This window comes from Uloborus diversus, chromosome 5 (assembly GCF_026930045.1).
Source record: "Uloborus diversus isolate 005 chromosome 5, Udiv.v.3.1, whole genome shotgun sequence".
NCBI lineage: Eukaryota > Metazoa > Arthropoda > Arachnida > Araneae > Uloboridae > Uloborus > Uloborus diversus.
In genome coordinates, this window is record NC_072735.1 from 127836642 (window position 1) to 127908730 (window position 72089).

The following is a 72089-nucleotide window of genomic DNA, read 5'->3' on the forward strand; positions in this document are numbered from 1 at the left end:
TTACCTAAATACAATGTTTCATAGTGAATGAGAAATTGTTTTTTTAAAGAAATCTGAAAAAGTTGCATCTGAATCAAATACATAGTGGCGCAAAACTTTCAATGGCAATTTCGCATTTTGAACTCAGATGCAGATACAGAGTTGCCAACTGCTACGAAAAAATCGTAGTTTCTACGAACTACAGCTTCAAACTACGACACTACGAAAGCGGGGGGGTCCCAAAATTACGGTTTTCAGCAACAACGCGAGGGGAAAAAACCCACACTAGTGCAAAAGCATTTTTTCATTTCATCTTTAAAGACGGGCTATGCAAGACTTACTATATTTGCAATAGCGATTTTTCAATTGAACACGTGGTCGTAATGATTGCCGCAAGCATTTTACTTCAATAAGACACGACGACCGGGTGAAAGGTACAATAAATAATCAACAATTGAGTTTTAAAATCAATATTTTATAGTCTTAAATTATTCTGTATAAATGGTTTTATTCCGTATTAATATTTTCTCTAGCACATTTGAAATTTGTTAGGTATCATTGTTTTTGTTTCTTATAATGTTGACAAATCATCACTGTTTAAATCTGCCGCAGCGGACCCCCCCCCCCCCATAAGTTTTAAAGTAAGGATTTTCATAAGTTGGCAGCTCTGCAGATACGACTTTTGTACTTAGCACTGCAGTATAGCAAGATGCAAATACTAAATCTAGAAGAAAAAAATATCTCTTTAAAAATTTAATCCCTTCCGCAAATCCGGGGATATTTCGATAATTGGGAATCTGGCGATTTTTCTTCCTTGGCGTCAATTTTTGACTCCAGCGCCTGCGTGAGAGGTATTTTTCGTTGCAAATCTGAACAAAGAGAACCAAAACATCTATTTTCATAGGGTTACTATATAAATCAGCAGGGTTACCAAAATAAAATTATTTACGCCAAAAATAAGACGACTGCGCCAGATTCCCAATTATCGAAATATCCCTGCAAATCCTAAAAACACTCCAAGTTTAGTCAAAATTTTCACAGTTAAAAGTTTATCAGAGTTAATTTTGGCATTTACGGCTTACTGCAACGGCAAAATTTTTGCCACATCTTGTATAAAATGTCTAGTTTTCGTATGCTAATACTTCTATTTCTATTAATGTATAAGGTACCACCAAATTTGGCATGGCACTGTAAATACGCGTAAATATCAAAATTTTGATCACTTCAATACCTTAAGAGGATGAGGCGGGGGTAAAAAATAAATTTCGTGCTCATTGCTGTCTTCAAAAAACAGTTGGGAGTCGGGACCTGTTCCTGTTCGTCAACATCAGTTTCTGACAGCAACTGTGCAACCGTATATCTTTCGATTGTCCTAGGCTCCAAATTAAAAGTAATATATATTTTCTTTACGAATAATAAAGCTGAAAGTCTCTCTGTCCAGATCTCTCTCTGTGTGTCAGGATCTCTCTCTATCAGGATCTCTGTGACGCGCATTGCGCCTAGACCGTTCAACCGATGTTCATGAAATTTGGTACAAAGTTAGTTTGTAGCATGGGGGTGTGCACCTCGAAGCGATGTTTCGAAAATTCGATGCGGTTTTTTTTCTATTCCAATTTTGAGAACAAAATTATCATAAGATGGATGAGTAAATTACGAAATTATCATCACGTGGAACCGTAACATGGGTACAAGCCAATTGGCGAGAAAATTCACCATACATTATTTGTAAATATACAGATGAACTAAAAGACCTTTTAATTTTTCTATTACGGGCAAAGCCGTGCGGGTACCACTAGTTAATAGATAAAACAGTTTTCAAAAATGTATGGTTGAAATGAAAAGAAAATATTAAATACCAATATAAAAACGATACCAAATTAATTCTCTTAAACCAGAGGTTCCCAAACTTCAGACCCCCGCGGATCCCCTTCGGAAAAATTACGAACTTCGCTGCACCTCCCCCCCCCCCCAACCCCCACCTCCGGCGCACGCAAAAAGAAAGAAAAAGTGATTTGACACAGTGAAATCTTTTTCTAATATATTTTTGAGCTTTTTTTTCCCTTTAAATTGATTTATTCATTGTTTTGTATATTTTTCAGAGTTGTTGTCCGGTTTTCATTTCTTACATTATTATTTTGCGTTATGGAAGTAAAACTCTATTTGAAATTCAATTAGGAAAAAAATGTTATTACCAAATTTCTACAACAAGATTAATAATTGAAATGAACGTTTGAAGTTAGTGAACAAAACACTGTTAGCCTAGTTTAAGTGTTATTTTTTCATATGAGTTCTATTTTTATGGCGTATTAGGATTTAATTATCAACTATGGTTCGGGCAAACCTACCCTGGCAGCGTCGTAATGCTGCGATTAGGATCTGCGTAAACTTCACAATGCTGCCTGCTTAAAGTTTGCCTCAATTATAGGCAGGGTTGTATGCAAGTGAGAGGTTTATAGGGTTCAAACCTCCTCCGAAATTTTTCATCCAAAGAAATGCTTTCCATTATATATATATATTTATTTATTTATATTTACGTGACAAAAAAATAATATTGTTGTTATTTTTATTATTTCAATTTTATTTGTGAAATGAAATTAGTATGACTGAAAAATTGTTCAAACATATTGTGTGTTTATGGTAGTTATGGAGAAATTCATTTATTATGTAACAATATGGCGTACTGTAAGAACATTCCCTCCCTCCATTTAGATTATCTATTGTAACAAAAACCAATAGAATACACATTGAAACAAAATTTGATAGTCCGTATAAATGTTTCAAAAAATGTGTTTGGTAAAACCCCCTCCGAAACAAAAGTCTGGTTACGGCCCTGATTATAGGGAGCAACCGCCTTGCATGTACCTGCAAGAACTTTTTTATTCCTCATAAATATGCATTCTTTTTAAAGAAAAATATCGTTACTCGTCCTTTAATCACAATTATATTTAACGTTTTAGCTGGATAGTAGCGCTGAACCCCTGGCATGGACTCGCGGAGCGGACCCCCGGGGGTCCGCGGACCACAGTTTGGGAAACTGTCTTAAACTATGAATTATCAAGCTTTAGTTATTTCCAACCTTTTAAAACGAGTTATACGAATAAGGAATACATTTTAATAGTCACATTTTAAGCTAGTTTCTTTGATTTAAAAATTAAAAAAATAATAAAACTATTAGATTTTTTTTAATTTAAAGTTTATAGCGTTAAAACACACAAAATTTATGCATTGCAGAATGCAGACAAAAACCTCAGATCTAAAAACTAAACCCAATTCGTTTTTGTTTAGATTTTAAACTTTTCTTTTTCCTCCCTTGAACATTTTTACATACCTACATACTTTTTAGGGAAGAATCACGAATGGCACTATAACGCATAGTAATGGCGGTAGATGGCGCAGCGCTGTCATGTGCCAACTTCGGAGAGAAGATTTCGGTTTTCTGATTTTGCGCTTCGCTGACGGATAATCGGGTATATTTACATCGCTGTGTGAACATGGAAAAACGATTTTAATTTTGAAATGTAAGTAATGTTTTTTTTTTTAAATGAATTTTGCGTTTACTAAAACGGGGGACCCATTTTGCTCTGAGACACAAATCTTATAAGATTTCGGATAAGATACATTTCGAACAAATTTTAGTTTCAAAATAAGATGCTTAGAGAATTAAACCAAATGTTTTACATAAACATTTCACAAATTACAACAAGGGCTTTATTTGCATAATAGGTCACGGGAGCTGAATTCCTGCACTTCTTTTCAATCTTAGGTACATTTTAACATTTTAGGTAAACGACAGGCTGTTTACTCGTAAAAATAAGTAGCAGGGACTATGGTGCTCCCGCACTTCCTTTGTTAGAAATTAAGCCTTGGCTACAACATGTTCTAGACATAATTTTTCCTCTGTTTTGCTCACAGCTGTTTTAAAAATTAGTAAAGTTTCTTTTTAAATCTGAAATACAAAGAAAATACAAACTGAAGTGAAGAAAAAATTCATTTATTGGAAATAAAAAATTGTTCTGCTGGATTAATTCAATTTTATGCTTTAATTTGCAAGTTTTGAATAGTTGTCGAAATATATGCAAAGGATTTTTTTTAATGTAAAAATAGAAATCTTCAAAAAAAAAAAAAAAAAAAAAAATAGCAAATGAATTTTTTCATTTAATTTTCTTTCTTGCCAAAATTTATTTTTACGATCATACTATCCATTCCACAGCCCGCTACGTTATGGAATTTTCGATGATCAACCACCTCACACCGCATCCCTGGAGTGGCGCTGAGTAGACTCGACCGAAATCCACAGCCAATAGGAGCCAAGCTTTTAGCACGTGACATCGGAGGAGAGCGTCACGAACGCAGACGACGTGAAGACGCCAAAGAGGAAAGATTGTTTCGTTTGATTTCAAGAGCAGAGCTGCGTTTCGACCCCGATATCTCGGCGCTGACTAATCGTCTGATTTTTGTAAACACTTTTATTTTCATGGATTATTAGTGCTCTCGTTCGGTCAAAAATCATCTTGCAATTATTGACGATCATAGAATGCGAGTCTTCTGTTTGGATTATAATTTTTAAAAGATGTTTGTGGTATTCGTTATTTCTCAAGTATGTAATGACTTCATTCAGTGACATCACATTCTAAGTCTACTTGTAAACAAAACAAACAAGCGAATGATGCCCGTACATCAATTTCCAGAGGTAAGTTAAATTTCTTTATTATTTTATGTGTTTAAACTTTTAAGATGCTAATTTAAAACCCTCCGTTGCGAACCTGACTGTTTTGAATATCTTAAACTATTTTTATGCTTTTAAAATTTAAACACTCTATAATAGTTTGAAGCCTAAAATTTAATAATATTACCACCTTAATCATTAGGTACATACTGCGAAATTTTTGCGTTATCTTTCCGTCTGATAAGCAATACGATTGTTCTAAATAACAAATAAAATTAAAACGCGTGAAATAGCATTTATTTATTGCATTGAATGATAATTAGTTTTATTGAATACTTGTTAGGTTTCTTCTTTCTATATGTCGCACTAAACCATAAAATTATATTCGAGTAGAGAGAGAGGGGGAAAAAAAAAAAAAAACTCCCAAATATTGATTTTGTAACGAAAAAAGCGGTTAAAAAATCACTGATTGACAAAAATTGTTTCTATCTTTTTGTCATGTTTCACTTTTGAATGCGTTCTTTTTAAAATATGTTTTAACTTTTTTGTTTTAAAAATCCTCTTTACCTGTCCCTTTTCTTTTTGTTTCTTTGATACTGTTAAAAAAAATGCCGAACATTTAAAACTCTTCGCCTGCTCATACATAATTATTTTCTGCTTAATTTTAAAGACATCATTTTACCGATTTTAAATTTTCGTGAACGTTCTAGGCAAGAACTTGTGTTAATTATTGCTGTTTGCTGTAATGATACTATAGCATTTTAATTATTGAATCCGATAATATTCTTTAAAGCTTTGTAAAAGTTCAATAAGTTGCTCCACAATAATGCAACATTTCAGTAAATATATATTGTTAAGAGTTAAAATAATTTGTTCGTGTGTATGTCAGTGTTTGTATTCCCCTCTATTTTATTTTGGGAGAACTTTTGTAGACACGTGTAGATAAAAAGTGCCGCTTTTCCTATATGAACTTCTCAAATGCAGAAAGTATGGATAGAAAATTCATGTTTTTGCGATTGTTCGAGTTCGAGAAGCACTCGATTGGAATATATTTAACGTCGTCTGTATTTATCAAAGCTGCCAAGAGGTGGCGCAACTGACATGTTTTGAAGAGTTTGGATGTTGTATTTCTCAGGAAACGTCAAAACTTTCGCTTTAAGCGAGACATCAGGACGAAACGCTTTTTTTTTTTTTTAATTTTACTCTTATTATTTTACAATTTCCTTTGCAAATTTACTTAGCAAAAATAAAGATGTTCGACAATTACTTTCAGCGCTTTTCATTATTCAATAACATGATAGATGAATATATCAATTCACTCTTATCTCAATTGTAAATAATAATCTTACATGATACTTTTTCAAAAATGTATTCCTTTCTTTCGAATCATGGTACTTTTGAATATTTTAAAGAATTGTTGAAGTGTAAAGGCATTATTTTCGCAATGAAATCGTTTCTCTATCAAGAACTTTTTAAGAAATATATTTTTGATGTTAGATTATTAGCTTTTTCATCTTGCATAGAATGTTTTAAACAAGATGCTAAACCCCCGCCTCCTCCCACTCCCCCTTCTTCTTTCTCTCTCTCCCTCTCTCTCTCTTATTGATGTTACTCTTTGCATGATAAGATTTGCTTACACAAATAATTGGAAGAAGTAAGTTAATTCATTTGAAAAATTTTCTTTTAGATATTTTACATTCAGTTACTAAAGTACTGTTAAAGGACTTTTTTGTTTTTGCACGGGAATACTTTTATTTACTTCTTTCATTCCGTTGTTTATTTATTGCCCTCAATCGTTTATACACCATAGTATAAGAATAATTTTAAGGTTAACATGAAACAAACATTTACTAAGGTTAATTTCTGAAGAAAATTCCAAGTTTTTAAGGAACAACGGAAGAGTTTATTCTTGTTGTTAAATAGAAAAAAAATTATTTTATTATGTTTTTTTTTTCTTAAAGAAACTTATTTTGAATACATGTATTTAAACGATTTTAGTGTGTGACTGTTCGTATAAAATGCCCAGCGTACGAAAAAAAAATTTAAAATTGAAAAAATTCTCAAAAAGCTATAGCGATGCTTTATCAAAAAGTATTTTCTGCTTATTTAAATATATTTATTTATTTTCAATTATTTTACAAAAATCGGTTCTGACTTCTTTCATGCCATCGATTTTCAAAGCGAAGAGCCCAGCGGAATCGAGTACTTGCGTTACCGTCGGATTCAACGGTCCTTAAACATTTATCTCCCCGGCAAGCCTCCGCCGTTTGACGGCGTGCTTGAGATCCCGCTCTTGCGGAGTCTTCTTCGCTTGAGTTCCGTTGATTTTTAACATCGATCGTCAAGGTGTGTTCAGTCCTGAATTGCCCCCGTCCCCCAATACCTTCTCCCAAAATCTCCAGATCGTGAAATGTCGTTTACGAGAAATTGAATCAGTTCCAGTAATCGCTGAGCCTCCAGCTTTAAAGCAAGAGTGGCATGGTGGGCACCTTCAGTCGATAAAACGATGGTTGCAATGATGCTGTTTACATGAAACAAGATTCGTTAATAAAAAGAAGGATGATTCAAATTTTGATTTTTTAATCTGTATTCTGTGTGTAGAAGAATATTATTTTTAAAAAACGATTTACCAATAATTTTTTTTTCTTTTGCTAGCGGTTCCATCTTGTTGCCAGTTTTAAATACTAAAACTTATGTAATAAAAATATTAGTAGAAAATAGAAGATCATGACGCTATCTGTGTAGTACACACAAGTAGGGCACAATAGTGCCCTACTAAGAAAAGAGGGCATATTTCAAAAATATATTTTTTGATTGTGAGCAAATTAATATTTATTGCGTTCCACCTCAACAAATAAGTGTTTTGTTTATATGCTAGGTATAAATAGTGGCGTTATTTTTTTTTAACGTTTATATAATTCTTACTTTTTGTGAATCTGATCAACAGGCCTTAGATTAAACAAGAATGCTTAAAGATTAATTGATATACGCTCGCTGGGCACAACAGCTAAATGCTTTTAAGTACAGTTAATGCGGGAATTTTGCTTTAAGCAATTGGTAGAATCATATTTTGATGAATTGTCATTTTGATTAGGTAGATTGAAATCGGTGGTAATATTTCACTAGTTGCGTGGGATCTTTTTAGAGTTTATTTTCGTCAAGCTCTGTGCTATATTCTAAACATCTTTTCACCATTTACTTTCTAGTGATGTTTTAGAAGCAAATTACAAAAGAAAATGTCGAATTTTTTTGCGCTTTTAATAAAGTGAAGTGTTGCATTTTTAAATTGATGCTCAAGTGGTACTAATATTACATCTTTTAGTTTACTCAATTTCGAATGTATATACTGTTTAGATCTTCTATATCGTATTACCTACTTCCAAAAATAATAGCCAGTTGTTAGTTTCAAAGATAAAATCAACATGCTCTACCTTTAAAACTTCTTTCTGTGCTAATAGTTAAAAAATGTATGCCTACGTTTTCAGAGGCGCCCCGGTGGGATTTGGGGGGTCACGGGAGGTTGCCGTAACCTCCCAAAATTTCCCTTATTCGGCAAGTTTTGTCTGAAGACCAGGAAAAATTTGGGGTTCAATTCGGAAAGATTTGGAATTCCATTCGGAAAAATATGGAGTTTCATTCTTCAAATTGAGAATTTCCGCCCTCAAAAAAATTTCAAATGTTTTTTGGTTGTTTTCCAGATCACATATCGTTAAATTCTTACAAGGCCAATCGTCTGGCTCGGAACTTCATGCAAAAATAATGGCGATAAGTCCCTTCGACCTTGACTGAAACTATTGCTTTAAAAAGTGAAAAATATTTGATAGTTTCTTTAGTATTATGTGTGAGCAGGGCTTAATTTGGAGGAAAGTTCTACTCCTGCACTTATTTGCAATTTTGTGTGAATTTTCGCGTAAGTTTCCAACACTTTGTCCACACATTTTGTCATAAATTCAGTCCTAGGTGTGAGAGTGACTTTAAAAACCTTGTTAGACAATTTCTTTAGAATTCGTAACTGAGGGGACATGCTTGTTTAAAAGAAGAAAATAATCAGACTGTAAAAGTGTCAACTGAAGGATGAATATTTATGAAAAAATATCACTTTGTATCTTTGTCACAGAGCGAAAGGTTTATCTTGGATATCACAAAATACTAGTTCTGTAGATATCTGTCAAATTGCTAAATGAGCATTTTTCAATAACGGTTGCGAACTGTAATTTTATGCAAATACATCGTTCGTGTGTTTTGATATTTCAGTTAAATGCTTGTTTTGGACAAAAAATAAATAAATAAATATAAATCATTAGAAAGGACACCGAGCACGAATTTTATTGATGATGTATCAAACATATTTGATGTGGGGTGTAAAGTTAATCGTTGAAACTTTGATTAGACAATCACTTTATGCAGAAATTATTGTGACTTAATTTTGCCACCAAGTAAAATATAATTTTGCAAAGTCACATGAGGTTGTGATGTTACAGGTTTCTTCTTCAACACTATTTGAAAACCTTGCTCGATCATTGAACTGTCAAAGAATTCCCTATTCGACAAATTTGGAGACAGCATTTCTTTTTAATCTTAGACCTCATTCTAAAAGGCGGGGATGGACAGATAAAAGTATTGAAAAATTGTATTAAAAAGTATCAGGTGTCGATGCCAAATATCTAGTTTTATTAAATGTAGGCATGTATGCATGCTTGTATTTTATCATTCGGTAAAATTAGGAGTTTCATTCGGTGTACTGAGGATTTCCTTTTCTCAAAATTAAATTTCGGTTGCTTCAGGGCGTCATGCTGTTTTAGCATTTATTTTAGGAAAGCGTAAACTTTTCACGGTAGGGACTTTAGCTCCTAGTCAATATTTAATGTTAAAAATAGATTATATTTTCCTTATTCGGCAAGCTTCATTGTTTGTTTTAAGATCGGAAAGGCACTTGATTGCTTAAATGTTGCTGTATCTTCTAGTCCTCATTGTTGCAAGCAATGTCTAATATTTCCGTTCGAAACCCTAGACATAATAATGTCAGTACAATTGTGGTTCGAAATACTGGGATAGTACTTTTTACGAAAAACGTTTGAATGCTAGCCGACAAAAGCATAAGTTTGGTGAACTTTTCGTTTTAGCATCGACATAGTATGAAAATTTTAGTCGAAAAAAATGCAAAAAAAAAAAAAAAAAAATCGGATCAGCAGATTTCTGTTGTTTTATGTGTCATTTGTGCGAAATTGTTGATATGAATTTGATGGGAAAACTTTAAAAACCTTTTTTTTTTCTTAGCAGATTTTTCATTTTTCCGATCGTTACATTTGGTATAATATTTTCAGATACAGCCGAAAAAATAACTGTGAAGCCTCCCCGTTTTCAAGACCATAGAGACATTATTTAAAAGTTTCAAACAAAACTTATAAAATGTTGCACTGTAAGATTGTTTTTAAACTAAAATATATTCTTATCCTTTATTAAAGTGTAAACATAACAGCAAGAATCTCCTTCGCGTAAACTGCCTGATATTGTTCTCCTTTCGAAATAAGACATTACGACAACATAAAGAAAAAAGTTTCGAATACAAATTTTGGATATTCATTGACAAACCATACAGGGTTTCTCTAAAATGGCTGCCCAATCGTTAATACAGCTGTTCGAGAACGGAATTTAAGTGGTATGCTTTTGATAACAGGTAAACGAAAATTTCAACATGTATTTCTTCTTCTTTCGGGCTTGATGAGTGAAAGGAATATTAAGTTCCCTCCCTTCAAATCGGGAGGACTTCAAAGGTTGGCTGCCTCACGTGAGTTGAGTGGTAGAAAACCGTGAAAATTCATATCAGGTAACTCGATGAGGCTTAGACAAGGTGTCGAAGTAATTACTTCGCTTCCTTGTCTCTTGGAAAATTTAGACGCTTGGAAAGTGAATCTTCTGCTGGAAATTGCGCACAGTCAAGAATAATAATAAAAATTTAAGCAATCAGGAACTGAAATATTAATGAATAAATATCAGTGCTATGATCTTCACTGTTTTCGTATACTTCACTCCCCCAAATTCACTTTCATTTCTCTAAAAATGACAAGGGGTATTTTTGCGCCTTGTTAAAAAACAAACAAAAAAACCTAGCTATATCTGTGGCTACAATGTACGTATCAAATTGTTCTTTAATCGAAGAAATATTCTTCATTAGAATTAACGATTTTCCGCTTCGCCCACTTTTCGGATTTGAATAACACTGTAACCGGATTCGTCACATCAAGCATCATTGATTGGCGGAACACTTTGCTTTGAGTTTTAATGAAATTTATCGCAATTATGGTCTTCACTGTTTTTGCATACTTCACTCCCAGAAATTAATTTCACTCCTCTAAAAAATTTCAAGGAGTATTTCGTCGCTTTGAGAACAACCCTTGCTAGGGGTGTAATTTTGGCTGTTTACCTATGACTACATTTTTGAAGCTTATTAACCTGTTCTTTGAAGAAAAATCCTTTTTAGTAGAGTTTACATTTCACCGTTTCACTCACGTATCGGATTTGCAGTACGCTATAATCGGATTCTTAACACTAGTACAATTGATATGTTGAACACTTTGCTTTGTTTCTTAATGAAATTTATCGCTATTATGGTTTTCACTCTGGAATTTCAAGTTCACTTCTCTAAAAAATGTCAAGGAGTGTTTTGGCACTTAGAGAACAAACAACCCTAGCTTTATTGTTGTAACTTATTAAATTGTTTTTTAACTGAAGAAAACACTTTTACTAGAGTTGCCATTTCCTCGTTTCGCTCACGTATCGGATTTGAATTACGCTATAATCGGACTCTTGACATCGAGCACAATTGATATGTAGCACACTTAGCTTTGATTTTTCATGGCTTCAAAAATCGCCGTGAAGGCTTGTCAGTTTTCTGCGTGATGATATGTAGAGCGTAATATGTCAGCCGGTATGAAAAATCTTCTTGATGGATCGCTCACGTCCATACGATTTCGAAACACCAGATCGCTTGTACACGCTAATTAGGTTAAGATAAGAATCACGTTCTGTCAGTGAAATCCTCCCAGATATTGCCTGGCAGTGGAGGACAAGAAGGATGAGGAAAGTAATTAAAATTTGATATGGGCGGCTACTGTTATTCGAGATGTTTTTATTTTAATCAAGGGCAATGTGCTCAGACGTACATGAAAGACTCAGACTGGAGTCAAGAATCTTGCATGATTACTGTTGAGCTTAGAATGGATTTCTTCTTCGATGTGCCGATAACTTTGAAAAAGTGCTTTAAAAGATGTATTGTAGGAGGGAGATGTGAAAAGGCAGAATAAGAATTTGATGGGGGGGGGGGCATAAACGACACACATATACGCAGACTGTGTTACATTAACTCTCAATTGGTGATTTTTTTTTTGTAACGTAAGTGGTCAATCGGGGACAGCAGTGGCGTTGCTACGGGGGGGGGGGCGGTCCGCTCCGGGGATGTCATCCGTCTGGGAGGTGACACCCAAAGTATTCCTTGGTTTCGATGTCTTACTGTTGCTCTGAGGAAGCGATATGATCCCTGCTGCTTTTGTAATCGAATTATTGAACACTTGTTACTTCCCCTAAATAGATTGTCATTGAAAATGGATTAGTTTTTGAAGTTTGAAAATGATGTTAAAAATTATTACTACTATTATTTTTTTAATAAATTGCGGGAAAAGCATTGCGAATCATCGAGTTTAAGCAAAACTTGGAGTTTTAAAACGGATCTTTCAAAATGTGTGGTGTAAATAACTAGATGTTAGTAATGTGAAACATTTCATTTTATTCACCGACTAAAATACTTTTCATTACCCCCCCCCCCCCCCCCGATGATGAGAATAATTTATGGAAACAAGGTTTTAATGTCTTTAGTGCTCTATTCTGTGATTATGTGAAGTAGTGAGTTAAAAAGTATTAATACAAAACGAATGTATTCGAATTTATTTGTGGTGAATGTCTGCACTTTTTGTTTTCCCTCCCAAGTGTGGGATTAACTTATGAGACACGCAAAATGAGGAGAGCCAAAATATTAATACTGCCTTATTCGAAAAGCTACCATCGTTAAATCACTAAAATAATTCCTCAATTAAATCATTAACGAAAATTAATTGGATTTAATACGAATTCCGAGTTAATTCAGCATTTCAATTGAATTTAGTAAACCTTATTCCAATGCGATTTATCAAATTCAAAATCGTGAAAAGGCTTCAGATTCCTCAAATACCCGAGCTGAATCCTTGGAATCGCAAATCGCTTTGAAAAATGCCATTTGAAAGTGAAATTGCCTGCCTTTATCTCTGAAGACAAATTAAAACTCGTTAATCAACCCCTTTCCTTCTCATGTCTGGCATTCTTTATTTGGCGCGAATCGGTCTTCCCTCCGTGACTCGCTCCTCCTCAATTAAGAACTCGGAGAAGGGGATCGTACCAATGTTCCCCGGAAGTGATTTTGAATCCCGATTCTGTGTATTATGTTCCACGTTATCCCTCAATTGGCAGTGAGTGATGCCGTTAGCTGCTGCAATCGTGCTTCCCCTAGACACCGATGCTCGATTTAGAATCAAAAGAACGTTTTTTTCTCTTTGCATCCCGGCTGTGAATTGTCTTTTGTGTTCGCTTTTAAAGGTAGCGCTTGCATAAAAACTGATTTTAGAGCTGTTATTAGATTCGGGAAATGATCTTTAAACTGTGTCAACTCCCGGAACCCTTGAAATTACAGCAGAGTACTGATTATTCGAACTCCAAATAACCGATCTGTCCAATAATCCGAAAGTATTCTGCTCAAAAGTGAGCTCGTAAAATTGAAAGCATTGCCCCAATGTTTAGATTAGTGAAAACGAAGAACGGCAAAAATTAAAAGCAACAGAACTCGATGTCTCGACAAACACCAATATTCTAAAAATCGTATCTAAACCTATTAAATTTAAAACACTTTTATTCTTATCAATTTGTTTTAAAAAGCTAACAATAAAATAATTATAAAACCGAAAATATCTTTCCTAAAGATGAAGACAAGTGAAATAATTCTTTTTTTCACAGAAATTTATTTTTTTTAAAGATAAATAAAAAACATTAAAAAAAAGTATGTTTCAGCAATTTACTATTATTAAGTAATACGTTTATGATATTACATTGAAATATTTGAATAATGATCAGTATGTTTAAATACATTCCACTAGTGATTAAAGCAGGAATTTCATACTTGCATTATAGTTCTAAAACAATTTTCATTAGGAATGTTACTAAGTTCTCTATGGCAATCGTATAAAAATTGAAAATCGTGATGTTTTTCGCCAAAAATAATTTTATGTCTTGAAAATGCATTTGTGAAATGCTCATAAATCGATAAAGTTTGAAGTTTAGTGCTTCAAATGATGTTTTAAAAGCTTTGGTCTATTGAAGTAAACAAAGACATAGAAAAGAATAACCGAATCTGCAGTTACGCAGTTATTTTGCTTGAAGTTTTACGGGAATTATGATCATTGTATTGATTCAATGATCGAGAAAGTCATACACTGTAAATATTTTTCAGTTATTCGATTATATTGCGAAACATAAAAGTTTGATATTTAGTGTAATATATCTACTGTATAGTTTTAATTTATTACTTTGAGTACCATTTTTTCTGCAAACATTGTCTTAATATTTCTCGTGCAGATTTTTCCTTTTCTCTCGCTTAAAATTTGGTTTACTAGCGTTGTTTTTTATTACTATTTTAGCCGAGCTCGTAGAAAAGTTATTTTTTTTTTAAAGATTTTCACATTAAACGTAAGCATGTTCTTTGTAATTTACCGCACATTTTACTTTTACTAAAATGAAAAAGTTAGCTTAATTTATGGTCTTTTGAAAGTGTAATTCTTATCTGCCCTCATAAAGCAGTAGTACAGTAAAACCAGAGTACTCTGTTTTTCTTTCTTTTCTTTTTTGTTTGTATTAAATGCTTAGTTCCACGTTTAAATACGATGCTGGCGATTTTTAGCGCACGTGATTTAAAAAGAAAACTTACTATATTTTGTTCCTTAGTAATGCTGAGCCGATCACAAGCTTTATTAAAAATAGTAATATGAATCAACTTTTTTCGGAACTATATAACTGCTTCGAACCAACCGTCTTCTGCTTGAACACGCAGCATTCTCACATAGTGTGTAAGAAATTTACGAAGTTTGTAATTGCAAAGAGAAAAAGAATCTTTAGTGTATTCTCCTAGAACTTTGAAATCCCTTAATAAGACTTAATAATGAATAATAATAATGCTTAATACTTAGAATATGCATTAAACGATTACTACGATTTAAACAATTACTATTATCGATTGTTTAATTATGCATTTCAGTGGAAAACCTTCTTAAAGAAAACATAGAATAAATAAATAAATGAAACAGATAAATAAAATAAATATATAAATAAAATAAATAGATGAATAATATAAATTGATAAATTAAAATAAATAGAAAAATAAAATAAATAGACAAATAAAATCTAAATTCCACACACGAACCAAATATTAAAATTCATTGAGAGCTAAAATGCGATCGTTAAAACAGGGTGACATCACAAAAAACATTAAGTTATGCAAAATATTTGACTTTTCGAAATTGTCAACCCAAAGTCTTGAACATATGCAGTACATGATTTCCTCATTACTTTTAATTCGAAAAGAATTGTTAAAGCTTTTGTTCCGCTTTCATATTTTAAATGTCTTTTCATTTCCCTGTACTTCGGTCGAGCTCTCACTTATTTGGAGCACATTTATTTATTTTTGCTCTTATTTTTATAGTATTTTCCTTGCCAGTTACTTCATTGGCTATCGAAGCTTGATGGATGCAATTATCTTAGTTTTCTGAGCCCTGATTGGTTTAACTTCCCAAACTTCACTACATTAAAGTCATATTTCACTCTTATGAAAAGCTGAGTGGAGGCAATTTTTTCCCCTTATCATCCTTTTTATTACATTTATCACTAATTCAGGACGCTGAAAATTAATCGAATTTCAGCCCTACTTTTGAGATGGCTGTCGAAAATTTTTCTCATTAGGCACTCGGCAATAATAATCAAATTTTTCACTGACTTTGTTTCCTTTGCGTTTTAAAATGCAGCGTTTTTTCCGCTAAAAGTATTAGCGCAATCTTTTTATGTCAATTTTAATAACATTGAAGCGTTTAATTCGGTGTCTTCGTTGGTTTTACGCGAATAGCACTTCGTTTATCTGCGTTTTAAAAGCTGACGGAAACTTAATTAAGCCGCTCAGAAAGTCATTAATGGGATTAATTAAATTGCTTCCTCCATCTGGTTCCCCTCGCGGAAGGAAAAAATATTCAACAAATGTGCTTTTGCAGTTTTTTCTTAATGCTTTTTAACTTCTTGATTGCTGCACTTGAGAGCCCTGGTGGATGAAGCACCGCATATATAGGATGAATTAAATTTCCCCTTAAAATGCATCAATATTTTCCTAAAGCTCATTGGGTCGACTATGTGGGTTCTGGGTTCTGCTACTGGAAGTGTATGAATGTGTTTTCTTGACTTCTTTTTTTCACTTATTTTCTGTGAAATTTTCATGCAGTGATAAATATTTGTATCAGATGAAATTATTGTAATTCCACCGAACATTACTCCTATTTTTCCAGGGACCGACAAAAATTGTAATAGGTTCTTTTGCAGTTTTCTTTTCTTTCTTTTTTTAAAAATTCTTTTTAACTTCTTGATTGCTGCACTTGAGTGCTCTGGTGGCTGAATCACCGCATATAAAGGATGAATTATATTTCCCTTAAACTGCATCAATATTTTCCTCAGCTCATTGGTTCTACTCTCTTGGTTCTACTACTGGACATGTATGAATTTGTTTTCTGTATTTTTCTCTCTCGCTAATATTTACTGAAAATTTTATTGATAAATATTTTTACTTGTTTTGGTCACATGGTATTTTAAATGCAACTAACAACACTTATAATCGGGGACCGACAAAAAATGTAAAATCTTAGGAGCCATGAAGAAATTTTAGTCGCCTGATTCCTGACGAATTATTTCTCGGCATTTTCAAAAACTTCAGTGTAACATTGGCTCTTGAAAGAGTTTTTGTTCTGAAAGAACTAGTAGCTAATGCTGGGCTAAATTTACGTATGAGCTCACATGAGCGGCGCTCTCGCACTTCTTTCCAATTTATGCGAATTTGAACATCATTTTAGACGAAATCTAAGCTATTAGGCAACGGAAAAAAAGTTCTGGGGACTTTTGGGCTCCCGTACTTCTTTTATTTGAAATTAAGCCCAGTGTTTTTTTTTTTTTTTTTTGATCACTCGGAATTTGTTGAGTCCCGCTTCTAATTTAAACGAAATACTTTTACTTTTTTAACGCGATTTCATTTGTATTACCAGTTTATTGGTATATTCGATGAAAAGGGGAGACATTTCTATACTAACCCACTGAACTCAAACGACGTACCACTCCCGCCAATGCTTGTTTGGGCCAGAACTGGAATGACGGGCTCTAACCGAAGCTTTTACTCTTCAGTTCGATCAATTTTTCAGATGTCTATTTTATTTTTAAGTTTTTCTTCCATGTAACTTGGCATGGTGATGTTTATCTCTTGTATTTCATCCGAGTTGCGTTACATGATGCAAATATCCGTTATTTTAATCTTAATTTCAATGGCTACTGCGAGCACACATATGCAATATATTTATATTGCTTAATTTGATTTTGACCATATTTTAGGCCCGACTTGCGGCGTTTTCAATCTGAGAAAGTTCAGCATACGTTTTTCTGAAAAATGTGAAGAGAAAGTCTTTGAGCATGTTAATACCGACAATGCATGTTCGATCTTAGTAAGTTTTACGAAATATTTGAGAAACACAAATCATTTCCTGCTAATTTATCAAACATGGTCCGAAATGCTTAACTACTAGTTTTTTTTAAGTAAAATTGACAATATGTACTAAATAATTGTTAAGAAATGAACTTGTGAGACTTTAAAGTTTAAATTTGGGTTCATCATTTGAATATTCATATTTAATACGACTCTATTCAACACAATTCACTTTTTCCACTACGTAATATAATTTTAGCTTTGAGTAGACATTTTTATTTGAGATGGTAGTAGTTAGTGTACGTCAAAGTTTCTAGTACTTTTTTTTTTTCATATTTTGTGTACTTGAAATCAACAATTAGGTTTTTAGTTCATCAAAGATTCTTAACTAGTACTGATTTAACGTTTTCAATCTCATCTTTTTTGCTATCATTTATTTCTAAGAACTACTTTCATTAATGAACAGAGGGATTTAAAATATATTTTAGTTTAGAAAAAATCTGATGCTCCACTGAGAAACCAAAATGCCTTTCAATATATTACCTATCATACAAAAGAAAATCTTTGCGTAAAATGGATACTTATCCTGTGAAGTTTTTACATTATTTAAGTCACGCTTTTACTGACATGGAATACAAGCCTTTTATGCAGATGATGTGCCGAAGTAATTTTACAACACTATTTACCTTCCTCAAGTATCGAAATACATTTGTTTTTCAACCTGTCCAGAATTTGACATTATCCTCAATATTCTAACAAAACCGTCATCAATTTTCATTACCCATCGGTCTTAGGTTTCAATTAAAATCGCGTGTCAGAGACGACGTCTCGTACCTTTTCCCGCCGTCTGGCTTTCAGCAATAGAAGTTCTGAAGGTTCAAAAGAGCGCCTGTCAGCACCGATCGTGCAAATCCTCAGAAACAAAATCTTTGTCCTCTTTGTGTCGATTGCATGGGATCTATTTCGGATTTCAACTCACGTTCGATCCTTGGGCGGAAACGGGTTGTTACATCCGAGGTGACGTCAGGTGATAACAGGGTGTGGCCTACGTGTGCCTTCCACAAAAAGAGCTGCCAGTCAGACGATTTTTTAACCTGTTGCTTCCTGACATGTTGCCTTTCTCCTAGAAATGCTGCCTTTTGTTGTTTTTGTGGCATGTATCTATATATTTGTTCCTTTGACTCCAGCCGTCGACCTGGAAAGAACGAAGAGTGATGCAACAGGCTGGAATGAATGGGATTCAATAAAGAAGAAAGTTGCTGCTTGTCAGGCCTGTCAGGGCTTCAGTTATTTCGAAGACGCTTAATCACGAACGGACTCAAAATATTGAATAATGATCGCGGAAAGTTTTCTTCTGATCAGTGAGTCTCCCTCTTTTCAGTTCGCCTGGAGCGGTGTTGCTGACTCACGTGCACTTTCTTTGGTCATCGTCCTGTTTGAAAAAAAAAAAAAAATTTCTTATATTACCCCGTCACAAAATGATTTCTCACCTTTCCGTTAGGCTCAAAATACTGATTGGATTGTATGGGTAGAATGTAGGGCTTTCTTTTGGAGTTCATTTTCGCCTTCATTATTTTGGCTGAAGTAGAATCTGATTCTGATGAACTTTCTAGTGGAAAAATTTTTCATTTAAAAAAGATATCTTTGTCGCTTTGATTAATTATTCTTCCTTTTAAAATATTGATTGCAGAAATTTTCATTGATGTCAAAACTCGTATAATGATTATTTTAATCATAAAATGATTTCTCGTTACTTTAATAAAAAAAGTAATAATATTCAGATTTTTTTTCCCTTTCTTTCATTTTTAATTTCTTTCTTCTTTTTTTAAACTATCATTTCTTCGTAAAATTGAACTCTTTTGCATCCCAATATAAAAAAAAAAAAGTTCATCTCCTTTTTGTTCTTCTGTTCTTTTTTTCTTTATTGACCGTCGCGCCTTCGTAAAATTGAGCGCTTTTGTTTCACAAGTTCTAAATAAGTTCATCGAGAAATATTCTGGGAGTCACCGTTTCTGAGAAATTAAAAGTCTCAACTGCCATGTTCAAAAAAAAAAAAAAAGTTTAAGTGTACATAAACTTTATAATCTCAGCTAGACATTCTAAAAATAAAAATATCTTCTGGTCATCGTATTAACAGAAGTTTGAAAACCAATGTTTCAGTAACTGAAATGAATTTCTTCTTTCTTGATCTCTAATGAAGATTTAAGAATTGTCACTACGTATCTCACTCATATATATATTTAATTTAAAAAAACATAAAGAAAACGTTTTGAAATCGTAGGTCTTAATTTTCTAAACACCACACCACGTACTTTGAGATGTAAAATCCTGCAGCGAAAAAGAAATATCCTCAAACCGTGAAACAATTCCACGCATTCAAGATAGAATGTCACAAAAATGTAACTGTACATATTAGATCACACTAGTAGGCTCTGTACTATTTAAAATACACAAAGCTAATGCGATGCTAAATATTTATTTCAGCTATAAAGACGAAAAGTAAACAGCTGCTGTTTTGAATCATAGACAGCTGCAGACATCATGAATTGTTTTCAATAACATTTTCTCTATAAATAAAATTTATTGTCTGCTCACCGATAAAAACATATCTCTGGACAATAGGGACTTGAATTGAATAGCGACAGTAGTTGTAAACGTGTGTCACGTAATTTGCCCATTGTGTCAAAGGAAATACGAAGTTGCAAAAATCTTTGAACCACATTTAATATTTTAATACAATGTTTATTTCTACGGTCGCGTATTCGAGTTTTCATGGTGTATTTTTAGATGAGCAGTGTTTTGAGCTATATTTTTAACTTATGAAATGCGACTGATAAATATTTTTTAGATTTACTGTAATTGTTTAATAAATCTTATGAGTAGGGGATAAAAGATTTTATTGGGATTATTCTTAGCTGGAGTGGGGGGATTGCTTCAGCGTTTTTAACCTTTGGAAAATAAATGATTTTCCATCAACCTATTGCAGTTTTCACATCACCAACGACAGCAGCAAAATATCTGCGTCACACTTGCTACGAATACTTGATTCGCAGTTTTTCCTTTAGTAGTTTAACCTTTAGCAGTTAGCACGAACATTTCGACTTGACATAATCTATTGATTAGTTACTCTGCAGTTACTAATGGTAATCGAGGATAATTGTAATATGACCTTTTGACATGATGATTTGACGCAATATGATTTTGACATTGTTGACGATGGAAAAACATAAGATGCAAAATTCCAGTTTTGCGCTGAATATAATTTAGATAAATTACGCATTAAAAACGTAAATTTTCTGCGAATTGTTGGCTAATAAAATAACATAAGATTTGTGATAATCACAAAAATGCGGATACATTATTAAAATTGTAACAACGATTTTATAGAAGTGTAAAACACAGTTGTGCCTCAAAAATCCGGGGAATTAACGTAGATTTGCTTGCAATTAAGTAGAACGTTAATTTAGTATTTTTCTGCACGAGAAGGAACTGAGAGGGTTAAAATAAAAGAAAATTTCAACTAAATAACTTCTAAACTGTTTTAAACTTTACTACTGATTGTATTGGATATATTACGATGCATTGAGTATGTTTAATAAAAATATTTAAGAAAGTTAAAATTTTAACTGTAAAAGTTTTATATGATTTTTCATTAAATACGTAAAATGGCCAAAATTGTGATCACATTATAGCTAAGCTAAAACTAAATTAATTATTACTGTTAGTTGTTTGAAACTGTCAATTGTTTTTCTTCCAGTGTAAACGTGATCATTGATAAAATATAGTTAATGGAACACCTTGTTCTATAAAATACATTTTAATATGCAGCTTAAACTGAAAACCATACTTTGTTATTTATTGCCCAGGTATTAATTTAATTTTTTCAAAAAATAACAAACACTCAGCAATACACTGCTCAGATTCCTAAAAATAGTTTTGTATTTTATTAACAGATTTGAAATATTAAGCTCGAAAAATATGTGAAAATAATACAGTTGTTTCCAAAATTTTAAAAGTATTTTTTTCTGAAAGAGCATGCTTAAAAACATAGAATCTGACCATTTTTTAAATAATAAATCTTAAAAATAATAAATCTTTAAGTTTAATATTTTTAAAAAATTACTTAAATCAGTGCTCTTTCATCGTTTAATGCTTCTGCCGATGACATTACAAATGATGAAATTCCATTCAGTGTTACCATTCACGGTCCAAAATATTTAATTCGCATCTTTACTCACGTGTATTGGCAACGATATGGTTGATAGCAAGCGTAGAGCGCAATTGTAATTCGCTTCTTGATTATCATCACGTGGAAATGCGGTAGAAAGATGCGCCATAGTGCATCATTTGTGACGTCATAAAGACCACGCCTTGTATGAAGAATCGGACATTTTAAAAAATTAATTAAAAAATAACTGTTGGAAAAATGAAAGTATTTTCTGAGTCCATGTTATTTTTTTTTTTTGCTTATTCTATCAATTTCAGTGACAAAAAGTACTACTTCTGACTGAAGAAAACAACCCCATTCTCACCGAAAGATAAAACGAACGAAGAAATATATTTTATTTTGAGAAGAGAGAAAATTTTAAGCCTTTTTCGCGCTATATAGAAAGAGTGTAACTCTCAGTTGCAATATTGGAATAATCCCTTCTTGAACAATGTCTCCTTACGGGAAACAAAAGAGAAAAAGCATGAACACTAAATCGAGAGTTGTCTGGGAAATATAAATGAATCCTTCACCTCTGCATTGGCCATTTCTTATTCTCGAAAACAGTATCGTATATCATAAATGCTGACGTGTACGACTATTATTTCAGTCGAAATGCTGCCCGGATAGCAGTTAGATTACGACGTACTGCTCGCAATTGTTTACCAAATAGGAAATAAAAATTGTTTGGAACCTGATTTATTCAAGGAATTATTGATAGCCATTTCTATTTTCTTGGCATTGGTGAGTCATCACGTGACTATCTGCGTGCGGCTGAAGTGGCGGAGAAGAGATGTTTTTGCACTGGGAAAGGAAAACAAAGCGACCTATTTTTAAATGGAAGAATGTCCAGCAAATTTGAATAATGCTGGTTTCATGTATTCATGCTAATGTCGGTGGTACATGTTGCAATTTGGAAAAGCGAAGATTTCTGTTTTTTTTCTTTTGTTCATTCGCGTAAGCAGGTTTAACCATTATGTGTTGAATCAAAACTGAGTGAGAATTTTCTCTTTACTTAAATGTTTTTGTTTAAATAGCTTTTCAATGGTGCACGAATAAAGTGCTCAGTTTTGTATGATGGTCAGCTTTTGTGTTGGTTAAAAAAGGAACCACATAAACCTTTTATCAATTAAGACATAAGTTCGGCTTATTTTCAAAATTGTCGGGTATCAATGGCAAGGAAGGAACTTAGCTTATTGTTACGGTTTGCAAGGTTTTTGAATTGGTTAAAGAAAATATAGCTTTTTGTGCGATCCCTATGCATATTATGCAAGCTGGCATTGAATGCGAGTAACTTACTTGTTTAACCTCGATATGAAAGAGGACTGTTTATGATAAACTATCAAGTATTACAAAACCAACATTTACTATTCAGCAGTCAGCAGCTTTTCACAACGAAGTTCTGAAAGTATTTTTTATAGTATTTTGATTACAAAGCCAAAGACTTTTTAAAAAAATCTTCCATTGTGTCTCTTAATAATAAACCCTAAAATGAAATTCTCATAACAATGAATTAACTGAAAAAAGAAGCCGAACTTTGTAATGCCAAAAACTAATATAGTTTTTTGATCTGTTCAATAAAGTAAGAATGATAAATCATTTTATTTTAAGTTGAACTCATAATAAAAGAAGCTATTTATGTAATATCACATATATATATATTCTTAAAATAAGTTGACTACATGCAGGGTTGCCCCGAACTAAAATTTTTGTTAGGTAGGGCATTTTCAATTTTCTGAACCGGACTCTGAATATTGCTGAATAAAATATCGTTACAACATTTTTTTTAATGTAATTTTTCAATGTTGTCTCCAAATTTACCGAATCGTCAAACGTTTCCAAATAAGTGAATCCCCAAAGCAGAATACTTTACGATGTTCTGCAACGGAAAATCATTTGACTAAAATTGTTCTGCAAGTACCTAAAGCATTGTACGCGAAAAAACGTGACATTTTGAACAAGTTGGGTGGCAAAAATCAAAATCATTTCACATTGTTTTTTTTTAACTGGACTGTTACTATTTATTTTTGTGGAAATGAGATATTTTCGGAAACATCACAGCTTTTAACCAAATGACTAATTAAAGAGCACTGAATTTGGAAAATTAGTTGATCATGAAAACTATAAAATCAAAAAAACGTTAACAAGGTGTCAAACCTAAACCGATTGGGATTCTCGAAAAATAGTTTATATGCTTTCCAAAATGCATAGAAAGAGCAAAGATACAAAATTTTATAAAAATCCGAACCTAGGTGTCAAACCACATTTTTGGTTAATTTTACATGGCATGAAGGAGCAATTAAAATAATGTTACTAAACAAAGAAATTACTGAAATAATAAATAGAATGAGTTGAGTTTGGGTTGCATGTAATAAAACACTTCAAAACAATTAAAATATTTTCTGGATGCAAAAGGATTGAAATCTTAAACAAGACACGCAATTTCCAGCGATGGACATGTTGGCATGTTTCCTAAACATGCATAGCGGAGATTGTAGTGGATGAAGATCGATTGGGAAAAACCTACAAAGGACTAATCGAATTCAACATCGCGAGCTTTCCCCCAAATTATCGTAATTTGAGACAATTTTAGATTTTCTACAAATTTTAAGAAATTTGCAAACTCTACAGATTTTCTGCACCGCTGTTTTTGCAGATTTTCTGCACCGCAGTTTCTGCAGATTTTCTGCACCGCATTTTGTGCAGATTTTCGGCACCGCGGTTTCTGCAAATTTTCGGCATCGCGGTTTCTGCAAATTTTCGGCATCGCGGTTTCTGCAAATTTTCGGCATCGCGGTTTCTGCAAATTTTCGGCATCGCGGTTTCTGCAAATTTTCGGCACCGCGGTTTCTGCAAATTTTCGGCACCGCGGTTTCTGCAAATTTTCGGCATCGCGGTTTCTGCAAATTTTCGGCACCGTGGTTTCTGCAAATTTTCGACATCGCGGTTTCTGCAAATTTTCGGCACCGTGGTATCTGCAGAAATTTCAATGAAATTTGCAGAATTTCTGCAGAAAATTTGTCAGTTTTCCTCTCACATTTGAACAGAATTGTTCTGCAGCTCAGGCATCTGTTCTGCGACGTACGTCGCAAATTTAGTAGTATTCTGCTTTGGGGAAGTGAATGTTTGGTAGGTCACAAGGACATCCCTTCGTGCGTCCCTATGAATAATCCAAAATATTTTGTTTTTTGATTTTTTTCTTATTTAATTACTATGAAAACACTGAAAGTTGGCTATATTCACACTTCTTTAATTGGCCCAAACTCACACTTGTAATATCATCATCAACAGCCAACGTTTCATTGAAAACTTATTAACATAAAAAGAAAGGAAAAGATGTTTTCGCACTTGTAATATGTTACACTTGCTATTTATGAGTCCTGAGCAAAACGAAGTTGATTGTCACGGTTTCATCTTTTTCATATGCTCAGGAAATAGTGTCTTCATAAAACCTACTCTGAGTGGGTCGTTACTTCCTCTTCAAACCTAGCTACGCACCATCTGAAATTAAAAAACCCCGTCGTATCTTTCAACGCTATAAATATGTCGTCGCAGTTGTGTCACAACGGAACTGTTAACGCGCTCTTTATGCCCCGACATTCGTTAGCGCCAGCACTTTGCGTAAATCTTCTACCATACCGCAAAGGAAACGATGATTCAAAAGAAATATTTAAAGAGGTTTCCGTCAACTATAAGGGGACGGGCACAGAACAGGTGCTATGCGATTTATCACGTCGTTGTCCTTTTCTCTTCTCTGTGTTCATAAATTAATTCTATGTCACATCGCCGACGACTGTAAAACTGCTTGGCTGAAAATAGAAGGCATAAATGATATCTCTTCTTCCTTGCTATAACCAGTTTTGTTGCCATGCAGGCTTTTCTATATAAAGCTAAAAGTAATTCTTCTGCTGAAATTAAGCTTGAATTTTGTCAACTTTAACTTAAACAGGAAATGTTGAGATATCTTTGCAAGTCAAAGCAATTGTTTGAAATTTTAAATATGGATGTTGGTATAGCAACCAAAGCTGCGGTGTCGGAATCGAACTCATTTTTTGGGAAAAGGAGTCGAGAGCCGAATGTTAAAAATTTCAAGAGGAGTCGAAATCGGTCATTGTCCCTCAAAGGCCGCAATTCTGCCAGTTCTTGTGGGAATCAGAGTCCGAGTCGACCTGATTTCGGGTAAAGGAGTCGGAGTCGAATGTTAAAAAGTTTCCGGAGCCGGAGTTGGCCATTTACCCTCAGACTCCGCAGTCCTAATAGTAACTCTTGACACTTATACATGTACTGAGAAAAAACATCAGCATATATTTGATATAGATATTCGATTTATTCTTTTGACCATTATGAAAAAATTGATGGGAAAACCATTAAATGTTCAATTAATTTTATTGTATTATTTAATATGAGAGATAGTCATTTTATTTTACATGGCAAGAGGCATGTGTTAAACTTATGTGTTTTGATTTTTGCTCTTGAATAAAATTTTGTTCTCAGGTCAGTTGTAGGAATAAGAGTTTTTAATCTCAAAAATGTCAAAATTCCTTTGAAACGCCTAAGCGGGATTTAGAAATGTCTTTCTGTTGGAAATTGTAATATAATTCAAATTCAGCTACAAATAATACTTCATGAAGCAAAACATAATTTTCGTGTAAAAATGTTAGAATGTCGAAAACACTTTTCACTGTAGTGAAATAAGAAAAAGAGTTGTATTTATCGTTCTCATATAAAACCAATATTTTTTTTTGTTAAGCCCACAACTTTGTTAAAGTTGATACTACAAGACCGACGTAGCTCTTGATCGATTCTAAAATAAGAACGAAACAAAAAAATATTAAAAAAAATATAAAAAAACCCCTCAGAGCGTATTTGACATTACTGAGAAATGGTCTTCGAAGCAAAATCGCTTATGTGCCATATTTTTGGTCGTTGTGTATCGATTGAGCTGTAGAAAGTAAAAACAGGAATTTAAAGTAGCTGTTATTTGGATGATGAATTTTGTTAAGAGTGTAGGAAATAGTATTTTAAAGGAAATAACTTAGTGTTTGCGCACGCTATTTATGCTACTTTAATGTTGATACTCTGCAGTTTGATGCAGTTTCATATCGTTTATAAAATTTACTGATGAATAAGTACCATTATATATTTTTTCTTGGTGCAATTTTTGAAATAGTGAAGCGTTTTATGAAAGCAGGTGGACGGGGAAAGTGAGAGGGATAGAAAGGAAGAATATGGGAAATGTTCGATTACTAAAATCGTAGGTTAGAAAAGAAACTTTATGTAATGTTTACATACATAATTGCTTTAGATCTGTCAGACGCACTTGCTATCTGCTTTTCAAGGGGAATTTCAATGTGTTGCGTCTTTACTCAATAATCCAAAAAACAAGAGTAAGTCGTCTTGTAGTACAATTTTGCTTATCCGCAAAAAAATAAATTTTTTATTAGTTCATATTTGTTTGTATTTTTATAGTTCACTTTTTTGTTGTTTATAATGTATTATTCTTGTTTCGAATATAAATTTAAGATATTTTCCTTCTTTTTTTCAGTCGGACTGTAAAACCAATCCTTTGGCTCTTTTGGTTCAAATATGCAGCAACATTGGTGCAGAGAAGCCGACCAACAAATCCTCAGACAAGAATAGCAACTCAGCTAGCAACAATAACCATAGCAGCAGCAGCAACAGCAGCAGTGATGAGATCAGGGTCACAAAGGATAGCAAGGACGTGCTATCCTGTAGTCCAGCTACCAGTGTCCACTCAGCATCTTCGTTGACCAGTTCTACCAACAGGACATCTAGAGGCGAGGACGCCTACGCAGGCAGCAGCAATTCAAAAAGAAACACTCCCTCAGAATGTAGGTCTTCCCCGCTGCTGGGGAGGTCCTCGGTGGAACGGAGGACGACGCCACACAGTGTCCACTCACCAGACAGTGGTGGACACCACCGACCGAAATCAGGTGGTGATAAGACGCCAACTTCGGCGGCGAGTAGTGCCACGACCTCTAGTCACGATTCACACCCGTCGACGACCTCTTCAACGAGTACGTCTAGCTCAGCAAATGATCCTACCTACAGTTCCTCTTCTTCTCTGGGGCTGGACTTTTCGAGAGACAGTGGAAGTCTTCTGAGCAGCAAAGAGGCTGCTTCCAGCAGCTCCCTTGGAGGACTAGGCAGCTACAAGGCTGGTCTTAATGGACTGAATCCTCTTGCTTTGGCCAATTGTTCTGGCTGCAGCCCCGTGGCCGGTCACATACCACTGGACGCTGCCGCCGCCTCCACCTATCCTCTTGCAGGGGCTCTCAAGGGGGGTTACTCCTTTGGGTCCGCCCTTACGCCTTATATGAACTATGCCAGGATGAAGAGTGCTGCTGCGGGTGGAGCAGCTTCTTTCGTGCCAGTATGTCGCGATGCCTGTTGCACCAACTGCCAAATAGCCGCTCAGCTTCCGTATCAGGACCGATTGGCAGCGCATATGTCTGGGCTCTATCCAGGAAGCTTTCCCGGATATCCTGTTCCCGGTTTCACCAGTCCCTCTGCCTCTTCAGCGTTCGCCTCTTCCGTGATACCCCATGCAGATGTCTGCAAATGGATGGTTGGAAACGCGTGCTGTGGCAAGAGATTTGCATCCTCCGAAGAACTTTTCCAACATTTGAGGACACACAATAACTTTACTAGTACTGCCAGCTCTCTACCCCTGTACTCTCCGGGGATAAGTCTGCCCTCTGCAATTTCCATGGATGCTTGCGGGCTCTACACCACCCCTTCTCTTACGACGCCTGCCGGACTCAGACGGACCTATCCAACCAGCTTAAGTCCGGTCAGTTCACTATCAGCTGCTAGCCGATATCACCCATATAAACCGCCAGGAATCTCGCCTTTGTCGGCACCTTTACCCCCCTTAGCTCATCCAGGACTTGGTTTTTACAATCCATACAGTGGTGTTTACGGTAAAGGATAACCGAATGAAAAAAATGAGTCTGTATATATGTCGCTATAAATATATAAATATATCAACTTGTAATAAATTATAGTGTAGATATAAGTGATTACAAAAATGTTTTGTTGAGTTATAAATAGTTTTCATAGTGCAAAACTAGCTTCCCCTGGGGATGTGCAAATGTTGTTCTTTTCATAAGGTGTTTCTTGCATTGAGTCATAACAAATGGGCACAGTAAATAATGCTTTTAAATTCATATTTTCAGAAGTTAATGAATTTTTATTTAATCTTTTCGATAAGTAAAGTCGTTCATGGTAAAAATATTTTTTGTTTTCCTAATGAATATCACATGTTCTACTTCTTGGTTTGTTTTACTTTTTTGAAGATTAAATTAAATGGTGTGTGTGCATAAGACAAAGGAATAGCTTTGATTTTATGCTTAAGTTAAATTGCAGATTCTTTTAAAGGTTGGTTATTGAAATCCAGCCATAGCCTGACTTTTGACATAAAAGTACCTAAAACTGCTTTTTAAACTATGGGGAAAAATTCCTAAGAAAACAGCAAAAGAAATATATATACACACACACATATATATATGTATTCAAAATTAAGAAAATGTTGTAATAAGTAGACAAAAACACTAATTTAAAACAGTAACTCTTTGCATTCAATATATCAGACAGCCCGGTTATCATATCCTGAAACTCGGGCTGTCTGGTATATTGCTTGTAGTACTGCTTTAGCCCTGACTTAGGAGCGGTAACTTACTGCTAAATATCTCTTTACTTATAAAAGGGGAAGTTTTCTTTGAAAATAGTCCTGAAATCTTATTTAAAACAATGCTAACATCATCAAAATTCGGGCCTTACTAAGCATTTAGTCAAACTCTTATATTTCTATTTTACAGATATTCTATTTTTCCCTGTGAATATTTTAATTATTTTTGATTTATAATTATGACAAGTTTTAGAATTAAAAAATTGGTTAAAAAATAATTGAGAATTAATCAACTGTATCATGTCTGAAAATATAAACTCCTAACAATGCCTTAATGCCTTCATTGTTAACTTTGCTCAATTAATAGTCCTATGAAAGCTCAACTGTAAATTAATTATTACCCTGTGTCTTTTTATGTTTATGTGCATATAAGTGCTCATATCACGAATTATATTCATCAGCAATATGTACAGCAAATCATTTGCACATCTTCTGAGTCTTTTAATTTTTGATCCATATTTCACAATGTGTTCGATGACTCTGTTTTTGTTACATTTGTCGAACTATGTTATTCGTTTCAAAGAATGAACTCAGTGCCATACAGCAAAATGCACATTTTATCAATTAAATCTCTGACTACATAAAAAGATTTCGAAAATCTATAATTGAAGTTGTGATTTTCCATCAATTATTTATATTTGCTGTTGTAAGCTTAGAAAATCCTATTCAATGGTTCACGAATCGTGATATAATTACAGTAACTAGAAGTACCATATTTACTCGATGGACGAATAGCGAAATGTTTAATAATTTCAAAAAATTTTAAGACACTTTTTTTGAAACAATTTTTCTTTATTTCTTCCCCCTTCTTCAGTAATTGTTTCGAGTTTGTGCAATAATCTTGAAGAATTTTCAATTAAAAATAATTTAATATCATAAAATAGTTCTTACAAGTTTCATTTTGAGACACTAATTGAGCTTAGCAGTTAGATATGACAGGTAATATCTTAAATATTTGTGATGTTTCAAATCTTAAAAATTTTAGTTTTTATCCTTTTGAAACATAAAATCATTTTGATTCGTCCATCTTTAATATCTGCTTCAGTTTCTTGCTCACTTGAAAGTTTCATGGATTTGTTTCTTTTCAAGAATTTAAAAAATATTCATGTTCGCAGTGATGTTTTAAATAATACTAGTTATTCATTCAAATTTCTAAATGTATTTTTAGGAACTGCGTTTAATTTATTTTTAGTGTGAAAGGAAGAAAAAGAAAACTTGCAATGAAACTGCTGGTCAGTTGAAGAGCAACTGTTTAAGAGAATAACTAAAATTGTTCAGTACAATTCTTTAAAAGCACAAAAAATAGCTTCTAGTGAAGTTTCTTTTCAAGTCACCATCTCTGCCGTTACATTTGTTTTGCTGTAGATGTTATTTGAATACTGTTTCCATACATAGCACATAGACATGTGTTCTTGTACAGAATTCAGCTTTATTGCACATACTATAAATACAGATATGAAGACTTGTTCGTCAAATGAAAGTTTCTGGTCACATTGTGTGCAGTTTCACAGTACGTGTAAATAATTTCTTTTTTTTTAGAAATAAATACTTTTATTTGTAAAACATTAATACTTTCCATGTGTTATTTTGTGTGTTTTTATTTTACTTCAGTTATAGTTACTCGGGTATTTCAAAAAATAAGCAACCGATAGCAGGGGCGGATCCAGAAAATTTTGTAAGAGGGATCAAGTTTCAATGGCCAACATTACCCCTCCTACGTAAAAAAGTATTAGTTAAACATGGATGCCGCCAAAGGTGATGGCGCACCCCCCCCCCCCCAAATGAGATCAAAACCGTTTCAAATTATCCCTTCTTCGCTAAACTTTTGAGCAATCACGATTGCTTATTGCTTTCATTTGACTGTTTTTGATGTCCTATCATTTTTCCCACCGCCACCCTCCACAGCATCACCGTCGACCGGGTCCTCACGATGCTGCACCTCTAGCGAAAACCGTCTCCAGGTTTCGTCAATATCCTACACTTACACGCCTACATACACGCACCTACACACATATACATATATTCACCTACACACATATACAAACACATACACACACAAATGCACACACATACTCACATACACACAACTACCCACACACTCATGCCTGCACACAGACACAAACACATATGCCTACACACACATACACATACCCCCACACACACATACACACAACTACCCACACACTCATGCCTGCACACAGACACAAACACACATGCCTACACACCCACACATACCCTCCACACACAAACACACACGCATACATACACACACACTCGTGATTGTAAAAAACATAATTTGAATTCAAGATGACAAAATTCAAATTAAATTTTTTTTTTAAATGAACAAAGAACTCAAAATAGCGATAGCCCCAGTTAATCCCTTGAATTATGACGCGCTGAGAAGAACCAAACAAAGCAGGGTTAACATTGATTCTATGTGCATTTACTATTTTTAGTTACAAAATAATCATAATGAAATTCTTGTCACTGGGGGGTCAGCTGCCCTTTGACTCTCCTCTGAATCCGCCCTTGAAACATAGTAAAACTAACGTAACTCGAGAAGAAGAATGGTTACTGCTACAAAATATTTGCGTCCATCTTCCAAATTAAACTCCGCAATAAAATATTTGCATAGGATGTATTCTTTGCTTATCCATGGATATGTAACATAAAAACAGGATTAATATTAAAACATACTCGTTACAGCAATTACTATTTCTTTCGTTACAACGAACATTCCATTTGTTTTCGTACTCATTTATTTCTTTATACCGAATTTCTGAAAATGAGCCTGTATCTGAAGTAGAAGTGGACCCATTCTAATGATAAATATTCCCAGTTATATACATTTTCAGCGTCAAGAACATTGTTTTTGCTGTGAATTTGAAAACTAATTGTTGTTTTCCTTTCTTATTTTGCGTGTCATTTACTCTACTATTCAAAAACGAGTGAAAGTTACGAAATAAAAACTATTCATTGGAAAGCAATATAACTATTTTTCTGTTTGTTACTCATTTTTTGAGATGGAATAGTGAGAAAAATGTTTCGTCTATTTCAAAGTGACTCAGTTTTTTTTTGTAATTTTTTTAAGTAGTTGGGCAAACACTTCAGAAAAAAGTGTTAAAAAGGGACTTTTCCAGTAAAATCATGCCATATGTTTTCAGGCGAAATTAGTTCTATTTTTTACCTATGATCAATTGCAATTATTTTCGCCGATTCATTTTTTCCCCCTTCTTTTTGGACTATGTACTGGACATTTTTAGGTACCCTATTTGTAGCAAATAAAAATTGTTTTTTAACGTAGTTAATTGTTCAGTAAATAATTATAATAACATTGATAAAAGAAAAAAAATAAGAACAGCGACAAAAAGAGAAGAAAAGTGGGAAATGTTACGATTTTGGCAAAAAGGGTCGCACTATCAACATAATAATTTTGTTTTCCAGGTCATGATTTTCGTTTTCTTTTAGATGGAAAGAAATTCTTTTTTTCGTTCAATTGAGAACTGAGATTTAACCAAGGTGAAACGAACAGAAGCAGAATTAACGAGTGCCGTCTTCAATCTTTTTAAAATTATGAATTAAATTAATGAATATGGCATGAATTCATAAAAAGTTTATGAGTTTTTATTTTTCTTCATTTTTAAAGCTTTTTTAAAAAGACTCATAATTTTTCGAGGAACTTAGTTGATAAAACAGTTCAAAACTGAAAACGGATTTAAAAAAAAAAAAAAGCATTTTTCTCCCATTTAGGGTACTTAAAATGATGTAAGAAGTATATTGTATATTAAGTTATTTTAAGCTATTAAGAATATTATTCTGTAATTTTACTTTGCTAAAATAAACATTTTTTTTTAATGTTTCACGTATGGAAATAAATAAATCACTCCAGTATAGAGTTAGCAGGGGTAGAAAACATTTCTGTGAAATTAAGTTCAGTAAAAAAGGATGCATTTGAAGAAACAAAGTTTTGGTCGTACAAAACAAAATATTAAACAGTAAGTTTACAAGAAAATGATATCAATTTTCTATGTTGAATTATAAGTGAAAACATTTGGTTAAAGGGGGAAAAAAACTTGCTTATGAAAAAACAATTGTGGGAAAAAGAAGTAAATAAGTTCTTTCCTCAGAAAATATTGGCATGAAAACAACTGTTCATAACAATGACCATAATTTTCTTCATTTAAAGTGAAGGAAGGGGAAAACACGATTAGTAGTAAAACTCAAAATTCATTTCCGTAGGAAGCAATACAAACACTCAGGATAATAATGATCTAAAATTTCTCTTATTTTAGACTGACTGCCTCGTATTTTTGTAGTGTTATTGATCACGGGTACCGTTTTTCAGTGCTGAAGACTGAATTCCGACATTAAAGAAAATCGGCTTGCCATTTTCCAATTAAAAGATTGACCTTTTAACTGAAAGATGGAAATCCGGCCACCTTTTTTTTTTTCTTTAAGACAAAATTCTGTCTTCAGTACTCTAAAGCGGCACCCATGGTTATAGTATCAATTGATATGAAATAGTATTGGATAGTTTTCCAAAATTAGAAAACAATGGACATAAAATACATTTAAAGGGGATCATTAACCTTTTTCCAGGTAATTCTGCCAGTTAGGGTGATTTAAGAGCCATGTTAAAAATTTAATGTAAAATAAATTATTTTAGTGAAAATAGTGCAAATTGATACAGTAGAATAAAATTTCTAAATGTTCAAAAACGTCGAAAATCCCTACTGTTTGAGACTACGAGTAGTTCGGATTTTCGAATTGTTCAGATTTTCGAAAACGATGAAGAAAATAACTTTTAGGAAAATAATGTACCATTTAATGAAATAAAGTGGTTATACAATAGGTATGTGCATTACAAAACAGCACATAGCGCTACAGTATGTAATGACGTTTTTTAATAAATCTGGAACGGGGATTAACTCTCGTTGTTTACTGAGCAAAAAGTTTTAAAAAAAATGTTTACAGTACTGCGTGTACTAGTGAGGAACTATTGTACAGAATTTAAAAAAAGACAATGCAATGAATTTTGGGAAAATACACCGACGCCCCCTCCCCCATACAAAGAAAATTAAATTAATTTTTCTAAAAAAAAACTGACTTGAAGCTTACTGACTTAAATTTGAGTACGTTTGGATTTTTGATGTTATCTACTGTAATTTATTATATTTCTCAAAAAATTACATAACAAGGCGAATGATTTCAACAACTTCTTATTAGTATTCAAGAGACCTGTAACAGACACTGCGATGTGCGTCGCAGAAGATTTTGACAGTTTTTCTTTGATAAAATTCACAGGTAGCATGTACTTGTATATTTTTAAGCATTCCTCAGTGCTGATTTTAACTTCATCGGTTTGTCCTGTAGACTATTTTTTGATTTTTAATCTGTATCGCAGACACACAGAGTGGAAAAAAAATTCAGCTCGTTGGTTCAAGAATGTTTTTCAACAATAACTTATTGGATTATATAGTGAGATGTGTTCAGTGTCATAAACTTAGTTTGTGAAATAAAAAGTGTAAAACTGATATTATAACATAGCCCGAGAACTAGTGAGTCGCATGTGCTTTCTCCTAACGAATATTTAAGTAATAAAAATAAATATAAAAAATAATTTAAATATCTAAACAATTTAAGTCAAAAATAAATGATTAATCCAGGGTTACCCCGCCACCCCAGAGCAATGGCATTCCCCTTCAAATACTACGGAGTGCCTCCAGAATGAGCCCCCTTCGAAAACTGGCGTAGTCTGCGCCATTTCTGCCGTGGGCAAGTAAAGGGCAGTAACTGTATTGTTTTTTTTTTTCATTTTTATCATCTGTTGTACGTTAGCTTTATTGTACAAGCTTGCTTATTTGTTTCCGCTAAAAAGAGTGCGAAAAAACGTTCAATTCCAACATTTTCATATTGTTAGTATTTAATTTAAAACATATTTCGTTAAATATCTCGAAAAATCATTTTTCAGATACTGCCGTTTACCTGCCCACGGCAGCATAGATCTTTTCAGGTGGGAATTCTTGATTAATCATAAAATTTTTCTATATATGTATATGTATTTATTCGAATTTCAATTTAATATAGATTTTAAAAAACAAGCGCATCAACATTATACAATTTTATTTTTTATTATTATTCAACAGAGCGAAATTATAAAAGTTCAATAACTTGTGTTTTATTGTTCAACAAATCTCATAATATGATTCAAAAGCAATTTCTTTTTATTTTTCTAAGCCACGCTAAACAAAGCTGAAGTACCCAACAGGACATCATTCATGATCAACGAAAATGTAAAAATTAAAAAAAAAAAAAAAAAAAAAAACCTGAAAACTTTCATCCTTGCCCTTATAACTATGATCCAGCTAGTAGTTTATATCAATGAGCTCACATACTTAATTAAAAAACACACAATTTTAAAAAATACTGATTTTCAAATTTCAATCCCGCACATGAAAATTTCACCTTCAAGAAAGAAAACAGAACGAAATGAATTTATCAGTTTATGATTTTAGCTCGGGGAGGGGGGATATTTATCTCTTCTCTTTTCGATAGCTTAACGAAGGTTTTTTGATCGATACCATACTGGAGGGGGAACCTTTTTAGCCAGCAGAAAGAAAAAGTCGTCGCTTCTGTCAACAGCGGACTTGACGGCTGAGTGACACCGACATGTGTTTGGCTTCACTCTGCTTGTCCCATTAACACTCTGTGACGCGTCACATGCGATGAAAGTATTTTATTTTAGCAGGTCTTTTGAGGTTTCCTTCCGACACTGAGATGACATTTCGCAGCCACGTTAGGCCTACTTTAATGCATGGCTGGATTTTTTCCCCTCATTTTTCCTTTCCTGTTTTGAATAAATTAGTTCTTCGGCGCAAACAACTGTTGTGTGCGTTGTAGTTTTTCCGTTTATAATAACGTGTTTCTCAGATGCTTTAAATGTTAGTGTACCAGTGCGACGTGTTGTGTAGTCCAGACTGTCAATATCTTCCATGTTAATACTAGCACCGTTGTATACTAGAAATCCAGGGGAAGCCATTCTGTCCTGTCTCACTCCTCTAAATCATAAGGGGCCGGACATCCAGGATATCCTGAAGACATCCAGTTGTTAAAATCATCCATTACCACCCACCGCAAACTGCATTAAGCCACCGCAGGTAGCGAACTTAGGTTGACGAGCGAAGTAAGCAAGAAGCGGAGCCCTCTAATGGTAAAACCAGTAAAATTGACCACCTTTCTAAATTGAGCGCTTTTGTCTGGTACGCAATTTGTCCTATAGAATTTTTATATCGTCCTCTGTAAGTTGACCACCGTTTATAAGCTGACCACTAAAGTACTGCACCGCAAGTGATTAACTTACACAGGTTATACTTGGGTCTTGCACCGAGAAATGATTTTGAAACAACGATACCTGAATCGTTGAAATTGGATTGATTTTTCGCTACATAGACACTGTGTTAAGAAGGTAATCCGATTAATGGTTTTAAGAAGTGTGGTAATTCATTTAATAAGGAGTGATGACTGATTAAAGATCCAAGAGGAAGACTTATACGAAGAAACGGAGGGGCTTCCTAGATGAAAATTTTGCCACTCTAAAAGTTAACAGGAGGTCAATTTCTGGTGGGAGGTTGGAATGGGAAAGGCTTCTGAAGATGAGGCCTACAGGGCTGCCGTGCCGACACTGATGATGATGACGGATTGTTTAAAATAATCCCAATTATAAGGACACGATTTAAGAAGCATAACAATGCCATTTGCAATTATGAATTTATATAAACAACCTAATACATTATACTATTATTTTATTTTGAATGAAATATTGCTTTTATTTTTTAAATTGCTGATATGGAATTCTCGATGTAACGATGAACTGAAGAGCAAATTAGATTCGGATATAAGCCTGAGCATTAAATGCGATTTTAAAAAAATAAATAAAAGCGTGTTTATAAGAGCGCGTACATACTACTGCAATCCTATTGATGGATTAATGTAATGAATCAAGATTTTTTTTTTTTTTTTGAAGTATTTTTACTAACTCGGGGGAAAAAAATATACATCATCAACTACGCTTGATATAAACTGGTTCTATGTACTAAAATAAACCTGAAGAGCAAGTTTGCTCCTAAAAAAGCTAACTTTTTTTTTGAAAACTTTTTTTCTCTCGCTTTTTAAGGGTGAACCATTCGCAAATCTGTACATAGGAGATTCCATTTTAACATTAAAAATATTTTAGTAAAATTACAAAATTATATTACTGTTTAGCTTGTGGCCTGCGGTAGAATGTATGCCTGGCACTGGTTTTAGGCTGTGGTTTACACACATTTCATTTTTTGCCACAATATTTTGAGGGGTTTTTTTTTTTTCTCACAGGAGTGATTAAAAATAATTAGAGAAACTTTGACGGTCATGTTTAGAGCTTTTCACTTAAAAAATATTTTGAATTACAGTTCAGGATAAAATAATCGATCTTATTAAAATGTTTTAGACAAAAACAATCCATGGAGATTTCTCCAGCCAAAACTTCAACGTTGTCCGACGGCTTTCTCTCTCTTTCCCTTTCCAAACAATTAGCTCGACCCTACTTTTCCTAAAATCAGCTCTAAATTGTTTCTTATATGAATTTGCTCAATATTGATGAGTCGGGTCCAAATCTGATTAATCCACTGCTTAAGTGCAAGAGCCCTACTGGATGGATGGGAGGGGGGGGGGTCGACAACACTGATGAATCCATTGCCGGGGTTTTTTAAACACCGCATTCTCCATTTTTTTCCTCATTAATTGCTTACTTAAATTTTCCTAATATTTTCACATGCATTTGCATATTATTTAGTTAAAGTAAATTTTCCTTTCAAACTTTTGTCTCCGTAATTTTTTTTACCTCCAACAATTAATTAAGGAAAAATATATACGTATGTGTGAGAGTAGGGAAGAGTTCTTTTTAAACTTTAATTCCCACAGTTACAGTACAAAATGTTAAGGGTTATGGGGGGTTTACTCACCCTCGCTTGCTGCCCCCCTGGACGCAATTATTCTAAGCAGTTATCTCTTTCATTTATTTCCCAAATATTGCTCTCCATTGTTTTTCTTTGAGGGTTACCCAATACTGCTGAGCTGTGTGCTAACAAGGTGAAAGCACTGCAGTGCTTGTACAGATGGAACTGGGCACGTTAGTATAAATCATTCCACTGTTCTATTTTATTTATTATATTTTTTAAAAACATTTTATTTATTTAGTCATACAAAAATTACTTAGCTTTTCTTAATGCGTCGATGTAACATTTAAACGCCGATCTAGGGAGTGGTCAGGGACTCAGGGACGCCCCCCCCCCAAGTTAAATAGCGCAAATCCCCCTTCCCCAATTTTTCTCAACCCTCGTTCCCCCCTTTTTTATTTTCTAGCTCTTTTTTTTTATTTTTTAAAAATATGTTAATTTATTTTTTTAACATTTTTATTTATTTATTTGCTTATTTATTTATTTTTAATCATTATTATCATCATTATTTTATTAGAAAAGATCTGTGATACGCCAGTGACAAACATACATACACACGCATACAAACTAAATAGTTAAATGAAATGAAATATAAACAGATTAAAATAAAATAAAATAAATAGCTTGAATCAGAAATAAAAATCAATAAATAAATTTAAATAGAAAAATTTAAAAAACTGAAAAATCCCCCCCAAAAATTTTGATGGTGCAACTTGCGCCATAATCCCCCTGTGGGCACCCCTGTCAAAGGACTCCATGTCCCGGTAGACCAAAGATATTTTCATCTGCGTTTTGGAGATTTCAATATGGTGAAATTTATTGAGTCGAGTCCCAGACGTTTTTATTGTTCCCGAATATTATACCAACGAACTTTTGCTTTTCCGATTGATGTGGTGGTGATGATGATGATCCCCTCTAAAACTAGAAGCTGGATCCACCCTTGGCATCATTATTTAGGTAAAGGTAATTTTAGTTTTAAAATAACGTCTCCCTGTATCAAGAAGAGTATATAGTCCAGAAAAATGGAGACAAATTGTATTTAGTTTCAATCCCTATGGCGATCAATTCCTACGACTGTGGTAATTATTCTACGCATTTTTTTTTCTGTAATACATTTTTGAAATATTGCTCTACATTATTTTTTATTTAGATTCCTCCAGTATTTATGAGTCTCTTATTAATCGGGAATAAACCATTGCAGTGACGCTCGAGACACGACCACACTGCACTGCGCAGGTAAACAGCAGTATCTACAAAAATGTGTGAGATATTTGAAACTAACGCGTTTTTTAAGAAAAATCTTCAAAAAAAAGAAAAAAAAAAAAGATTGAAATTTGACGTATCTTTTGTACTTGATATTCAGCGGAAACAAAGCAATACAGGTTGTGCGAGAAAACTAAAACCAAACAGATTACAAAAATGCAATAAAATGAAAAACGAAGAATTTGTGGATTATGCTGCTTACTAGCCCAACGCAGCTTTTGCGATGAAACAGTATCAATAATCTGTTTTTTTTTTCATGCTACAAGTACCGATGTTTTATTACTTTTGTATCAAATTAATTATCCTTCATAAGTAACATCTCGCAGTAGATATATTTCCCTTCCAACAATTAATCAAGAAGCAAATACCCAATCCAGGAGAGAGCGTGGAGAAAAGTTGTCTCAACCCCAATTCCCACAGCTCCAAAATGTCGGAGCACAATTCTCTCTCTCTCCCTTCCCAAGCAAATGCGCTAAATACAGGACCGCGCTAATACAGGGCTTTCCATTATGGCTCGTCATCGAGGAGCGACATCCGATATTTCGCGGACAATTGACAGCCAGCGACGAGGACACTAAACGGGCCGGAGGGGCAGAGAAAAGCCACCACGCGAGCGGTCATTTGCCGCGCGCTGACCAACTGACAGGTCCGAAAAGGTCAGTCTTTCGCAGGCGATAAACGATGACATCGGCAATCATCTCCTCTCCGCGCTTTTCGAATTCGCCCCCGAACCCACCCCCGACGAGAGAGGTTCGAATGAATGCATTGGACTTCAGTGTTGGCTGCAAGTGACAAGGGCCCCGGGGCACAAACACCGCCGATGACAAGTTGTCGACGCTTTGGTGTCGTTCCCGCTCTCCGACAGCCCCCATTGCAGAGACTTGTGCCTTTTGCCGACAGACATTTAACGGCGGTGGGCCGTGTGCAAATTTAGCTGGTTTTCTTGTAGTTAGTTGTAGTACGTCGAGTTAGGCTAAATTTGTATTGTTATTCACATGCAGTTTGTTCTGGGGTTCGCGGAATAAATTGCATGTTATGGCTCTAGCTGTGTGCATTTATTACATACACACATATATAGTTGTGCTATATATATAATAATTATTAGGGATCTTATTAATAATTAATTTATAATATTAAATTGATATGAAAATTTACTTTTTTAAATTAAATATTTTTGTATCGATGCATGATTTTTAACTTTCAACAAGAAGTTCCGTTCAGAACTAAAACAAGCCTACTTTCCCGTACAATAACTAACAGACTTCTAGCATTTGACCAATTTATCTCAATTTGCTAAGACAGCAAATTATGTCAAACATACCTTTTAGGCATTTAAAGCTGATTTCCGGAAGCAAAATATGCCTCTCTCATCTGATGAAATTGATACGTAAAAAATAAATTTCCATACAAGTGAAGTCGTGGAACTTTTTAAACAACAAACTTTTTATTCTCATTCAAATAAATAAAACCTCACTATCAAAAATAGTATTAATAAAAATAAATAAATAAATATAAATAAATAAATAAAATAAAATAATAATAATCAAATCGTTTTTAGCTCTTTACTATGAGTAAAAATAAAGCATCTTGGATAGTATTTTTCCCCCGTTGCGAAAAATTAAAATTGACATTGAATTATACTATAGAAAATAAATAAATCAATAACAAAAAGTCTTCGTGAACAAATAATTTATTCAAAAAATAAAATAGTCTGCTCGAGCCTTTCTTTTTGATAAAAAATGAAGCACTCTGAATTTACTTTCATTTCCCGACTTTCCATTGCCAAAAATAAAATGAGTTAATTTAAAACTTTAACTGTGAAATCTCGATTTTACGTACCCCGAAAAGTTTTTTTTTTTTAATCCAGGGGCACACAGGCAGACAGATACACCCTTTCTCTATTTCAAAACCCTACTTTTCACTTTTTAATTTTTCCAAATTTATTCACTTATGTTATTTATTTATTTATTTTCCAATATTTTACGATACATTAAGCCACCTTTCATGTCTATTTTGAAAACGTAAAACATGAAACTGGCCTAAAAATGAATAAATAATATGATGTGAATCCAAAACGTAGTCAAGTATCCATTTTGGAATGTCGAACCATCTTAATATTGAGACTCAAAATAAGTGTTTCATAGTGAAAACATGCTTTCTTTTTTTTATTCTCTTCCCATCATATCGTTGAACTTCCGTTTTATTTAATGTTTTGGAGGGAAAAAGATTTTTATTTGCGACATGTTAAATTTTGTCGAAGAAAATTTGTTTTCTTCGGCATTTCCGATATCAACTGATTTAGTCAACCTGAATTAACTGACGATCATCTGCTTTCCAAGTTTGGTGTTTCTTATTTCTATTGATTTTTGTGACTATTTTAAATTATATAAAAAAAAAAAAAAAAAACCCTAAGAACCACGCAGATTTTTTTATTGATCTCAGTGGAACCCTGAGCTTCTGCGGAATACAATTTACGAAACGCTGCTTTAGAGCAGTGATTCTCAACTTTTTTTACTATTGATACCTGAAGACTATTAATTCCTAATTAGGCGACTTATATACGATAAAAATATTTTCACAACAGTTATATTAGATAAAGTGAGATTAATCCAAAAGTTTTCTTTAAGAAATTTGATTACAATAATAAAAAAAAAACATTTTGATTAATTTTCACTATATAGCTGTTCGTGGACCACAGGTTAAGAATCACTGCTCTAGAGTACAACAATCATGACTTCTGAAAGTATTGTGCCAACTTAATTAACAGGGGCGTCCCGATGGGAGGTCAAGAGAGGTCACTGTGACCTTTGAAAAATTTCCTTACTTGACAATTTTGTCTAATGATTCGGCAAAATTTGGAGTTACATTCGGCAAAATTATCGTCATTCGGAGAAATTTGGCGTTTCATTCGGCACAATTTGGAGTCCTAATTTGACAATTTCCCAAAAATTTAAACTCGGGGTGCCCATGATGATCTTTATTAATAATAAAACTCAAAGTCTCTCTGTCAGGATGTCTCGATTTCTGGATCTCTGTGACACGCATAGAGCCTAGACCGTTCGGCCGATTTTCACACAAAGTTAGTTTGTAGCATGGGGTGGGCACCTCGAAGCAATTTTTCAAAAATTCGAATTTGTACTTTTTCTATTCTAATTTTAAGAACATTTTCCCGAGCAAAATTATTATAAGATGGACGAATAAATTACGAAATTATCATAACGTGGAACCGTAACATGGGAGAGCAAATGAACATAGACAATTGGCGAGAAATTCTTCACCCATTATTTGTCAGTGAAGCACTGTTTATACGTTTTTAAAGGGACTGTATGAAAAAGCGTACAAATGAAAAAACGTATAACAGGTATAGGTTAATGTGTATGAGGCTCTGAAAGGACCAATTTAAAGCACGTATTATTGATAAAAACGTATAAAAGAGAAAAGTATAAACTGTGCTTCACTGTATACTGGCAAACCAAATGACCTTTTAATTTTCTACTACGGGCAAAGCCGTGCGGGTACCATTAGTTAATCAATAAATTAGTTAAATCCTTAACTTTGGAAAACGGAACTTTTTCGGCCAGGATCTCTCTCGTTTAAAACAATGGCGCACCCCCGCGATTGCAGAGAATGTTCGGGCGGGGTGCTTGAATGATGGTGTGTATCGACGACGGACAAAAGACCCCCCGGTTAAGCAGCTGCCGTCAATCAACTTCCCCGCGCAGACACCGCATCGGAGCGATCAATTTCCAGAGTGCTCTCTGCCCCGGGTGCAATATCGACCCATATGGGAAAATGCATTATAAAACGGATCACAAATGTTTCGTCACGCCGCTTGTCCGATGGACGATTGGCCACGTCAAATGTTTGGAATATGTCGACCTTTCAGGTGTCACCTGAAATAAACATTGAGCGTGGAGTTAGTTAGAATTGGAGGTTTTATTAGAGTTACCCAACTAGAGTATCCATCCATGTTGTGTGATGGATTGGATTAGTTTTATAAGTATGTTGGACGCTCATACACTGGTGGACAATTGCTAAGGACGGACTCCAATGAGCTATGTGGCACGTAAAAAAGTACGTGTATTTCGATGCCAAGTGAAATAAACTAATGCCAGAACTCTAAAACATTGCAATGACGATAATTTATTGTGCTTTGAAATCCAGAAGGCGTTGAAAAGTGTTCAAAGAACGAAACGGTCATTTTGGGCTGAATACGTAAAAGTGAATAAATGTAATTATTGCCCCCAGGCATTCCGGCAAAAGATGCTAATATGGGATATGGCTATCATGGGGAGCGATGCAAGCTTCCAAACGTCATGTGATGCTTGACACAACACTGTCCAGCAGTTGTTGGGGTAATTTATCCCATTCTTCTGTCAGTCACGGATAAGGGTGTCGTTGCTTATTGGAGGGTGTTGTCGACCAGCAAAACTGTTCCTAAAGCATCCCAAACATTTTCAATATGATTCAGATCTACAGAACGTGCTGGCCATCCGATGGGTTGAATATTTTAAGTGAGCTAAACATTCCTGGACGGCGATTGTTAATGACATGTGACGTTGCCATCCATGAAAACGAATTTATCGCCCACAGCACCACAGAACACGTGAATACGAGGCAGTAGAACAACATTAATGTATCACTAGCCGTCATCGTCTTGTTTGGAAGCACACAAGCGACGTACGGCCATTGATCATAATCCTACCCAAACCATGACACAACTTGTAGGATACTAACCCTTTTCTTTGCCGTCTTGTATGTTGTACCACTCTCATGCCAGTTTAGTTGTCGTCCACAATTAGACGACAGACTGTACCTGTTTTCATCTGAGAATAGTTCACAAGTTCAGTGGGCTTCTCTCCAAATGCGATGCTGAAGACATCGTTACAAACGAGCAAAACACTGACTCCCTCGTGACATTTGCTACACATTCCATTTGTTTGAAATGATTTCCAATCAACGTCGAACTCCCTGGCAACAGCTAAATTTTTTTGCCCTTCTTTGGTGTTGCCAACCACACGGCTACCTATAAAATCATCTATGGGCTGTCGAGAAGACATACCGAAAAATGCAAGTTCTTCACTTGATTTTTCTCGTCAAAGTTTGCTTTTGAACAACAATGGTCATCACGCGCCCAATCCTTTTCGCTTATCAGCGCTATCACGTGACCAGCAACGTCGTGAGTCTAAAATTTGCATACTCACAACAGGTCTTACTGTGTCTCGAACTTATGCTAATTTCCATGTTTCCTTGCCTTTCATTTTGTGGTTCCTAACTCTGTTATTGTCGTCCGTCCTTAGCAATGGTCCACCAGTGTATATGAATGATTTCTTAGGTTGACAATTCCCATTTCTGTTGTATAGTTGGGGAATGTGAGGGAAAGTAAAATGGTGAAATATTTACTCTACTTTTAGTGCCATTTATTTGGTATTATTTTAACTATGTGTAGTTTATTCCAGTCAAGAAAAAGTTACCTCTGAAAATCAAAGAATATGGAAATACAAGCAATTTCTAAAAAATGATGTACTAATATTGCAATATTTTGCTGTAAGTCACAAATTGTTTCTGTTATTATAAAATGATAAAATTAGTCACTAGACATTTTCTACCTTTTTTACAGAGTTTTCTCAGAAAGCTTTTTAGCTACCTTCCGTATTTACCTCTCAATGAAAATTTCCACAGAATCCACACATGCCTTTTGAACTTCCTTTGGACCTTATTTTAAAAAAAAAAAGGAAACCTCCTCTAACTCTATCAATATTTTTCAGAAACTTAACTAATGGGATGGTTAAACTTTATTAATCAAGATCTGTATATTTTTCAGGCACTTTGCAGATTTTATATCCATATTCATTAGTTGTATTAGACTTTTTCTATTACTTTATGAACCATCTATTTTTTTAAACAATATATTACAGTTTTTACTGGCAGTCTATCCGAAATATAGAGAACATTGACTTCGTAAATATTTATACTAACTTTCATAAACAATACTTTACATATGATATGAGTAATCTGTATTAAAATGCAGATACTTTTGTTACCTAAAACTTCCATTAGCAATTTGTTACAAATAATCTCATTTTCTATCGTATTGACGAACTTTAGATACTATGAAGATACCTCTAACGAAATCCGAAGACATTGATTAGTTAGTAAGTTACGACAGTTTCTATTTACTTTAAGAAGCAATTCACAAGTAGTTTTTATATTGGTTACAGGCAGGGGCACCCCGAAGTAAATTTTTTGGGAGAACGGAAATTCAATTTGCCGAATGAAACTCCATGTTTTTTCGAATGATGATAATTTTGCAAAATGGAAATCCAAATTTTGCCAATGATGATAATTTTGGTGTAATGTCAGACAAAATTTTCCAAATAAGGACATTTTTGAACGGTTACAGTGACCTTCCGTAACCTCCTATTTGGGCGCTCCTGGTTGCAGGGGAATTCGTGATTTTTTCTGTACCGGAACTCTAATGAAATATTGGAATTCTAAGTCATGACCAATTCTATGTGAAGTGGAATTTATTTTTCCAGGAAGAAGTGCCGAAAAGGAACGGCGTTCTGGCAGCAATTCGCCCCTGATGAGTTGTAATAAAAAATGTAATTTTTATGGATAGTTCACCACGGCATGCATGTATACATTCTTCATGCATTGATATATATTCAGGGGGAAATGTACATGGGAGGGGGAGTCACACGCTGAGCGACTCATAGGAGACTTTGAAACTCATTTTGAGGCACGGGTAAAATTAAAAAAAAGGGGGGAGGATCATATTTATAATAAATACAAGTGAGAAATGAAAATTACTTTTTTTCTCTTTCGGAGAGCCCAAGTACTGCTTGGTTTGCTTGGATGGTCCGCACGTCACTATGCTTCATAGGTTATACAAGTAATCTTCGATAGTAACAACAGAAATGCATCAACACTTTGTGTATCATGGAGGGTTTTCAATATAAATTGCGGACATTCTCAAAAGGTAATAAGTTTCTATTCATTTCATAAAACATTTCATTCAGGTAACAGACGTGTTCTAACATGAGGCAGTTGTTTTGAATTCTATAACAATTTTCCACGGATAACCATATTTACAGACAATCAATGAATTAGATAATGCTCCATTGCATATATAAGCAATCTGTGATCAAAAATACCTTCTGAAAGGGGTCTTTCGATCTAAACAGCTCTTTCATATGCATAAACTACTGTATTAGAATTTGCATTTATGTTAAAATCAATGCCTCTGGGGGTGTTTTCATCCTTCGCTGCGCCACTGTGTGATAGTAATTACTGAAATGTATCAGTAGGCTCTTAGTGGAACTTATGGTTTTTCCTCAATTGAAGTATGTGTTGTTTCAAATTAGTACTTTTAATGCTTTTTCCACAAAGCATTTGATGCAAATACAGCATAGACATGTTCCATTTGTAACATATAGCTTTTATAGAGTCGATAATAACCTTCCACGGTTTATACTATTCTTTACGCAATTTACAGATGTTCAACAGACTATAGATTACATGCATTTCAATACGTGAGTAATGTTTATTAGTAACTGCAAATATACATCAACAGACTCTTTGTGGATCTTATGATGATACCTTAATTAAAATGCGTGGACATTTAAGTAAAAGTCAATTTTACTTCTGCTTCATGAAACATTTGATAAATATGCTCGGTTGCACTATTTTTTATGGAGTCTGCAATAAATTATCACGATTTGTAGCATTCCTAGTGCAGTTTTCAGACTTTCCATAAATTGTTGATTACATTGTAGATTTCATAAAATTTTTTTGACAATAACTGCAGAAAGTTTCAATAAATTCAATAAACATTAACAGACAACAAAGTCAAAAACAACAACACTGATCATCGCCATCCCCATATGCAATCTTTCAACAGTTTCATTGCAAAACAGACAACACTGCCAACAAAATCTCCACGATGCAGCAACGGGGCTCTGCCATGAAAAAAGAGGCAAAGGAAAAGCAAAAGAAGAAAGAAGTTGATGGGGTCCGCGGCATATGTCTTTCTGTTGTGCTTCTGACAGGACGCATTGTGGTCTTGTGACAGGACAATTTTCAAAGCCACTTGACGCCCTCCCCACCGCGAAGTGTCAGAATCATCTCGCCTTTCGACCGCGGAAACCCTCCCAATCCCCCTTAATAAACTTCGGCCGGCAGTGATTGACGTGCCCCTGCGAAAGCGGGGTCTTCCCATTTCTGATTGTTTGTAGCCGGTGGTGTGAAGACGAAGCTCATTCGATTCATTTGTGAGTGGACCAGCTTCCGTGATTGCATTGCAGAAGTTGATTGCAGTTTCTGCCAAAGTGGTGTAGGGCATAAACTGTTGTAGGTTTTAATTAATAAATTTGAATCGAAGTCTTATAAATTTACAAGGCAAATTTAATCACTTTCGCTATGACAAATCCAGTCTGTTGAACCTATAAAAGCTAGTAAAGCCTGATGGATCTTAGTGGCCGTCGTCTTCACTAGGGATGCGGAGTCGGAATGATTTTGTGGTAAAGGACAGGGAGTCGAAGGTTTAAAATTTCTCCTCAAAAATCGCTACTCTGACAGTGCTTGTAGTGTCAGACGCAATCGAAATTGAAGGCCCTAAAACTGACGGAGTCAGAGCAGGAATCTGTCATTTTATATCCAAGATTCAATGAATCTGTGAGTGTGAGAAGTAAAAAATAGAGAAACAAAACAATATCATCAAAGTTTTGATCTTAAAATAAAAACAACCCGTGTAAATGCCATTTTTAAAATTTTATACGCAATCCAATGAAAAAAAGAAAGAAAAGAAATAAATAGACCAGCTCAAAATTAAAAATCAAAATTAAGCTCAAAAATTAAAAGTTTGAAGTTTTTTGCTCGAACTCGAAACACAACCAGTTTAATAATTTTTTAGCAAAGTCAATAAAGAGAAAGTTATGCTGAAAAACATACTAGTTCTCCAGCTGTCTGGTTAGAAAGTGCATATATAAATGTTAACAGAACTATAAGTAAGATTTCATAATTTGAAAACGAAGAGGGAAAATGGTGAAAGACGAGTCATTATTGCTTTGTTTCCTTTATTACAAATGTCATACTTACTATTTAAATTTCGAGAAATTTCAGATCTCTTTTCCCATTACGCTTCTTCATCAATGCACTTACAATAGGGTTACTTTCAGGGGAAGGGGATGCAGATTACCATTTTATGAGTGGGGGGGAGATCATAAAGAGGAATGAAACCTTCCCCGACAAACGAACCTACGGTTTTGGGTGCGAGAAATTTCTGGCACTGCTTGGGTGGCAATACAAAGCAACAAATTGACCAAGAATAATACAAATAATAGGACAAAAATGTTACTTATTAATATCACAAGCCATGAAACGAAGTAGTATTTCAAAAATTTACATTGAATTTTTTTTTTATAAATTAAAAAAAGAACTGCACTTACTTTAATTTTATTCATAAATTGTTTGAACACAATTGAGATGTGTAATGATGTCGACGGTTTAGAGGGGGGGGGGGGTCATGACTCCCAGGACCCTCCCCCTGTATCCGTCCCTGGTTACTTTAAATCTTCATAAATGCATCGTGACACAGATTTCCCTTGTCTCAAGTTACATTCTCCTCCAAAGTTTTTTTTTCCAGAAAAGAGCCCATTATCAGAAAACACGAAATTAAAAATTTAGACAAGTTTGATTTTTTTTTAAGAATGAAAACAAAAATTAGTTCTACCTTTGTTTTTTTTTTCCTCCTTTCCGCAATTTTAGAACAAATGAAGCTAATTAATTTTCCGCGTAACCAAAAAAGTGAGATGTTTTGGAACTACAAACTACCTCCATAAATGAGACGTTGAGCAAAAACTGCCCAATCTTTGAAAAGCTAAAGCTTTTTCTGTATTCTCCTCGAAACTTTCCAAAGCCGCATCTTGAACATCTGACACATTTGTTACACGCCGTTGAATGTGACGTGCTGGTATTTTTTTGTGCGGCCAGCCAATCCCCTTTTTTAACTATGAGACTAATACACACTTTGCTTAAACGCTTGACAGGCATGCATGAGGTTGGCGTGAAAAATTACTTCACGTCAAAAATCACTTTTTCATTCCTTTTCGCACCTTCTGACGTGATTTCTTTTCCACATAGAAGCTTCAAAAAGTGTAACAAAAAACGAGAGGCTATTGACGGCTCTATGGCAAAACGCTCTTGTTACAAAGAGAAGTCTTGAAGCGTGAGTATTTCAATCATTCCTGCCAGGTGGCAGGGGCGGCTCCGAGCCTAAGTTACTTCAGCGGCCATCTTGAATAATGCCGACGAGTTTTAATCTGTAAACTTTTTCATCACTCGTTTTATAGGTATTTAATATGTTTGTTGAGATGCTAAAAATGTTCTAAGTTCAAGAAGTGGTTCTATTTTTGAGAAGTTCACTTCAAATTTATGCCTCGATACTTAGTCTTTTGACAGTTCCATACATGGTATTGAATAATTTACAACCAATATGTAGGGGAATGTGGGGCAAAGTGAAATAGTTAAGATAATTTAGTTTTTTTCAAAATGAAAAAGCTGGAAATTTGTTCTGAAAATTACGGTACATAAAAAAGAAAAACGAAACTTGCATTGAAGAACTATTTTTTTTTATTTTTGGGAAGTAAATTTGTACCTCAAAAAACAAAAAAATGGTGGAAAATTTTTTCTTTTTTTTAATGGGGCAAAGTGAAAAACAAAGCATTTTTCTGATAAAATATTTTCTATTTGATTATTAAACGTATTTTCGATTAAATTCATAGAAAATTAGCAAAGTGAATCAATATGCAGTTTGCGTTATAATACTTCATAGGTTCAAGAACTTTTTTTATGACATTATAAAATATCTATAAGTAACTGCCGCATCATCACAGCAACAATTTGTTTTTCTTACTGCGACGATACAGCTTTCAATAAATTACGTATAATTACACTTTTTTTTTACAATGCCATAAAAAATTCTTGAACCTGTGAAGTTGTATGGTGCAAACCGCATATTGATACGACAATTTGTTGCTTTTCTATGAATAATGATCCAGGATTTTTCGGACACCCTGTATTATGAATAGTACAATTAATCATTATTAGATACAGGGAAATTCCGTTAAAATGAACTTCAAGGAACCGCAGATTTTGTTCGTTGTAACGGAAATTGCATTACAATGGAAATGGAATTCACGCAGTCTGATGGGCAATTAAATCAGAATTTACTTTGTCGAAAGGGAAATTTCTTTGCATTGGTACTCGTAGTAACGGGATTTTCCTGTATTATTATAGTCATTTTAAATATACTAGCTTATTTTATTGACGAATTTTATTTGTTGGAAATGACTCATTAATAACTATTTCAATGACATCCACTTTTCAACATAGTAAAATTTGTCTGCCATAAGCTCCTCTATTATTTGTCTTTATCTTTACTAATAATAAAACTGAAAGTCTGTCTCTGTTTGTCTGTTACGCGCATAGCGTCTAGACCGTTCGGCCAATTTTTATGAAATTTGGCCCAAAATTAGTTCGTAGCATAAAGGGTGAGCACCTCGAAGAGATATTTCGAAAATTCGATTTTGTTTTTTTTCTATTAAAATTTTAGGAACATTTTACCGAGCAAATTATCATGACGTGGACGAGCAAACTACCATATGCGACCATGGGAGAGAAAAGTAACAAAGCAAATTGGCGAGAAATTCATCATCCATTATGTGTAAATATACAGGCGAACCAAGACTTTTTAATTTTCTACTACGGGAAAGCCGTGTACCGCTAGTCATAGAGTAAAAAAGTATACATTCATGTATACGTACAAAACACAATTACACTTATTGAACTTCTTCGTAATATACATAAGTTCATTTCTAAACGTTGATAAAATTATTCAGCCTGCGCAGTGTTGAAAATTCACTTCTTTTAAAGTGAAAAGTAAAGCACTATTTATCATACGCTTGCCAGCAGACAAAAGTATCGAGAATCCTACACTTTCTTTAAAAGTCAAATGTTAAAAAAAAGTGTTGCGAAGTTTGCCCACATTGTTCAAAGTTATCAAAAATTGCAGCGAGTCGTAGTTATACTCGCAATTTGCTGCATCAGACCGAAGGGTCTTGTTTCGCGTCAAAGTAATTTCTAAATTCAAAAATTCTCTTACCGCAAAGTCGTCTTCTTCGACGCTTCTAAAAGTCACGAGGCAGCGAAACACGTGAAATAATCCTTAGATATTCTGTCTTGTAGAAATGTCTTACTCAAGCACACTTTGACAAACAGATAGAGCAACATTTATAAGAAATTATTTAATTAACACTTTAACTGCATAGGTTATATAGAGCAACAAAACTGGTTAGAATGTAAACACAAAAAGTGAACAATGTTTCATGGCTGCAGCCAGAGTCAGTTCACTTCAGTTCTTTCTTTTTTTTTCTTTTTAGTGCTTCTATTCTATTCTATTCAAGAGTCACAACTGACTTCAACTGCATTTATGTCGAGGACTGCATACTATGTGCCTTGCCTCCATTGTTTTTATATACCGATAGATGGCAGCACCATCACCGGATCGAGCAGTTAATGAGAATTTAGAACTAGTTCAAGAGCTAATAGCTACCTGGTACTAGCACCCCCAGAGGTATCGTTTCACTTGGAGGACATTGAGACCACGAGCATATTTAACGTCGCCCAGTCCCCTTTAATGACGACGATGGGTCTTCGACCAGCAAGGATCGAACCCGAGGCCCTCCGGCCCCGAGTCCAATGCCTTACCGATCAGGCTACCACGGCCCTTTTTAGTGCTTATTGCCCGGTTTTTTATTATTATTTTTTTTTTATTTTGATGAGGACTACAATCTGAGTGTCTTGCCTCCCTTACGCATGATAGATTTTTATTATAGTACAGAATACATATAAACAACACATGAAAGGATTTTCAACACTAAGAGGGGAAAGTACATCCGGAGCGAGGTTGGGAGTCGAACCCACCGCCACAAGTGTGTGAAGCAATCACTTAGATCACTCGGCCACTGAGACCACCACTTCTGTTCTTATGAGCGTTTTCCACAGGTCAGATATTAGGCTGCGATCAACCTACGAAAGCCAACCTATTACGAAATTTTATTTTCGACACCAGAAAACAAATTCAAGAATTCGACCCGATGTTTTTCAACGAAATAAAGCATGAAGACATCGTGCGATATACAGACAGTCCGGTCATAACATATCAGTCTGAGACAGTCAATAACCAAGCTGGAGGCAGATGTCCTCTCATTGAAAACATGAAATCAACACTGCTTACTGCTTATGAAGACATCGGTTTAAATTTTTTTAATAGTTTCATAAATGTGTCGTAAAGCATGTTAAGTATGGATTCCACCATTTTTGCAAGCTCATCAAATGTGAGCTCCACCATTTTGTGAATCAAGTTAAATACACTGATGACATTGATACATTGATGGGTCTTCGTGGCAAAGCAGGCTCAGACTGGCCCGCCTGCCAACCTGCCCGAGGGCAGGTGCGCCCTTCCTACTTTTTAAGATGAAATGCAATGCAAACGCCTTCGCTGGGGGGGGGGGGGGACGTCTTCCAAATTCAGAACGAAAGTTTTCTAATTGGTTCGAAAATTTTCCTCTGAGCCCGCTTTCCCTAATGTTATCGTCTAAAATTTTCCGTCTTTTGAGTTTCAATTTCGAAAAATTGCCGGTAAAAGTTCCTTCCATCCCATCTATTCATTTCCCGAAATGTTTCCAAAGATGACTATCAAGAGCGTTTTTAAGACTCTTCAAAAAAAAGGGGAGAGACCTTCGAATCTTCAATCAAAAAGACTGCCTATTCTGGAACTTCGATTTCGAAAACGTTCTGGAAGAAAGTTTCGAATCGCATTTTTTTCCCTAATGTCATTAAAGATGGACGGCAATAGCGTTTCAGGATTAAAATTAATAAAAAAAATTATGGAGATGAGGCCACTAGACCTTCTCTCTTTATCTTCTAACATCATCGAAGTTAGTCTAAAACTGCATTTTTGAATTACATGAACAAGTTTATTATTGTTGTAGAGTCGGTAGTGGTTGCCGTTTGAATACACTTGTCTAGGCGTTTGTCAGTGAGTTTTTCTACACTTATTTTAATGAATTTCATAGTGGAAAAGTTGAATTTCGTATAGATATGTAGCAGTGTATTTTATAAGATAATGACCAGTTGACATCAATGTCGCCAAGAGAAAAAAATATCACTTAGAAGATGCGAAATCAAACCACTGGGCAACTTCAGAAATTTTAAATTTATTTATTCACTATTTTTTGTAAATTGCCGTTTTTGGCACTTGATTGAAAAATCTAGTGAAAAATCTTCCCCTAAAAGTTAACAAAGATGACCTATACAGTCAAGTTTTTACAATTTCAGTGGGAAGTTCACAAAATCTCTCCTCTCAAATAAACAAAAATCGTCTAAAATTGCGTTAAAATAATTCCGGGAAAAGGTCACCAAACTCTCTCTCCCCTCCCCCAACACATCACAAAAAATCGTCTACAACTGTATTTTTACGACTTTAATTCCAAAAATTTTGCAGGGGAGAGTTCCTCAACGCTCTCTCTCCAATGCCATCGAAGATTGTCAAAACTTTTGAATTTTTGGAGCTTCAATTTCGGAAAAATCGCCGGAATCGAAAAAATTTTCGAAAATGTCGTTAATGAGGGCTTTCAATTACGTTTTTAGAACTTCAATTCTGAAAAAATTCCGGGGGAGAGCTTTCAATCTCAAGTCCTTCTCTTAACGTCGATAAAGACCCACTATCATTATGTTTTTGAAGTTTCAATATTGAAAATTTAAGGGTTTACTCCTGACTCCATCCCTTCCCTTTACGCTACCAAAGATGGCTAACCATCGTATTTCAAAGTTCCAATTTCCAACAATTACCGATGGAAAGTTCCAAACCCCGTTCCTTTCCCCTACGTCATAAAAGATGACTTACAACTGTGCTTTTGAAACTTCAATTTCGAAAATTTCCGGAGAGGAGCCCCAATGTCTTTCTTTCCTCATCTTTCAACATCATTCAAAGATCGTCTAAAACAGCGTTTTTGGAACTCCTACATCGAAAAGTTTCTGTTGAAAAGTTTAACACCCATGTCTTCTGCTACGTCATCAAAGATGGCCTACAACTGCGTTTTTAGGACTTCAATTCCAAATTTTTTTTCCGGAAGAAAGACCCCGAACCCCCTGGTTTTTAGCAGTACTAAAATTGCGTTTTTGAAGCTATCATAAAATGACTGGGGAGAACTCATGTCTCTCATCTTTCCTTTCAAGAACACAAACATAGCAAATAATTGTGTTTTCGAAAATATACCCTTAAATTTCAAAAAAATTCCGGAACAGGACCCCCAAACCTCCCTTCCACTTCTTAATCTCCAGAAAGTCTAAAAATGCGTTCCAAAAAAAATTTTCGAGAGAAAGCCTGCAAACACTCCTTCCTTTGCGCGAATATTAAACGAAACTCAATCAACAAACAAATCCGAAACTATCTTCAAATTTTATTTACAAATGCAATTTTAGTATTTCATTATGTTCGGTACGTAAACTGGTAAAAAGAGATGCCATTTTTGTGCCGCAACCTTTCTTTTATAAGGAAAAAAGTACAATTGAGGACCTGAATAACAACAGAAAAAACTTCACGAGTTTTCAAACGAATCAAAAAGTTAAAGGGTTTAATTTAGATAATAGATCCAGAATATTAGTAGACTCTTTTTTCCAATTGTGTGTGTGATACTCGAAACACTTATAACTTTCATTCAAACTCTTTGAACGAAGCACATTATTCGAAAAAAAAAAAAAAAAAAAAACATGCTTCAGTTCTTAAACTTTTAAAAAAATTTTATTTTCATTAGTCCCCCCTCTCCCCCCTTAATGAGTTACTAAATCGCCCCTCTCAACAGGATCGTCTGGATCCGCCACTGATCGCTGTCCTAAAATGATCGGTTATATTGTTTCCGCGACCCCCCCCCCCCCCCATTGGCATGTGCCTTCAGAAAAATTGGGGTATGCGCCTTTTTGAGGATCCAGTCCGACCCTGTGGCAGAGTGGTTGTTCTTTCCTGTTAGCGGTACCGTAGGTCGTGGGTTTGATTCCCACCGGTGCCCTGAGAGGTGATTTGATTTTTTTCTTTTTTTGAAAGGGGGAGGGGGGAGCTCTATGTCTTTCCTGTGTTGTCTTGTCCGTTAATAAATAAAAAACAATTATTCATTTATTTATACAAAAGCCAATCAGTTTCACATACAGGACACACCTCCGGACACATAAGAAACATTTACCCCACAAGAGAGGGAATTAACACTCAGGACGTCGGCAGGAATCGAACCCACTACCTCCGGCTCAGAAGTCGAAGCTTCTACCGCGTAGCCACGGAGGTCCCAAAAATCTGGAAAACTGTTGCTATTATCATTTGTAAGAACGGAGGCGAGGCGCTTAGCATGTAGTCCCCTGTAAACTGAATGTGCGAATGCTCTAGTAGCGGCCTCAGTAGCCAAGTGGTCAGAGCGATTGCTTGACGCATTTGAGGCGGTGAGCTCGACACCCACTCTCGCTCCGGATGTACTTTCCCTTCTTCGAGCTGTAAATTCTTTTATGTTCTGTACTGTATGGAAAAAAAACACAACATATGTAAGGGAGGCAAAACATCTACTGTGATTGTAGTCCTCTTCAAATAAAAAACCTGAGCAATAGGCTCCGAGAAGAAGAAGAGGAAGAATGCTTCAGTATGAAATCTGTGATCTGAAGTTAAGTCACGTTGGGGGCTTCCATGGCTCTGTGGCACAAGCTTCTTCTTCTAAGCCAGAGGTCTTGGGTTCGATTCCCGCCGGTGCCCTGGGTGTTATTTCCTTCTCTTGTGTTGTACATCTTTCCTGTGTATGTCCAGAGGCAAGGCGCCCGGCACGCAGTCCTCTATGTCTGTGAAGCTGTTTAGCTTTTAAATAAATAAATAAATAAATAAATAAAAGTCACTTTAGGGGCCTTGGTAACCGCGTGGTTTCGCCAACTGCTTTGTCAGAGATGCGCGGATTCGATTCCCGCCTGTAGCCCTGGGTGTACCCCCCCCCCTCCCTGCGATGTAAATTCTTTCATGTGTGTTTACATGTATTCTGTAAAGAATAAAAATATATATATCAGGCGTAATGGAGGCAGACACTTAGATTGTAGTCCTCATCAAAATAAACCTGTGCTATAAACACCAAAATAAAGAATAAAGGAAAGAAAGTCACATTGTTGCATTTTAACCGTAACTGTTAGCCTGACAGAAGTAGCTATTAGTCGCTCGGTGCGTTGCATCTTCGAGTACACAAACTCAAAATATATTTTTTCAATAAACCAATAAATTGCATCTTTCGATTCCGCTAAGTTATTTAATGCTATCATAATAAACAGTGACTGCCAGTTTCACACCTATTCAAATCGTTTTAAACCTATACTTTCATGCCCTATTTCGCTTAACAAGGCTACATACATGGCCATTCCCAACTGGAGGTAAGTTTTAAAGCTTTCTACAGTATCCGCACATTTATCTAATAATTTTAATTTGAGTGCTATTACCCGGTTTATTATGAATACCTTTTGAACAGAGTCTAATCATAGCAAAAGGTTTATTATGATAATTTTAATTTGTGTACTATATTGTGTGTCATAGGCAGGGTAACAGTAGTATCTGCAAAGTTCTCCCTTTTGCATTTATTTTACTTCAGATTTTTTGTACAAACTTTTTTTTTATAGAGAAAACCAAAAAAATATCACGAAAAGAACGTCAAATTTAAACATTTTACTAGTGTTTTTGGGAATGAAAAACGACTTTCATCAAGAATCTCAAAAATTCGTTTTTGTAGATACAGCCGTTTACCTGGCCAAGACAGTATTTACTGCGTTATTTTAAAAAACGTATCAACATTGACTGATAAGAGAAATTTGTTTATCGCAGTAATTTTTATTTGTGCACCATTAGCCAAGCGCAATCAGAAAAAAATGTTTATCCTAATGATTTTTTTTTGTACTGTATTACCCGGATTAGTTTGAATGGCTTTTGAATATTATGTGTTATCATAAAATTTTTTTTTATCATAACAATTTTAATTTGAGTAAAGATATCTGGATATCCTTTCATATCTTATGAATTTCAATTTGTGTAGTATTGTCCGGATTGCCTTACACAACTTTTGAACGTTGTCTAATCATGTAAAAATTGTTTATCATAACTTTAATTCGTGTACTATTATTGCCTTTCATAGTTTATGAACTTTGATCATATTTTTTTAACGTAATAATTTTAATTCGTGTACCTTATTGCCTCGATTACCTTGAATAGCTTTTTAACATTTTGTCTAAACATAAAAAAAAAAGTTTATCATAACTTTAATTTGTGTAATATTATCTGGATATCCTGTCATAGCTTATAAATTTTTATTTGGGTACTTTTGTCCGGATTGCCTTACACATCTTTTGAACGATGTCTAATCTTATAAAAATTGTTTATAATAGATTTAATTCATGCACTATTACTAGGATTGCCTGTGATTGTTTATAAACCTTGATCATATATATATTTACGGAATAATTTTAATTTGTGTATTATTGCCGGAGTGCCTTACATAACTTTTGAACCTTAGGTCTAATCACGAAAGATTCTGCAATCTTAGAAAGTAGTCGATATGGTGCATTACAAGCAGGAGCTCGATCGTTAATGGTACATGATCCTTGTTTCAACTTTTTTTCTATTGCATTTTTCACATCCTGTACTAATTCGTCACTTATTTTTCTCTCATATTTTTCAAGTTTTTGTTATTTTCAGCTTAAACGAAAGACAACGGTGCATTTTAACACGTTTTATTATCGGCTGCTGTATTTTTCAAAATATTATTTAAAACTTTTTTCAATGAAATAAAATAGAAAAAAAAAATCCAACGGCTCAACACCTCAGTATGACATTATAAACTGCAAAAAAAAAAAAAAAAGCAGGAAACCTCCCACCGCAGCGCTTTCTTAACAAAATGTCTACGCCCAATGACACTCGTAAATTTAACACAATGAAGTGTTCTATCTTCTAACTCAGCAATCGCTGAAAATGGCCATCCATAAAATTCATCGGGAACCATTTTTCGCGCTCTTTAACAGGAAATACAAACGTCCTAATCACAATTTTTAGTGCAAGCAGTTTCGTAGAATCGTATAAAGTTTTCTACCGCTTAAGTTATGGAGGCATTGTTTGTGTTCTGCGTATGTATAAATTGTTTCTTTTTCAGCCGTAGATTGTGTCTCTTTTCTGTTTTTTATTGGTATTTTCATCCCTAGTTCACGATACGGTTGTGCTCGTATGGGCCATACATCAGACCCGAACAATGTCATCCGTTGCGAGCAAGTCGTTCCGTTGTCAGCTATTTCCTTTTCAGATTATTATTTTGCTCGCTTTTCCAACGTTTTTTTTATGCAGCTCTTTTTAGAGAACGAATGTGTTCGAATGCGAAATCAAGCAAATTATTTAATTCCAAACAGGTTCCGTTTGGAATTTATGATTCGTGGAATATTAAGGGGGATGTGTAAATATTGCGCAAAAAAAATTGCATTCTTAGTGTGAAATTTGCAGTAGTGTGTTACAGGTTTCATTTTTTTTATAAGCTTAGTTTTATGGCTGTTTTCTTGATAACATTGCTTCTGGACTACTTTAAAGCCTTCTTCTGCACAGGGGTGCCCATCCCCCCCAAATTCAATAGCGCAAATCCCCCCCAAATTTTTCTCAACCCTCTTTTCCCCCCCCTTTTTTATTTTCTAGCTTTATTTTTATTTTTTTATTTTTTAAACATATGTTAGTTTATTTTTTAAACAATTTTTTATTTATTTGCTTATTTACTTTTAATCATTATTATCATTATTTTATTAGAAAAGTTCTGTGATATGACAATGACAAACACACACACACACACACACACACACAAACTAAATGAAATGAAATATAAACAGAATAAAATAAGAAACTAAAATCAAAATAAATCAATAAATAAATTTAAATAGATAAATAAAAGAAAAATCCCCCCCCCCCCATTTTGATGGCGTAACTTGCGCCATAATCCCTCCCCCGTGTGGGCACCCCTGCCTGCATTTTACAAAGCGATTAGTTAAAAACATGGTTGATGCCTATCGAATCTTTCTAAGTCATCACAACGTTCTGGAGGGGTTAGTAAATCAATTAAATAAAGAAATAATAAAAATTAAGCATAGTTTTTAGTATTCCACAAGTAAACGCACTCAGACAAAAAGCAGTATCCATATGGTTTTCGGTTTTCATTTTATTTGATTACTAGTGGTACCCGCACGGCTTTGCCCGTAGTTGAAAATTAAAAGGTCATTCGGTTCGCTTGTATATTTACAAATAATGGATGACAAATTTCTCGCCAATTGGCTATGTTCATTCGCTCTCCCATTCCACATGATAATTTCGTAATTTACTCGTCCATCTTATGATATTTTTGCTCCGGAAAATGCTCTTAAAATTGAAATAGAAAAAGAATAAAATCGAATATTCGAAAAATCGCTTCGAAGTGCACACCCCCATGCTACAAACTAACTTTGTGCCAAATTTCATGAAAATCGGCCGAACGGTCTAGACGCTATGCGCGTCACAGAGATCCAGACATCCTACAGACATCCTCTAGACAGAGAGATTTTAATTTTTGTCGACTATCTTACTTGAGCTTTGTTATAGTTTTAGCATGCTTGTTTGATCTCTGCTGAAAATAAAGCACTTCTCTTTACTAGTGACCTACCTTCAAGTTTCAAAATTTTGTTCATGTTTGTGGGAAGTTTAAAACCTGTTTCTTCAAATATCTCTAAAACTCATTTTTTCGTAGATTTGCTCAATACATTTGCGCGTATGAGACCTTTTTACGCACATATTTGCACGTCAAATAATTATTTTCCAAGACCAAAATTATTTTTAGAAAGTTGATGCTTCATGTTAAGAAGCATAATGGTTTCGCCATTCGAATGAAGAGCCAAAGTTTGAAATTCCGAGAATAAAGTGCAAATATATGCGTAAAAAGGTCTCGTTAGTGCAAATGGTTTGAGCAAGAAACTGCCATTGACCTACCCATGACGGCATGGGCGCTTATGAGGGGGGGGGGAGTATGAGACTCGATCCCACTTTAGATATTGGTACAGTCAATAAAGTTTAAGCACAAAAAATCAGATACAAACTATCAGTAAACGGCCGTAAGTAAAGCCTTTAATTTAAAATTTTCTAAGTTAAATTTGCATTGGTTTTGCTTTTAGAATCATACAAATGCATTGCAGATAACAAATTTCTATCAGTCTTCTGAAGAGAATAACCATGTGAATTCCCTTGAAATGATTAATAGTCTGTCGAATTTCAAAACATAAAATTTTCAAGAATCTTTCTCTTATTACTTCCTAAACAGAAGAAGAAAGTAAACGTTTTTTCCTTTAAATAAAAAAAAAAATCCTTGAAACATATAAATTTTCTTAGCACCCCTCTGAAATTACTTATGCCCCCCCCCATACACGCCCATATAACTCAGTCATCGAGTGGATAGAATTATTCGAACATGCAGCAGCAGTTGCACCAATTAAAATTTACTCAGTATCGGTGGAAAAAAAAATCGAATATGAAAGCTGTTTTAGAATTGTACCTATACCTTGCCGTACTATATGTGGTAGATTTCAACAAGTTGACCCCTTTCTAAGCCGTACTTTGTTTCTATCAATGTGAAAGAAATGATGAATGAGAGGTTGCTTACGGTGTAAAACTAGGTTATGTTTGAAGGATAAGTCAAGCTAATCAATATGGTTGTGTCAGATTATCTTTGTTGAAATATGTGTCTGACAGAAAGCTTAAAATTTCTATAATTACCTTTTTAAGTGCTGAAACTTTGGAGATATAATGCCAATTCGTCAAGCACAAAGTTTGATTTATCTCGTTGCACAACTAAGAAGTAGAGTAACAGCACTTTTGAGGGGGAGGGTATCGACTTAAAAAATAAACAAACAAAACAAAACGAAAATGCGTGAGCTTATGTTTGTACGCGCGCGTATAAACGTATACTTTTAAACTTCTCGTTCTTATGAGTGTTTGACACATGCTTCTGATTGGTATTTTCAACAATTTTGGACAACAGTATAACGCTACCAGTTCAGAAGATAAACATAACAAAGCGATTTATATGAAGTGCAGTCATAAAGGGAAACTTTGAGCTCCATTGTTGAACTTTGCGCCACTTGGATTTATTTATTTATTTTTTCAGTGCTGTACTCTTCCGGCTAGGTTATGAAATAAGTTTTCTGCTCTTCTTTAAGTCAAAAAAAAAAAAAAAAAAGGGGGGGGGGAGGGTGCAATATTACACAGTTCACAGCTTCATTCAATAATTCTGAAGTTACTGTTCAGAAGCTATTCTTGAAGTGACTGTAATTGCCCTTCTTGCATTGCAATATTCTATGTAATAATTTAAATGATAGAAATTTGGTAATATGGTATAATGCAAAGGGGGATCTTTAAACATTTTTATGTGCAGTATTTTTCTGCTTTTTTTCTTTCAAATTTTACTACATTTATTAAAATAATTCATTTTGCGTGCAATTTCTAACGTAGCTCAACGTGTCCCAAAATAGCAAGTTAACTTTGAACCAGGCAATTACTTCATTTTAAAGGGATTTACCATTCATTATTTCTTAATTCTAGAAAACTACAACATTTTAGAAGGTTGACTTCAGTTTTATGATGCAAATAGAATAGAACTACTTAAATATGAGTGGAGCGGTTTAAAAACTGGGACTCAAAATTTCCGTGCTGCAAGTACGAGAGCAGCAAACTTTCAACGAAGGCAGTGGCGTAGCTAGGCCCGACTTTCGGGGGGGGTTACTTCTTTTATATATATATATATATATATATATATATATATATATATATATATATATATATATATAATCGCTTGGAATTTTTTCCTTTTCTTCCTTTTTTTTTCTTTCTCTTCTCTCTTCTTTCACTTTTTTTTTTTGAGACTAACTTTTCGGGGGGGGTTTTGTCCCCAAAACCCCCCCCTTAGCTACGCCCCTGAACGAAGGATTTCAAAAGTCTTATAGAACGATAATAAAATAATGTATAATGTTAGGAATTATAGTTTATATGTAGATATTTCGTCATTTGCTTATGATTAAGTCCGAATTAGCTAGTTAATTGGGTAGAAATGACTTTTTTGAAGAGGGAACTATCGCTGCGATGCAACGAACGGATGCAGTGAAGATAGTTTTACAGAGATTGTAACTAGAAGTTCCGTGCTTCAGAAAAATGGGGTAAAAATAACTATAGAAAAACCTCTGTTCTGCCGCACTCGAACGGATGCAGAAAAAATTATTTTATAGAGATTCTTCATAAGTAGAAATCTTGCACTCCTGTAAAATGGCGTAAGGACAGCTAGTTTGGTAAGAGAAATACCTCTGCAGAGTTACGAGCTGTTGCGGTAAGGACACTTTTACGAAGTTGATAAGCAGAAATTTTGTACTTTTGTATTACTCCATAAATTTTGCGTACTGAAACTGGGACAGATCAATAAATGAACTTGAAAGTGTGTGCCATCATTTCAAGGCAACCAAAGAAAGCTTAAAATTTCTATTATTTTTTAAAAATATACTTCTTGATTACAGGATTTTTTTTAAAATAGAAAACTTTTTTTTCAATGCGTCATTTCTATTAGCTAACTAACTAGTTAGTGTTAGTAGGGGAATAAGGACAGTTCAACGCCAGCCGGCGGCTCTCCGGCTCATAGCCGCCGTCCATTGCCCCTCTGACCTCCCCTCCACCCCCTCCCAACACCGCCTCATCCCCCTCCCACTTCCTCCGACCTTGGGTTGCGCCTGAATCTTGAAGAAGATGACCACCGCGTTTTCGCCCTTCCTCGTTTTCGCTCGTGAAAGGTTACGAATAGTTTTCGCGCGTTTTTAGTTTCGGTTTTCGGTTGGCAACACTTGTTGTCATGACAACCAGAGTTTTTAGTTTTCGGTTGGCAACACTTGTTGCTATGTTTTAACTTATGCTATGTTTAACGTCGGTGGCGCCATCTATTGAGAGGTTGATTTTTTATTTCCGGACTTTGAATATTTCTGCGAATTTAATTATTTTTATTTTTACAGAGTGTCGCTGCTGGGAATCGAACACACGATCTCCAAAAGGTCTTAGTAGCTGTCAGATTTAGACACGCGCAAACTGACCAAGCTACTAAGACCTGAGTGTAAGCACGTTAATTATCATCTCAATATAATTTTCACATGAGGTAAATGCACATGGCGCCATCTATTGAGACTTTGAAGATTTTCCGTGATTTTTTGGACTTGGAAATTTTTTTTTTTTTTTTTTTAAATCTTCGTTTTTAGGGAATGGCAAAATGTCGCAACGCGTTTTCGCCTACCCGCGATTTCGCTCGTGAAAGGTTATGGAGCTATTTTTCGCAAAATTAATTTTTTTTGTTTTAAGTTGATGGTCGAAGTTTTGTTTTTAGGGAATGGCAATATGTCACAGTTGTTTGTATAGCTACATGTGTTACTTTTTGACATATCATCCAAAAAGTTACTACTTTTAGGATGGCAATATATATTTTTTTTTTATTTACAAAGATACTGGACTTAGTCGAATTTTCCTTGAGTTGGAACTTTAATTAGTGAAGTTTCATAAAAATAAATTTTAGTTTTAAGTTGATGGTCCCACCAAAACCAACCCGGTGTATTAAATCAATACACCCCATCAACTTTTTTTTTTTTTTTTTAATTAGTCTGCCGATGCATAACAATTCACCTAATTTAGAATACGAATAAGTTACCAAAGAATTTGCCGAATAAAATAGGAACTTTGAAAATATTTTTCGCGATTTTATGGTTTTTGATTATTTTTTTTTTACGAATCAGTTTATTTTCATACATTTCAGAGTTTGATTATTATTATTATTTTTTTTATCATTAAGGTCTTCGATTATTTTTAAGGTCTTTTGGTTATGTTTAAGATCTTTTATTCATTTTTCACGATTTTTTTTTTTATACTTAGTTTATTTTTTGACATTTCCAATCTTTAACTATTTTCTTACATTTTTAGTCTTTAACTATTTTCAATCAGTTCACATTTTGACACTAATTTTTTCACGATAAAGATTTTTTTTTTTTTTCAAGAGTTTCATTTAATTTAACACTATTCATTTAATTAATTCAAATTTCCAGCTCAATATATGTACCATCGTCTCGTTCTAAGCATATTCCACAGCATTCTTCGAAAGAGCAAACATATTTTGCGTAATTTTCGAAATACGTTCATCGCGAACACATCAAATTTCCGAAATAAACATCTCCAAAGAATTTGTTATAATCAAATCAATACTTTCATAAGTGTGGAGTGTTAACGCTTCAACCAACGAATCGATGCTTTAATTGATCCATTATATAAAAAATTTTACAACACCTTGTCTTCTCATACACTTAAACGTACAATCTTCTCTTGCAGAGCGCAGGGCTAAATTTCAACCTTGCGAACTGATTCATATCCTTTAGATAATGGGAGGAGGGGTTTTGCCAATCAGTGAATCGCGCTTACACAGTCATAAGAGAACAAACTCATCTCCCCTCTCGTTGAAAAATCCTACCCCCTTATCTGCAGAGGTGTTTGCACTTCAATGAATTCGAACCATCTTGTTTTGGCAGATAAAGAAAGAAATAGAAAATTTTCTTCATTGAATTCTCTTTCGAAAACCACAAGTGGTCAAAGGGGAGGAAGATAAGAACTTCTCTCTCTCTCTCTCTCTCTCTCTCTCTCTCTTTCACACATACACACAATGGAAGGAAAACATTTTCTCAAATGATTTCATTCTAGCGTTTCTTCTAAGTCTTTAAATAATTTTATTCATATAATATTTTTTCTCAAACTATTATTTAAAAAACAAAATGTATAAAATAAATTGTCATAGTTGAAAATACATACAAATAAAAACAGAGAAATTGAACCAAATACATTAATTTTAACATACACATTACTAATAATAATGAAAGTACTTACAGATAGGTGTTTAGACTTTTAAAATATTTAAAATCAATTTCTTGTATCATACTATCATATATCCAAACCGATTGTGAAATTTTACTTGCAAGTTCATTTAAATTAACAGTTAGAAAAACATAATTTTCGCTGCATAGATATTTCGAATGAAAGTTTTGCGACATACACTCATGTTTCGATTGCGATTGATACAATATTTTACATCTCGCACAGCGATAGTTTTCGTTCAGACAATCATGCATACTGCTCAACATACGCTTATGAATTTTACTATGTTCGTTAATCACTTTTTTCGGTTTAAATTCATCACGATAAGCACGGATCATATCTTGTAAAATCGTTGAAAACATTATTTCGAGTAATTTTTCCATAATCATGCAAAAACTATTCACTAAGCACTTCGCAGATTCACTATGAAGTACGAATTTTTCATTGTTGAATATAACATTCGATTCAGAGACATCAACATGATACATTGTACATTGTCCTGCTACATTAAATACAATTATTTCATTGTATGCAACAAAACTGCAGTCTTTATACACAAGATTAAAACTGCACATTTTTCCCATGAAGTCGACGAAAGCGTGAGGTGAGAAATTAATTTTTTTCCCATTACTGCAGTCTTCAATCATCATTACTATACTTCCATTTGGTTTAACCACAACATATAGAAAGGTTCCCAATTGTAAATCATAAGCTTTTATCTTTCTCTCAGCAAATCGTGGAAGGGTACCTTTTAGATTTGCATCAACCCGGTCATCGGAAGGAAGAATGGGAGTCAACCCCATGGGAGGTCTTTCGTTCATATTGAGAATCTGATGGGGTCCGTTTTCTTCGATCAAGCTTGTTGATGGTGCGGGGGGTTTCTCCAACGTTGGAAGTTCAATTTGTTCGGCAGGAGTACACTTCTCGTCCACAGCATTCACAATGTTTAATTCACAACTTTCAAAAACAGATTGAGATGCGGTGTATCGACTCGGAACTTTTTTTCGTAGAGTAGAGCTGTCCGATGCAATTACCGTTTCAGGATGATTGAAGAGAGGGAAATCATCCACATCTCGAATCGCAAAACGTTTTGAAATTGGACTTGTCATGATATTAGCCTCACTCAATGCGAACATCAAAATCGTCAATGTTCAATCCTAAGCGATTTAAACCTCTTTGCATGGCAACTTACAACGTGCAAATGAGGCAATTCTAATCAGGTCGACTCATACGAAAGGTTGAAGATCACATGATCGAATATAGATTAATCATCACACGCGTTGATAATGATTACCCTTCGGTCAGTGATGATTAAGCACCGGACGGACACAGTCTGAAAACACAGGATGGTGAATCAGCTGATTAAGCATTGATAAGATGTCATTGCTATGTCCCTTCCTCTGGGCACGTGAGGTCGATGATTAACTATCTTGTGATTATCAATCAGAGCGATTACAGCGCCACGACTGGAAGTGAGGTTGTTATCCTGATAAAATTTTCATTCTCGCTCAGATTTTTATGTGTGGTGTTCAGTTGCTCGGTGCTCTCTCCCTCTCTTCAAGAATGGATTACTTACTAAGTGCAAATGGTTTGAATGTTCTTGTTAAAGAACAATTCTACACTCGTGAAGTCGCCAACAACATATTCAATGAACTGCTGAAATTGCCGTTCCAGACTATCAATGTGATCGTCCATGGGAGACACTATACCCCAAAACGCAAAAGTTTCGCATTCGGAGATACTGGACTTGATTACCAATACTCTGGCACGTCGAACCCTGCACACGAATGGACTCCGGTGATGTTGCGAATAAAAGAAGATGTGGAAGCTGCGACTGGACAATCGTACAACTACGCGTTATTGAACTATTTTCCCGATGGGACCGCGGCATTGGGCTCGCATAAAGACGACGAGAAAAGCGTAAACCCCTCCAACGGTGTTGCCTGTGTGAGTCTGGGTGCGTCCAGAACGCTGACATTTGAAAGACGTGGATTTCAACCTCAAGAATTACTATGTCGCCATGGCAGTATGTACGTGATGTTACCACCTACCAATGAACTATTTACGCATGGAATTAAACCTGACAGAACTGTGACTTTACCGAGGATTAGCATTACATTTCGAAACATCATGAGTGACGCAAACCCACCTACAGCGAAACGAATGAGAATGGCACTGGATGATGATGCCTCCCTCTTTAACCAGCCTGAAATTTCGACAAGCATCATGTCTCAAGAAAGTGATACATCAATGAACTTTGCTTCGCCTCATGCCTCAGTGGATCCCTCCCCCGTCGTTTCTCCACTTAGTGAAGGAGAAAACCCTACACTCCCTCGGGACGATTGGTTGGAAAAGTTCCTTTCGAGCTCCCTTCAACGTTTTGAAGAGAAAAAGAACAACATTAGAAGTTTACCGACAGATTTGAACATCAGTGTATGCCTACGACAAAATGGAAAAATCGTAATTCAGTTAGAAAATACTGTTTCGGGTGCCGAAGTGAATTTTCAACCACCGAGTTGGCTGCATTTTTTAACAAAAATGTGGGACTTTAATTCCCACTACGCGAGTAGTAACTTTGTCGTTGGAACGGATGCTATTGTTATTACCAGAGAAAAGCAGTGCGAAGTGCATCAGTTAGAAGAAGTCGACGGTAAAATGTGTATACAAAAACCTCCCATTTTATTACGAGAAGACGTTAGAAAAATTTTGAAAGAAGAAGATGATGGTATTCTAGGAGAGATCCTCCGTGCAATTTTCACCATATTTCGTGAAATGCTCCGTGTTGAACGAAAAAATATTCAAGCTCCAACGATTGATGAAGTTGTAGCGCCTGAACTTGCGCACGATTGCTTCATTGAAGAAATGCGGCGAACTGTATTAAAAAACTTTGAATGTGCCGGCTGTAAGGTAGAACATCCCTCACAAAGAAGACATGAATGTATGTCGTTAACATCCAAGGACAAATACACTCTATTATGTGAAAATGAAAATATTTTCACTACTATGAACTTTGTCGAACTTTGCGATAGCATTTCCGAAAAAATATGTTTAAGTGAGACTCAAATTGCAATGTTTACAGTGGATTATTTGAAGGAGCGAACGGCTGATCTGTAAGTAGTTTTTGTATATACTATTTTTATTTGTTCAATAAATGTATTATTCCATTTAACTGCTTTTATTGTTTTCATTTGCATGTAGCGAAAATAATAACGAGACAGAATTAATGAACTAAAATATTTTATTGATACATAGTATCCCATACAAAATCGGGCTGTCTTTTCGCCCTTTTCTTTCTGGGTGTATCGAGAGACGAAGGTACATTGACAGCTTTAGGTACAAAAGTTGGAGTCACATCTGTTAAATACTTATTTTTCACAAAATGTTTGGGTACATTTATTTCATTTAACGTGTGTAAAAATTCATCTTTCCAAGGTACATGAATATTTTTTCGATTGCTGAAAATTAAATTCATCAGATCCGCAATATTACTATTCGGAATGTTTTGTTTTTTATAAATAATTTGTCCTTTTTCATTCCATGATAAAAGATCGGAATGTTTCTTCAGGAGATCCAACAGATTTCTTGCTTGATGCAGGTAATTCTTTGCAACACTTTTCAGTATCGTAGATTCATAATTTTCAGTTTTTGTTATTTTTCTTTCTTCTTCTTCTTCTTCTTTTTCAATAACTTTATTTTCTTGAGGTTGGGTCCATCTTGGGTTGAATTCTGTCATGTTCAACTTCCTTTGTAGCAATTCTGTATATTTCAATAACTTTTCATGATCCGCTAACTTGCTCTGTAAAATCTTTAACATTTCACGATCCAATTCACTCAACTGATTGGAAGTGACTGTATGTTTCAGAAATATTTCCTCGGGAACCAAGGAATATTTCTTAGCGTGTTCCATTTCCGAGTATAGTTGATAGCACGCTTACAGCTGCAGGAATGAGAAAATTCAAAAATCCACCTTTTTGAACAACCAGCTTCCGCTTTTTCGACAAAGCTAATTTACGATTTGCTAATTTGCGCAAAGTTGTCTTGTGCTTTGACAAGTTCTTCTTTTGATGTTTTGATAGAGGAATATTTCCTTTCAATGTGTTGTGACAGCACTCACAAATTGCCTTGATACATTTCACATCAATCTTTTTTAATAACTCTTTTTGAAGTTTTGCTGGACAAATCTGCAGAAGATGTAGCTCGCTCAGCTGTTGCTTGGTAATTGTCATGATGACAAATGAATGTTATTATTTATATCCTTTCACTTTATACTATTTTTCTCTGATATATGTACTGTGTTTGATTGGGTAAAATATTTGTGCGCAGACGCATTTCCTCGGGTGTTTCATTTTTCAAATCGATTAACAGATATGAAAATTTCTCCTTCGTCGCATCCTCATACATTTCTTGAAAAAATTTTAAATGTCTGGGAAAAATCTGTTTTCCTAAATGAGTCACTTGACTCAAATCTCTCCTATTTTTGAAAAGAAGAATATAATGTGCGTTTAAAGTAATTTCACGCATTTCTTTTCCTTTGTGGAAAAAGTTTTGTGTGATGAAAATTACAGATATATTCATATGATGACTTCCACGCGTGAACAATTTAGTCATGACTTCATTTTTACCGCAAGAATGCATTAAATCATCAATTATGTAAACCGTATAATTCCCCAAATACTCTCGATAATTTGAAGGAAATCCTTCCACAAACGTCACATCGGGGATCGTATCATATAATTCTTGATAGATCCCGTAGAACCATACAATTTTGTCGGGGACAATTGAAAACATCTCACGTTTATGTTTGATGAGATCGGCAACGAAAAATGACTTTCCCGAAGAAGTTGGTCCGGCTGCGACCATCGTAAAAGGAACCTCCAACTTTGGAAACTCCATGGCGAATGAGAGACAGACAAAGAAAATATTCGTTTAAATATATTTATTGATTAAAATTCGGAAATATATGAAAACGTTTCGCAATAAAATTGTATACAATCTTATCATTACAAACATGTGAATCTATAAAAGAAGACAATATATTTTTCAATGAATGACCGCGACATTTTGAATACAAATAATAAATACAATATTGACCACATACTGCCGTGACATTACTTTGCAATGTCATGGGATTAAAGTTTACATTTGAAAATCGTGATACAAAATCATCAATGTGTCCTTTGAAAAAAGAAGGCGGATTCCCATAAGAATCAAAAAATTCCAATTGTTTTCCGTCTACATAAAAAGCCACCCAATGGCTTCCGGCTTCCGTTGAAGTATCCACGTTTGCAATAAAACAAGAGGGCGTCGTATCGATGACAATGTCCGCCAGATGATCACTGGGAAACACACCCAGAAAATATTTTTTGGTAATTGAGTCACTTTGAAGAATATTCTGTATTTGATTTGAATCCATTTTAATTTGCAAAATCACACAACACGTGACGAGATTTTGTAATTTCAATCACGTTTTGAAATTCGGCATAGATCAATAATGATAGCGTTTCTTCGATGGCAGTGCTAAATTTAATTTCAACTCTCAAATTTCCTTGATGTTGTAAATTTAAATGAGGACCGTTGCATAGGTCTGCTGTGAGATCAAAATTGTAAAGTGTCGTTCCGCGTGCGAATTGTTCACGAGACAAATAGATACCCTTATCACTATTGAATCCATCAAACAAACTGTGATAGGCACGAATGTAATTATTATTTTTAAAATCCAATTCCATAGGTTTACTTGGTACGGGTTGACCATCAACGTAAATAGAGATGAAATTTACATCGTGGTGTGAAAATAAGAAAGGGTTCTTTGAATATTGTCCGTTCATAGCCGCATTTTCAATGCATGCGATCACTACTCTTTTCGGCATCGCACCTAGAAATACATTATCTTGCATGAAGGAAAAACTTCCTTTCGAAATAGAATAAGTTTTACATAAAACTCTGTCGATGGGATACTTGGCAGAACTTTTTTCTAAAGCTTTCGCATGACCGAGTGAAACTCCAGGACTCACTTGAACTTTTCGTATAAATAATGACGCATGTTCCAATACCACTTTGTATGCAGCATCCACTTTTGACGATAGAAGACAAAACGCTGCATTGCTTCGAGTCATTTTAATTTTAATATCGACTAAATTTAACATGAGTCGATTCTGTTGGAATATGTCACAGTGTAATTGTCCGATCATATCAAATGTTTTACTGTGTTTACTGAGCTCATATCTTGATTTCAATCCGGGTCCAGCATTCACAGCATTGGGGTCGATTTCTTCAGGATCTTCGTCTTTGTAAAACAGCTCGCAGGTAAGTTGACTTTTCTTGGCATCTTCTCCATAATTTAGCAGAGTTTCAATGTATGCACGATATGGATAAGTGTTGCTTGCAGATGAAATATTTCGTTCATTCAAAC

General features: G+C 34.6%; 1 protein-coding gene across 1 annotated transcript; it reads left to right on the forward strand.

The window, feature by feature from the left end:
* Positions 1-4345: 4345 nt before the first annotated feature.
* Positions 4346-30919, forward strand: LOC129222341 (zinc finger protein Noc-like). Its single transcript, XM_054856839.1, has 2 exons — positions 4346-4669; positions 27200-30919. The coding sequence occupies exons 1-2, from the start codon at positions 4643-4645 to the stop codon at positions 28607-28609; spliced, it is 1437 nt and encodes a 478-aa protein (XP_054712814.1). The 5' UTR covers positions 4346-4642; the 3' UTR covers positions 28610-30919.
* Positions 30920-72089: the final 41170 nt, after the last annotated feature.

Excerpts from the sequence above, each read along its gene's own strand:
- LOC129222341 (XM_054856839.1), top strand. The coding sequence starts at position 4,643 with ATGATGCCCGTACATCAATTTCCAGAG. Across the intron at positions 4,670-27,199 it reads CCGTACATCAATTTCCAGAG|TCGGACTGTAAAACCAATCC; the intron begins GTAAGTTAAATT and ends TCTTTTTTTCAG.